Raw genomic sequence first — 69,731 nt, 5'->3', positions numbered from 1 at the left:
CAGAAACCATTGTATACAACCTATAATTTGATATCATAGAAAATGTGAACTTTCACAGCGCAAATTGTTGTTGTACGTTTAGGTCAGCGTTCTTAATGGCTATCTTTGAAAGTACTTCACTTAAGGGTAGATTAGGGCAGGGTTCCACAAACACATGGACATTGTAAAGTGAACTCTAAATACGGTGACATGCAAAGAGTACTACAAGGGTATTTCCTGATCTTTAAAGAGCATTTTGCTCAAAGCTCCTGTTCATTTTCGACATGGCAATGCATCGGACATACTCTTTCTACACTCTGCAACACACCGAGCTATTCAAAGCACTTAAACATATGTGGTCGTACCGAGGTAACTGATAAGCGTGGCTAAGTATAGCTCTAATGTTAGACCACATACAGAGAGAAAAGAGGGCAAGGAGGATCAGAGAAAAGTCAAAGTCAAATCAAGTGGCTATAGTATAACACCACAACACAGACATGCAAACACAAACAACTATAAACACAGTTCATTATTCTAAGTGACAAAATAATCCCTGGACCTCTTAAATTATTAGCCATTAGATTAGATTTTGAGCAATAGAAAATAGGGGAGAGCGTGTGCAAAGAGTCCGAGAAAAATAGGAGCTAGGAGATGCCATGTCAGTTTTGTCAGAATAAATAAGATACAACAATAACAGTGGAAAGGGTGCATTATCTGATGCTTTCAAGGGCTGTTTAGCACTCACCAAGCTCTTAGCGGACTCTCTCAGGCTGTGTTTCCTGGCATAATGACTCAACACTTCTCCTTGCTGCAAGTAGTCGCTTTTAGCATCACGCAAGCACATTTTACCATCTTATCTATTGGCCTCAAGGTTGCCCTTAAGAGAGCTTTGGAATGACTACTATGCTAAGGGTGATGTGTATAATGTGTATCTTCACGCATAGCTAGACACTGATGGTAAGGGGACACATTAAGACAGGCAGACACAGTCTGGGAAAACCCTCACATATTGAACTGCAATATGGGGGGTCTTAAGGAGGCAGGGACATGGTGGAGACATTCAGCTGTTGTTGGGGGGAATCAAGTTGTAAACACACCCTCAGCCAAGGTGGCGCTCCAGGACCTATGCCAACAGGTGCCTGAGGAACACACACATGGATGTGCATGTGTGTGAGTGCGTGTGTGTAAATATGACCACACCCAAACACTGGAGCACCAGAAGAGTGTCCATCTCACTTACACTAAGGGCAATAAGTCATGCCTTATCTTAATGTGTGCTGGCACATTGATGCCATGGCACTTTTCACTGTCTGGGCTGTTATAGACCACAGCCTTAAATGGTCCACAAACATAGTTATGAGACTTGACCGACAGCAACTTCAGTTCTGGTATAAAAATATGAATAAGTGAGGCTGCACTGCATGGTATAGAAAACCCTGGTTCATTTTGAACTCATGTCTGAGGGGAGCATGAAGGCCCATGAGTCATCTTAAGTTACTTTTACTGTTACATGCTCACAAGTGCATGAGGAATACACATTTCAGTGGTGTGTCTCAAACAAGATAGAGTTACACTTAACTACTGAGCCATATAGAGAGACTTGTCAAGAGGAAATACTACAATATGAAATCACTATCTGAGTGCAACTTCTGTTATAATTTGTTATATAATAGTTGCTTTTTATATGCTTATTACATAAATGGCCTGGTCATCCTCATTCATGGTACAGTAACTCTTTCAAGGGCATAATGTTGTGAGGTTAGAAACATGGCCTATTCTGCCTCACTGGCATCAACATGAGGATTAATAACTACTGCATCAAAGCCTTTTTACATTCATGAGTTATTGTTAATTTAAAATGTATATAGCAACTATGTATGCCCATACTCAAATAGAGAAATAAGGAGATTTATGAATAGGCAGCAAATATTGCCAACACGGTTAGGTTAACTGTTTTCCCATCATTCATTTCACAATCATAACGCCACTTATGTAACCGAAAAGCAACTTACCTTATGCTGTGAAACTCATATTTACAACCTCAATTACGGGTCAGCAAACACTCCATCTTGATCGTCTTAGCTTGTAAATAACATGTTGTAAAGTAAAGCAGAGGCGGTTAGTCTTTCACTTTCCGTTTAAAACAGTTAGGATTCATTTATGTGAAGTGATGGCTAGCCCATAGCCACTACACAAGTTCAATGAAAAGCTTCTTGACATGTCAAGTCTGTTTTCGAGTCCTGTACATTTAGCTTAGTGGATAATAAACAAATGTGAATCCTCATATTTCCATGAAGTAATTCCACTTTAAGGTTAAAATAGCCTGAAGCTACTCTATCTTTTAGCCGCTAGTTTAACTGTCACGATGACAACACGGATAAACTAATGACGCCGAGCGTTACCGACTAAAAAAGACGGGAGGACGTCAACATTAATCCGGGCTGTAAAATCCTCGTAGAAAACAGCTCCTAAATATGAGAATAAACTAACCACAGCAGACGACCTCACGGTGCTAACTGACTTCCCAGAGCAGTTTATCTTTCTGACTGACACCGTCCTCTCGCTCCCAGCTGGGCGGAGCGTTAATGTCACCTGGGTCTCAAAGGGTGACATCGCAGGCTAGCCTAAAAGTGCTCATTTGCTTACATTTGGACATTGTTTTCGATGTTCCTGCATGTTAACCGTTAGTTTAATAAATTGTTGTTGTTGTTTGTTTGTTTGTTTTGGGTGTATAAAAGTGTCAAATGGCTGTGTTCACCGTAAACAGCATAGCTTGTAAACTACTCCAGGCTTCCCGCTACCGATGACATGACGTCGGTTTATAATGAGACGTAAACCCTGATGTATACAATGACGTGTACACGCGTAGGCGCGTACACACAACACAACTGCGCACACACAAAGTATCATTAAGAAATTACTTAAGTATTTGTTTTTGTCCTATACTTAGTATTATTCTCATTCATTTTTATTCAATTGATTTATGTGTATTTATATGTTGCATCGTTATTAATTGGTGAAGGTTTGGGGGGCTGGAAAAAAACATTTTGAGGGGCATTCATTCATTCATTCATTTCGTTTCCGTACACCTAATGTTCCTTCCAATTAAATATTGTACGGTTGCAGTTGCAGTTGCATACTGAGATCTTTTATTAATAAGAAGGAAATGCCGGACCACAGAGGAGAATTTAAATTCAGTATAAAATTAGCATCCAAATATACTAGTTGTTTTAATAAATATGAGATTCAAAGAGAGTTAAACTAACACAAATCTGCTAGAAAATACATAATAATGCATTCTTAAGAGTTTTTTATTATAAAAACATTAGTGAGTGTCACAACATTGGTTGTTTAAGCTTCATTTTTAGCATATATTAGAATATTATAGATATGATTGCCCAAACGCATGGTGATCGACCAAATGCATGGTGGTATTGGTGTAATTTGAGTGTCATATGATCTAACATTCCTGTATAATCTGAATAAATGTGGCAATGGATCACCGCACAAGGCCCCCTTCATGAGCTTTGAGCCCCTGTTGACCCCCTTAACTAAGATGCACTAAATCACAACAAACAGAACACTAACAAAAATGCTGCTTTACCAACAGCTACTAACTTTTTAATGATGTTTGTTCAATTTGTTTTTTTCTGTTTTACTAATTCATGTTTTTTGCTTTGTGTTTTCTTCTCAATTTAATATTCAAGTGAGGAACAGGGAAAACGTTTGAAGAATGGTTCCCTTCATTATTTAAAGAGGTAAATGAATCAAAATAAGTGTTGACTAAATGATGGTCTTCCTTCAAGGAGAACATATTTATACCAAAGACAGATACATAAGATGTTGTGATTTTAGCTGCAGTAGACCCACAAAATGTTTCCCCTGTCAGTGAAACTGTTATTCATCATTATAACCACCAGAGAGCAGCCTTTTACCTTGTATTGCCCCTGACAGTTCATTTAATCACATTCATTCGTTTCTACCTTTGGGTAAGTGCTTGTGTGTGTCTGAAATACAAAGTGACTATTAATTTGAGAAAAACAGCGAGATAAGAAGAAATGCAACCATATAATTACTCTGGCTTGTTCATCTTTTCTTCTTCAAGTGCCAACTTCGATGAAAACCACACCACAAAAAAACTCCTGTTCTTATTTCCATATCTCAGCATCAACAGCGCAATCTCTTCAAGTGAGTTCACATACCTGTGCAGTAGCTGCAACAAGGAGATAATGTGAAGGGAAGAAAGTCAGACAGACAGGGAGATGCAGAGAGGAGGGGTTAGATAAGGCAAGGATGTAAAAATAGATGGATCAAATGAAAGTAAAAAGTAAGACTGCTGAGGAAGGCTGCCCAGAAGACGGTGAGACGGAGAGACTAAGGTATATCATGCAACAAGGGAAAGAAGGAGAACACCAACAAGGGAATAACAAAAAAAGGAGTGACAGAGGCCCAGGTAAGAGGGGTTTTTTTTCAAGCAGGCAGGGGGATAGAGAATGACTTGATAGACTATAATAACTTCCTCTGCTGAAATCCTGAATGTCCTCTCGGTGTAATTCAACCCTCTGTTTCCTCTGAGATGAAAAATTATTGTTTTTCTTGGGACTCAATCAGTCTATGGACTCAATGAGCTGCATTGTTTCCCGCTCTATTATCCGAATGACTGGAAATAGAATAATAGTCATGTAAATGATACCACAGACATAAACGCATCTATTAATGGTACATTATCTTGGTAAATTGATAGTCCTTGAGCAATATTTATTCATCAGCATTAACTCAAGTGTAATTGATATCGATAAATGTAAAATGGTGGGGTTGTTGCCGGAAAATGAAACAAATATGTTATTCAATCTCACACAATGTACATAAATTGCAACCACAGCCATGTTTGCACGATCTAAATCCAATATGTTCCTTCTGCAGGAACATTTTAATCTCTTCTTGCAGCCGATTTGATGTTACAGCCATGAACCTGAGCTTGCCCTTTGTTTTGTTTCTTTTCCTGAGTCTACACCCTTGTACAACCACGGTGAGTCTGCATTTGTCTTGGGTAATGTCTAAATGTTCTTAAATTGTATTCAAAACTACCACCTAGTTGGGCACAAAGAATACCCTCAGATTTATGAATATAGGGCTACAAATATGGTAAATAATCTCATCTCTTGTTGTTGTGTTTCTTCATGTTCTTTTCCAGTCATCATGATTGCTTTATAATAGGTGTTTACACAGTAGCTCATAAACGCACTGACCCAGTCCATTTCTGGTCAGCATTGCACCTGTTTCCCATCTGGGAGAACTTTAGCGGCAGATGTGGACCTGGCTCTGACTACAAAGTTCCTGGAAATATAAGTTTGGAATAAGGTTATATGGAAGGAGATGGACGTGATAAAACACATACCAATTTCATCTTGGTTTAATTTAACAGTTTTATTTAAATATATTTTACATAACTCTGACAGATTTTCTTATATTTGAGATTAATCCAGCAACTGTGATTTTTAGCACAGATGAAAACATAGACGATTAAATAGTGGGGACACATTACTTTAGGCTCATGATCCACATTTTAAGACAATAGGTCTTCAATGACTGACAAGTTAATACCTGAGTTTAGTGCATGCCTGTGGAATGTGATGAAAAGAAAAGCATATGATCCTTTCATCCATTCAGCTCTGCTCGGAACACGATAGGGTTTAATCGTGTGTGTGTGTGTGTGTGTGTGTGTGTGTGTGTGTGTGTGTGTGTGTGTGTGTGTGTGTGTGTGTGTGTGTGTGTGTGTGTGTGTGTGTGTGTGTGTGTGTGTGTGTGTGTGTGTGTGTGTGTGTGTGTGTGTGTGTGTGTGTGTGTGTGTGTGTGTGTGTGTGTGTGTGTGTGTGTGTGTGTGTGTGTGTGTGTGTGTGTGTGTGTGTGTGTGTGTCTGTCAGGGAGGCAGAGCCCAGCGCAAACAGAGACAAGCCGAGGAGAGCCTGAGACCGTATATTGGCAGAGTGGAGCCAGGTAAGACTTACTGTCGAGGAATGTGGCTTTATGCCAGTAAGATAAATAGCATAGACACAGTAAGGTATTTTTTATTTAATAGGACATGAAAGGCAACAATGCCTGGCTCATCACAGTTTGGGGTTAAGGAGACCATAATGTTGGCTTGAAGTAAAAATTCATACTAAATGCATCGATCATTGTTGCGTTGTCATTCAATTTGAAAACATTTTGGGTAACATTTTGCATTTAAGGCTAAGAATGTATTGTATAATGATTGAAAACAAGGTGGTTGTCCCATCATTCATTTTCCTGTCATTTTAATTTGCTTTACTTTTCTTCTTTTAACTAACTTTGCTTTTTTTATCCACCACTTTTGTGAAATGTCACCATTTTAAATAGATGCTTGCTAGACATTTTACTGTATATGATGCTTTTATCCAAAAGGCCTTTAATCAGAGCTACATGATGAATAAGAGGTTATCAACACTGGCCTGTAATCAGGCAGAGAAAACACAAATGTAAAACTAGGAAACAGAAAACAGTGTTATGAAGAAATGTATCTTCCTGTTTCAGAAAAGCTTTGTGAGCTGTTGAAATGCCACAGTCCAGCGGGATCTTGGTGCCAGGTAGTTCAGGAAAATGGAGTTCGTGTCCCCATGTGTGTCTGTCCTCAGTCCTGTCCACGGTAAAAACACTTCGTGGCATTTAAACCAAGTAAACGTCTACTTATTTTGCAAGTATTTTGACAATTGTCTGTATTTGACCAGCAAATGTAGTGAAAAGAATCATCTATGCAAAATTGCTTATTAACTGTGTAGGATATTGTTAATTATAATCATATCAAATCAGAAAAATGTAGGGATACAATTCCAGCAGTTTATTTTATCTGGCTTTGCACCTTACATAAAGTTTTGCATTGGGGCACTGGCTCATGTGATCAGGCAGAGGGCACCAGTGTGCAGTGCGCTGGGAAAGACCTATGGGAATGAGTGTTTGCTGCATAAAGAAGCCTGCAGAAAGAGGCGCCGCACAGCACTGGCTCACACAGGACCCTGTCTGGGTAATAAACACACACAGCATTAAATATTACACACAATTTCCACTGTGTACTGCAACATGCCAAAGGAGCTCTGTTATCTGTCTTGATCAGTCTCCAGGGCTAAATGCACTGAGGAGGAGTTAGGCCAGTTTCCATATCGTCTCCTGGACTGGTTTCTGCTCCTGAGTCGTATGGGGCAGTCCTACGTCCCCGCTGCCCCGTCCCAGAGCTGCCTGAGCCACACCCAGAGGACACTACAAGCACAGGTAGCTGAGAGTTCATGCTTCAAGTGGCAATACACTACAATGACCATCTTTTGGGGAATTGTTTTAATAGCTTTCATGTCATCTGACCCAGGGACCTGTACAATGAATTATTACCATACTGGCCACATACCACACACTTCCTTGTCCTTCATTCTAGTTCTTCTTCTCTTAATATGACATTTTTTCTGAAAAATATTAAAGTATTAAAAGGTCTTGATTTAAAATTCAACCATTTATTTTCAATACCTTCGCTGTCATGTGACCAGGTGACTCCATATCAAATAAAAAGAGGTGTGTCTCGTTTTTCCAGTGTAGTTTTCAATGCTGATTAATTGATTTTGGGTCATTGTGTCACATGATATGGAAGATTTTTAAAATAAATGTGACTGTTCAACATAACAAATGGTTAAACTAACATCACATGGGTTTCCAGTTTTTTGGGATTCTTACATTTGTTTCCTTCTTCTCAAGACAGCCAGCTAGTGGTAGCTATGTTGTTAACAATACATACACAAGTAGATCAATATTCATATCAACATCAACAGATAACGCACCTTCTATTTTGCGCAGTTTGTTTGCAAAACTAAATGTGTGTGTCCTATAATATTACCGGTGTTAAGTGCTAGTTTTCTATTGCCTTCTTAATGTAAGCCTATGGAGCAGAATGCCAAACACTAAAAGTCTCCACCCAAGGGGTGAAGATAATTGTTTAGTAATAAAAATGATTTATGACCTATTATTATCTCATCTAATGATGATGCAAATGAAATCAATATCCACAACATAATGTAATGCTAAAGGAAGTACAGCCGGAAGAAGAATATGCCAAGGGATCATTTTCACGCCCGGTGTAACTTAACACTGTACATAACGTTTTTTTTACACCAGACCCTCATTGTGCTAATATACAAACTGCTTTTCATGCATTGTCCAGCGGGAAATCGATACTAACAACCTGGTGTACGTGGCAAGTTCTTGTGTTGCTTGTGGTGTAGTCGTCCACAGAATGAGACTCTCAAGAACACCATGTATGAATAGGATTTGGTCAATAATCACTAAATTATTCAATAAGATGTTGAATGGAGGGATAACTTAATATCCCGCGCCATTTATATTGACCTCCTGGCCCCAAGAAAACTCATGCTTTATTTTGAAGGTGTGAAAACCCATGTACTGATTATGGGCATGAAACCATTTTTTCTGGCAAAATATTCATCTCCACGACCAAATCAAGAATTTGTCTTTCAACAATGTTAAATCAGGCAAGGTCAAATTATGCCATGAAAACAGCAGCCATGCTCGTCTCAGCTTTACTTAAGCAAAGTGATGTTTTGAACTTACATAATTGCTAACATTAGCTGCATGCTTACAAGATGATGCTTACCCATGTCTTTAGCTTATAGGCTATTTAAGTGCTTATTAGCAATTAGCCGCCAGCCGGCTACAACTGATGCTGATTGTCACGAGTTTTGCTGGAATTTGGTCATAACACTTTGACCTGATGATGGCATAATATGAAAAGTCAGGTGATCACTAATTAATCCTCTGAAGACCTTAATGTAATCCAATAGCTGCAAACTGACATTGCTACCCTTGGAACTTATGTTGCATTCATGACAACAATGCATATTTATTTCATTGTTTGTCATGCATGTTAAATAACCAGTGCAAATGATAAGTTTAACCTGATGCTTCTTTTATTTCAATCCTTCTTCTGCTCTCTGTTTAGCAAAGATTTACCATGCTGGATAAGAACAACGATGGCAAGTTGAGCCGCAGGGACCTGAGGAAGCTGCGATACAAGAGGATGCCACTGGAGCATTGTGCTATACCATTCTTTCAGTCAGTACCACATTTAGCTGCTAACGATACAGCGCTGCCCCAAAGGATTTGCTGTTGGACAACAGGAGAAATGATATCATGATTGTTCTATCTGCCACATGTTTGAATGTCCTAGTGGCATGGTTTTTCCCCCTGAAAATCCCGAAGAATGTATCATCAAAGTATTCACATTTAAAATGTTATATATATATATATATAGTCAAAGTCAACTTTATTGCCAATCTTTCAGTTTGTGTGTACAGACAGAGAGATCGAAATACCGTTTCGCACAGTCCCGAATACAAAAAGTAATATATATAAATAAAAATATGTATATACCTATATATACACAATCAAAAGACACATTTATACATATGCACACAATAAAAAAGCACAACAATCAATATATACAAAATAACAGTCACTTCAATATCTTTGAGAATGTAGTGCAAGACTGTCCAGCAGCGTAAAAAAAAAAGATGTATATAATATATATATATTATATATATATGAATACACAGCTTATTTGAATAGAAGGCAAAATCCCACTTCTCAGGTTACTGGGCAGTCAATAACATAAGGGCAGTGTTGATGACCATCACCTCATGTCTCACAGGTTCGTAATGTGGACCTTCTGTCTCTTGCAATATGTTGCTCTCCAGCTAATTACTGAAACGCCAAGGGTTAAAAATGTGACACGGCGATGCATTTCGCCCCCGCTCTCTGTGACCAAACGGCACCTCCCACCATGCTGTTCTCTCTGCACGCCATCTATCCATTCATCCTCAATGCCAACAGCCGCTTCCTGTGTCCTCCTCCCCTCCGATCTCATGACCACACCATCTCTCCATCATCCAACTCCTCCTCCACGTTCAAGCACTTCTTTCCCCCTTCTGTGCTTCCTACTTTCATCCTCAAATAGACTCTCTTCTGCCTCTCCTACTTCATTTTCACTAATTCTCGCATCCTTCCATCTCTCCTTCTTTCTGTACCATCCATACTCCCACCCAACCCCCCTTTTCTCTGCCAGTCTGCAGTGACAGATTTTGTGGGTGTAGGGGCTGGCTGTGTCAATGTCAAGCCATTCCCAGCAATGATAATGTTTATTACCCACTGTGTCTCCCGCTGCCCATGGATTAACACAAATGGAAGGAGTACCCTTCAGAGATAAAGCTGCGGGGTGAAAGACAATGGCTGATGTTGAGCCCCAATGCACTTTCCATACATTTATACTACGTGTATCAATCTGTCATGTTGTAGTGTGTGCATGTAACAATTGCATGGGTTCATAAGGGCATGGGTAAATGGATGTCAAGTTATGAGGTCACTATGTTTTATAATGTGCTGTGTTCGCAGGTCATGTGACAGTGACAGGAACAGGAAGGTGACCCTGCAAGAGTGGACAACCTGTCTAGTGGATCACACTGAGGCCTGGTTCTACCATTTCATGTGTGAGTATTCCTCCTGGTGACAGATTGCTGAAGGTTAAAGCTTACTTTAAGCCCCTTTTTAACGGTTTCTCTGTCATTTTTTTCTGCTGAAGAAGAGCAAAGCCATCTCGACCAGCTTAATGGGATACTTCATGATTCATGTTCCTCCATACATTTTGCCTCAAGTTTCACTCCAAATGACGGTATAAATCATGAACCTTCTCCTAAGGAAAACAATTTCCTGGATAATGATTATGCTCATTCATTAGGGCAGCAATTTAGTTTTGCACATCCATAAAATTGGTACACTCCCGAGAAGCCAATTAAAAAACAGTCGTCAAAAAACTTTCAGTGAAGACATCTGACCTTTGTTGACCTCATCAACACTTTTGAATACTTGAATTTCACACACATACATTCAAATATCTTGTTTAAAACGTGCTTTTTCCTAGTCATTAAAACCAATGAAAAATATTTAATTTGTGTCAGTTATTTCCCTGGTTGTTTCAAACCAAAATAATATATTGCTGCTTTTTTTGTTTGTTTCATCTACAGCGATGAGAATGGGCTCCCGCAAGCTGTGTCCTACAATCAAAGAGAACCATCTTTGACATTTAAAATGGCCATGAAGTCCTTCTTGCATTTCTTTTACTTTGAAGAACTTGCAGAAGAATATATCACCACAGTTATCTAAAAGCTACAGGATGGCATCTCTACACACTGCTCACGCATCTGCTCTCCACCAGTACTGCAGCTCATAACGCAGAGATTTACAACCTCATCAAATCTCTACTGTCTGCTGGTTGTCTGTGCATTCATGTGTTTAAATAAACGTCTGAAAGAACTGACCCCCAGTCTTGGTAATTTCATTAGCTGACATTTGTACATCTGTGTTGTAAAAGAGCAGAGACAACAGGCAATATTATGTACCAAATGATATGGCATGCTTTGAATGACCAATTAAAAGGGAGGATGACAGCAGTGCAGACAGACAGCGTGATGTACACTGAATGACAAACTAGATGGGACACAAAGATAAAGGGGGTAGAAATGCTAAGTATGGGATGACGTGACCGGAGAAGAGACAAAGAGATAATAAAGGGGATGAAGAGGAGAAGGAGAGGAAAGTAATGCACTGGAGGAGAGCGAGGAAGGGAAGGAGAGAAGCAAAGTGGCTGAAGGAAGGAGAGAGAAGTATAAAGTGTGTTTGTGGAAGATGGGAGGTGGTAATGCACTGTAAATGGGAGTTGAGAGTAATGGAGTAATGCATAAAAAATGGATCAGAAATGAGGGAAAGACTGAGAATGGAGAGTGAGCGGGGGAAGGGATGTCTGAGGAAGCGGGTAGAGGAAACGCAAGAAAAAAAGGTTTTGAAGCTGCACAACATTTCCTTCACAGCAGACTCTGCAAATAGCATCTCTGAGCATGATGCAGAATATCTGAAACACTTGACCTCTGTCAAGGTCGTAAAAACTTGCGCAATGAAATCTCGCTGACTTTTAGCACATGTATAAACAGGCTGATGTAAAAACTCTTTTTGCATCTTGTTTGTTCACTTCTGTTTTTGTGTGGTGCTGTTGCTTGTGTTGGTGCTACATGATCAATAGGGGTGTGTGTGTGTGTGTGTGTGTGTGTGTGTGTGTGTGGCCTGGGGTCGGTGCTTTGGTGGGACTGGTTTCTCTGGACTAATTAGCCTTCACATTTACCATGCCTGAAGGATGAAGGGGGTGAGAGAGAAAAACATTGGAAAGATGAAGAAAGGGGGCGAGATTTCAGTGCTGGGTATGAGATGCAGATTCATTGCAGGCGCGAGGCAAACGAGGACTGCGTGTTCTACATGTCGTGCAGAAAGTGCATCATCATAAATATCAAAGCAAGATGTCTTCATCAGATTTTCACTCAAAAACTTTTGGAGCTTAGCACTCGAGGGCTGCAGTTCCTCTTGGCGAGTGAAAAAGGGCGAAAAACAAGGAAGAAAGGCTGGGAGACAGTACAAAGGCACAAACTGTACTGAGCTGAGATGGAACTGCATTTTCTAATCATGAGTGACCTGCGGAACGAGTGCCTCCACCTCCTCTTCCAACAAACATCGCTCCTCAAGCACTCCTTTCTTCCCCAGCTAGGGACAACTTCCTTTATTCAGAAAAATAATAATAAAATGAGCTGATGGGGCCACCCCTGAAGGTCCAGCATGGTCTACACACCTCCTCCTTCTCGCTCTTTGTGTCTTCATACACCCCTCCTCTCTGCTAATAGATTCCCTCATTACCCCAGGACCACCACCTCTTTCCATCCTCCCCCATCCAAACACAGAAAGGGCAGTTGTAGATTGATCCACCTAATCCTACTTTACTTTGCTGTCAAACCCACACACGTGCACTATCACAGACACACGCACATGGTTCACCTCGTCTCCTACTGTCCCCCCCTGTCACACCCCATTTGGATATTAGAGGAGAGAGGGTCTGTTCGCCACCCACCGCTCTAACCTTGTGTCTCCCCGCTGATCAGAGATCTGATCTGTGATGGCTTGCTTGTATCCCTCTCTGTCTTGCACACACACACACACATACATAGACACACATACACACACACTCTCCCTCTTTTTCCCAAGAGACTGTGAGAGCACAGGAGCAGATGGGCGACTGGTGATGACATGTTGTTAAAAATAAGGATTCCTGTTAACCGTTGTCAGCTAGCACTCCCTCCCTCCCTCCCTCATGTCCCCCCATTTCATCTAATCTCTCCCTATTTATTTCTCTCACTGTCAATCCCTCTTTCTCACCTTGCTTTTACAACACTGTACATGTAGGCTGTTACTCAGTCAGTGATAAAGCCAGTTAACAGTGGCAGTAAAAAAAACAAGCAGGCCGAGCCCCTCGACCCACAGAACATGATATTTAATACATGGTTGTCATAAAGACGGCCCTTTGCATTATGCATGACTTGTAAGCAGACATCAATAATAGATGAAAAGGCCAGTTTTGCAGTTTCTTTTCATGCAATTACGCCAAATGAAATTTTAACTCTCACTTTCCATCGCTCACTGTGTAAATAGAGTTTGTCCGGTGACTGTATATCTGTAAATTATTGAGCAAGAGAGGAGAGGAGCTGTGTGGATCAAAATAAATATGCAGGCCATTCACGATGGCATTGAAACAGAGAGCGTGTGAGTGTGTCACCCAAGCTTTCGCATCAGATCCAGGTCTGACAGATGTCCGACAGATGTCCAAAATCTTGGCAAAACAACTTACATGTTCCGAAAATCAGGTTTTCCCTAAGAAACTGCACAAAAGTCGCTAGAAAGCAGCTAATACATGATGTGTGCAGTAATCTCTCTAAGGTTAATCACCATCCAGTCTTCAAAAGCAGCTGCCGTATCACGCTCTGCCAGATTGCAGACTTTCAGAACTTCTTAGGGACTGTAAAGTGGGCCAGCGCAGGGATACTGGTGGCTTTGAAAGAGAGTCCAGCAAAAGGTCCTCACTCTGAAAAAAAAAAGCCTAAGTTGTGATACATTTATTAATAGCGCTCATGTGCCACATTTTTCATCTTCCTTTTAAGTCATGGTGCAGACAGAGACGGAGAGGAAGGCAGAGAGGGGGTCTGTCAGATTGTAGCCTCCGGTCAGACAATATTCCCTCGGGTGGAGTGGGTCCCATTCACAGCGACCTCAATAGCCCTACACTGAAGTACCTGTGAATGAGAGAGAAAAGGCCCCATCACAGAGAGGGGAGGGGGGAGTTAGCACACAATGTGGCGAGCCTCTTTCTATTTTCCTAATGATATTGATTAAAGAGCTCAAGAGAGAGAGCACGGTACATGAGGCCCACCATTGTGTGGAGATGAGAGGGCTAGGTTGGGTTGGAGAGCCACTGATATGAATGCCCACAATCCTCTGAGATCTACAATTGACCTATAGGTGAAGGACATAAAGCCTTCAATATGGCCGTCCTGTAGACTCTATCGTTTCTGTCCGGTAGATTTACAGTTCATTACATTGTGCCTTTACTGTGATATGCAGGCACAGGTTTTTAATTTCAACTCCACAGACGAGGGGATTCACTGAAACCAAGCCCCAGGCAGCAAACACTGAGCATACCAGCCTAAATGCTACAATTTTCCCTCACTTCAGCCAGACTGAAATCAAGAATGCAAAGGATTAGTGGAGACAAATATGCGGAGAGAGAGATTTATTGTTAAAGGAATACTTCACCCACAAAATGTATTAATGACTTACCCCATGATACCTTGAATTCCTGAAGAAAACATTGTTTTATTGCGTGCCTCCACGTTGAACGAAGAATTAGGAACCAATTAATGTAAATGGGGGCTATGTTGAATATCAGCAAGAGACACAACTTGTGCAGTATGATCCAAATTCTGTTTAGTTTTATGCTTCTTACTTTCCAAACACATGCATTCTGATTAAAACATTATTAATAAAAACACCTCAGTATAAACAGTATCATGCTGCAGGTATGCCCAACATGTGTTAAATGAAGGTTTTGTAAACTGATGTTTGTGAACAGCAAAATACAGTATAGAAAATTAAATGACAAATATAAATAAATTATTCAGTCATTGGCCAGGAACACATAAGTGATGATGAATGTGCGTCCTATTTTTATAATTTCAATAATTTCAGAAAATTATTGAAATTATTCTGTAATTGAATGGAAGAAATATTAAAGGTGGGGTAGGTAAGTTTGGAGAAACCAGCTCGAGTGCGCTAAAATGTGAAAATACACATCCGAAAAAATCTGCCACTTCCTTACAGAGCCCCTCCTCCAACACACACGAACGCGCACATGGCCAATGAGGGCACGAGAGAAGTTTGTGCACAGATGGAAGGCTGACAGGCAGGTAGGCCATCCAGTTACTTTAGCCGGGCCGGCTCAAATGATTGGTCGTGCTTTTTACAGCGCTACGGCTTCCACAGATGAAATTTGTAATGGATTTAATGGATCAAAGCACTTAAGATATTCATTGCTATCGGGATGTTAAGAGCATTCCATGGAATATAACAAAAAGTGTATCTCGAGCTGGTTTCTCAAACTTACCTACCCCACCTTTAAAGGTGACATGTCATGCTTTTCCGGTTATTGCCCGTCCCCTTGTGTGTTATGAAGGTTTATGCATGTAAACGGTGTGCAGAGTCACAACCCTCAAAGTACACCATGTAGGGAGTAAAACTCTAAAACAGAAAATACCTCCCCAAAACGCCTCGTTGGAGATACGTCACTGTCCATTTGATTCTTCCGGGGACATCATGATGTCACGAAATGGACCAATCCGTGGAGCCGTTACGTTACGTCCGCGGAGCCATTACGTTAAGCCCCCGCTGATTGGTCCAAATTGACCAATCCACGGACTTCCTCACACACTCAGTGCATGCAGCTCTGCTGATCTCTCCTCCATGGCTGCAGGCTGATAACAGACAGTTGGGATCGCGGCGAAATTCTTTCTGCAGACCCGTTCTCACAGCGTTTATCAACCTTTTTACTCAATATCAAGCCACACTTATTGTTTTTACTTCGGCTGTGACTTTGTGTGTGCTCAGGGTGAGTTTGGCTGTGTTTCTCTGTGTATCGCTAAACAAGGAAATCACACCTCCACGGAGCTCAGCGCGAATCACAACGTCCCGACTGGTCCCGACCAATCGGAGAACACTGGACTCACAGGGAGGGGGGGGCAAGAGCTGCAACGAGCCGTTTAGTGGAGAGAGTGAATACACATACTTTACAGAGATGCTGTATGCGAAACCAATGTGAGTTTGGAAAATTGCACAGTATAAATCTATTCTAGTAGAACTCAACAATGGAATTATGATCAGTGGAAATGGCCATGACATGGGACCTTTAAGGTTAAAAGTGAAACTATTTTGCTGCACAGAAAAAAATAACCTCCAACAGTCCAGTTAGTGTTTCTATTAAAAATGATTCATATTTTAGTTTGTTTTAATGTCAGAGAAAACGAGAAATATTTGGATAAATATAATAATCCGTCCTTGCGTTTGATGATTGTTTAAAGTCAGTCTGAACAACCTCCAACAGTCAGTCGGAAACGCTCTCTTAATGCAGATGTTATCAGAGCAGCCAGAGAACGGTTAATGTGTTTCACTTTTACATCACATCCCTTTCCCTAATGCTGCTCTTAGCAATGCAAAGTCTCTCTCTCTCTCTCTCTCTCTCTCTCTCTCTCTCTCTCTCTCTTCACCACCCCCATTCAGCGACCTCACCGCCTGCCCCCTCACACTCACCCACTCTCAGATTGCACATTCAGATACACAAACACACACACACACAAACACACACGAATTGCTGTTCACTTGCAGGTAAACAGAGGGAAAAGGGGATGAAAGAGAGACAGAGGTAACACGAGAAGACAAGAGGGGGACACAAAGCTCCACTGAGCGGATGACATTCACACAGTGTTTAGCAGGACAAGCCTCCACGTGTGAAGAGAGTGAGGAGGAGGAGGAGGGTGAAGAGGGACCACACCAGGGTAAAGAGCAGGTGGGACAGCCCTGAGGGGACACCTGAGCCCTGGAGAGACACCTCCTGAAGGAAGGAGTGAGCATCACCCCATGGGAGTCAGAAGAACACCCGACTGCAACCTGCTGTCGCTCCTCCTCTCTTAGCGCCCGGCTCTCATCCCCTTCTCCTCCTCCTCCTCCTCCTCCATCCTCACTCCCTCTCTCATTTGATCCCATCCCTCACTCCCTGCGCAGGAGAGGATATCGTGCACTGAGAGAAGGTAAGGGTGATGCATGCTTGTATGTTGTTGTCCTTGCAGAACATGCGTGAGTGAGTGTGTCATATTTCAGCAGGATGTGTAAGTCAGCAACTTGTTCCTTTGGATCAGTTCTTTGTAAGGTCTCTGGATGGTTTTTCTTAAAAGCCGGGCACTTTTTATTTGTTGCAGGATCGGGTTTTCTCTTGATGTTTGAACGCAGATGTTTTATTGTATGTCCCTGTCTGTTTTTTCTCTCTCTGACTACCCATAACGTCATTGGAAAGAAAAGTATGTCTGTGAAGTGAGGCAGTGATAAAAAAGAGAAAGGGCAGACACAAAGTACGCATAAAAAAAAGCATGATACTGTAGGAAAGTGCATGAGAGATGCACAGAGGGACAATGAAAGTAAGGAACACGGGGAGAAGGGTTAATATATTCATGCAGCGAGGTAGAAAATCTGCCGTAAAATCCTATCAAGTTCCATGGTCATTGCATTTTTCCCCGTTGTCATCTCGTCAACCGCCATCATGGACCAGAGGCCAGTTTCTTTGCCCGTAGTAGTTTGGGGGGGACAACGGATCCTGCAGGGACCACCCCATGCCATTTAATCTGCCCCTGCCCACAGATAACAGAAGGCAGATGGTCCTGCCAGAGCTCAGGGAGATAGAAGATAGTGAGAACAATGTGCGGACACATAGCACACAGCACTCAACCTGTCCCTCTGAAACTGAGCCTGCATCAACTTCTAAATGAGGGGCCAGATGAAGTGAAAAGTAGGCAGAAAAAGAAGGGCAGAGAGAGAGAGAGAGAGAGAGAGAGAGAGAGAGAGAGAGAGAGAGAGAGAAAGACAAACAGTGCAGGGTTGGAATATCTTTAATTAAAACCCAAACACTATCCAGAATAAATGCAGTCACTTGACAGTCTGGGATAAACACAATGGAAAGAGGAAACCCTTGAAAAGAAGAAGAGAAAAGAGCAGAGAGTGAGCGGGACCATCAAAGTCATGAGCTCCTGTGTTTAAAGGGGAGTGTGTATTTATTTATAGAGGGCGGTGGTTAAGTCCACTAAGCTCTCTCTCTCTGTAAGACCCAGCCTTTTTGCCTTATGAAAATTCAATTGGCCATCATTTGCTGAGGAGCTGTATGCATATTTGATCAGCGGCTGTGTTCTGAAGAAACAAGCCCGCCGAGCTTTACTGTGTCTTCATTTTATGGAGACTGATTGAGGGGGAGTGTGAGGTTGTGCAGCCGGCTGGTAATGTGTGACACGTTAGAACCCATTCGACATGGGGGCTAAAGTAAACACCAATCAGCCTCATGTGTCTGGCTAAAACACCGAAACAAATTCTTTGCAACCTTGTTGCATGGCAATAATGGTTTTTCCCATCTGATTCCAACCTCCTCTTTTCCACTTGCACTTTCTCCTCTTTTCCTCTCTCTGTCTCCTTCCCTCTAATTACTCCGGGATCCAACATCCTCCTCTTCTTGCTCTCCATTTCCACAGCCCTTTCTTCCTCAGCCTCCCCTTCCTCACCACCCTCCCTCCCATTTCAATCTGCCTCTCTCCCGCTGCATGTCTCTCAGTTAAAGCTTTATGGGTCGTTCACTCCCCTCTTTCTTTGCAAGGATAACGAGCAGGCGCCTCGGTGTGACTTTGTAGCTGTGCGCCGGTTTGTGAGTTTGGATCTCCGTGTGTCCCGGGGCCTGAAAGACTTAGATGTACCTTCTGTAGCCGCCTCCATGGTTCCACTGTGATTGTCATCTGATCTATAGGAAACAGCATTGACATAATACACCTTGTTAGAGGAAGGCGGGGAGTGTGTTGTGAAGACTGTGACTTTGAACAAATGTGTTGTCTCTGGGGAGCAAGAGCAGCACTGAGACCTGTAATCATCCTTTCCACTATCACTAAATCACAACCACACACCTATATATAAATATATACACACAAAAGAAAGGAGAAAGAGAAACACCGTGAAAGAAATAGTATAAAGGACAGGCAGAATAATGTGATACCAGCTCCTGTCAGGCGTTTATGTATGCTGATTGGGTCTGACTGCATCAGAGCACCTCCAGCTGTTATTTATGTACTTCTCTCCACATCAGCATGGTGTCACCTTCCTCCTGATAAAATGGCTGCTAATAACCATGATTTGCAGAACAGACTCATCTGAACTCCCCCGACTCAAAATAGAAATGTAGATGTAAAGGCACGGACTTCAGAGTGATATTAGAAACCTGCTTCACACTTTGAAAAGTACTGCGATGTCTTACAGTGAGTGTCAATCTGTGCTATACACACACATCCCAAAGAAACATAGCGTGGCAATCTCTATTCCACGGCATGAATAATTCTGTCTGAATAGGAACGGATGTTTCTTCATATCAATGAATCATCAGCCGTCACAGCTCTTTAGTTTCTGTGTGAATGGTACGGTAGAACTTTAACCGAGTGTGTTTAAGTGCATTGCTGTGTTTGTGTGTGTGTGTGTGTGTGTGTGTGTGTGTGTGTGTGTGTGTGTGTGTGTGTGTGTGTGTGTGTGTGTGTGTGTGTGTGTGTGTGTGTGTGTGTGTGTGTGTGTGTGTGTGTGTGTGTGTGTGTGTGTGTGTGTGTGTGTGTGTGTGTGTGTGTGTGTGTGTGTGGCCCCTTGTGGGGACCTAAATCTGTTTACACAGTCACATGTGGGGACTCGCCTCCCTTATGGGGACAAAATGGAGGTCCCCATAAGGGGAATCATTCAATGTAGGGTGAAGACTTGGTAAGGTTAAGGGTAAGGGTTAGGGTTAGGCATGTGTTGGTTATGGTTAAGGTTAAGATAAGTCTCCAGGAGATGCATGTAAGTCAATGTAATGTCCCCTGAAGTGATGTATACATGGTTGTGTGTGTGTGTGTGTGTGTGTGTGTGTGTGTGTGTGTGTGTGTGTGTGTGTGTGTGTGTGTGTGTGTGTGTGTGTGTGTGTGTGTGTGTGTGTGTGTGTGTGTGTGTGTGTGTGTGTGTGTGTGTGTGTGTGTGTGTGTGTGTGTGTGTGTGTGTGTGTGTGTGTGTGTGTGTGTGTGTGTGTGTGTGTGTGTGTGTGTGTGTGTGTGTGTGTGTGTGTTGCTGATGGGCTCTGACTGATGTCCTTGACCTTTCCACCATGCGCTCTTAGAACCCCGGAGATATCCAAGACGTGGTGACGGAAGGAAAGTCAAAGAGTGAAAGAGACAGACAGAAGAAGCAGCGATGGCACTCGGGTCCTTGTCCTGGTGTCTCGGTGCAGCGTTGGCACTGTTTTGTGGCTCCTCGTGGCCCCAGGTGCATTCTTCCCTGGCACCGGAGAACGAGGTGCCACTTCGCCCAACTACATGGTTCCCAGAAGGAAAGATCACATCTCTAACTCTCCCCAAAGGACGAACCCGCAGGTAGGAACAGATGGGATGGGGAAATGTATGAAGGATACCATCAGGTGGTTTAGTTGTTGATTGCCATTAGGGCCACAACTAATAATAAGTGTCAATGATGATCAATCTGTTGATTAACTTTTCAGTAATCAATTAATTGTCTACTCAAGTAAGTCTGGACTTTTTACGGTTACAACTTCTGAAGGCAGAGGCGATGGAAATAGATTTAAGTATCTCAGCTAATTAAAAAGAATATATATACACATTTTTCTTTTAAATCTTGTGGTTTCTCTTATTAGAAGAAGCACTACCTAAGTAGCATTACCAAAGTAACTAAATCGTATTGCATTTATACACTATTCAATTACCCTTTTCTATTGAGAACATGCACAAAAATATTAGCAAATCAACTCCAATTAATACAAGTAATTATACTATATGTACTTAATGTTGCATCTGGTAATGGTAGGTTTAAATGTAACTTTGTTACTGATATACTACTAGCTTGTGAATTTCCCCCTGGATCAATAAAGTCCTTTCTCATCTTATCCCATAATAATAAATCATCATTTATTTGGCGATTATCTTTTGGATTACTTATCAAAACCATAACATATCTAGTGACTAAACTTACTAAATACAAAGAAAAAGTTGAATATTCCCATCTGTAATGTGTTGGAGTAGAAGTAGAAGTCAGCATAAAATGGAAATACCCTATTCATTGGCACATCAAAATGTAAGTATAGCACTTGAATAAGTGTTCTTTCCTTCACTGGCTGTAATTGAAAATGGCATAAAAAGTAAAGTCAGTAAATGTTTTTGAAACCCAACACCGCACTAAATAACTCAATAACAAAACAAAAAAAGTGAAGATTTCGCTAATTTGCAGTTCATGGAAAGCTCATGAATAAATCTCGAGGCCTGCTCATCAGATTCGCCCGTGTTTCCACTTCAATAACAAGTCACCAGCCATCCTCCGACCACCTTTTAGAGACACTGGCTGTTTCCAGCACCACTGTAGCGAACGCGGGAGGAAGTCAAGCCCATTTGGCCTGATCCCTACACACCAGTGCCAGTGCTTGCTTTCTGAAACTGGGAGCTGAAAATTGAGAAATGCGTCTCCCTGTGTGCTGCAGTCTGTCCACCGGTGCAGTCATGCAGAACCACATGGCAAACAATGGAGAGAAAACACTGATTCGGAAATTAATCACTCTATTAAATAATCCACAGACCGCCCTTGAGAATGAAAGTGTTGCACATCTGTTTGGAAACAACCGCCATCTGCACAGAAACATGAATAATGATGTTTGTAAAGAGGGAAAACAAATATTTATTGACAAATAACCGTGCAGTTGGTTAACTAGCTGGGAAGAAATTACATGGTTTTAAATGAGACAGATTTCTTTCATTCAGACGTCATTGTGAAGGTGAATAGTTGAAAATTGGTTCATGAGTTTCCAACAGGGATTGTTTGTTTTAAAATAACACCAAACCACCAGAGTGAGACTGGTAAATGTCCTCAAACTGCCATCTGAGATGCACATCTGTAATACAGCATGCACAAACACTGTCCCTAAAACATCTGATCACAATAAGGGACGTAATAGTTTCTATGCTAAGCACGATGCCAGATAGATACAGCACACGGCAGATATTCATCTGAAACTGTCAATGCAGCCTTATCAACTGATCCCAGGTCACCTCTCCTGATCTGCTATCAAATGACTGATCAGCATGTAGGCAAATAGAAAGACTGGCAACATCAGCCACGTTGAAAAATGTTACGCTTTCTGTGAAAAAAGAACATTTTAACCAGCCCATTGTATCTGCAAATCATCCATTGAACCGAAGGAAGGCGGCACAATCGGCACTGAAAGATATATTTTCTTCTACATCCATCACCTCGCAGCTGAATGGAAACACGATGTTATCTTTTTGACATTCGCGGTGATGAATCAAACAACTTCTTCCTGTGATTTGTGGTGTTTCTCCACAGGCTATACTTCACGCTGAAGAAGAAGGCTCCGGGGATGTCGGTGACTGTCAGTCCCTGTGACCTCCCCATCGAATGGAGCCTTTCAGCACGGACCCTGAAGGACAAACCCCTCAAGAGCCTGGAGTGTGAGTGAGCCTTAAGAGCCCTGCCTGCACCTTCAGACACGTTACCCTGCATCCGGCTTAGACAAGACCATCAATTACATATTATCTGTATTATCAAACAGATGGGGATTTAGTAGAGGGCAAATACTCTAATCTTGCTTAATGCGAGTTTGTAGAAAATAGTTTTGGAACATCATATGGCATAATGTGAAGTCTTTGCATTGCTTGTTTAACAGCTTTATTTACTGTTATTGATCAATAAACTGATTCATATCACTGATGAGGCATTTGTATTTTGAAAAAAGCAACTGCCTCCAATTGTCACTGTCACAAACTCTCAGGTGGATAAGCTTATTTTCTACATCTTATCAGCATTGCACCCAAGTTGAATGCTATATATTCTTCGAAATGCCACAATATCTCGTACATGGAAAGAGAGAGTGAGTGTAATCACATACGGTTGTCACACTCCCATACATTTTATATGAGGCTTTGGATTTGAAAATCTCTTTAAAACACTCCCATCAACCAAAAAGCATTGCCTAGGTCTGATCCCAATGTTGAATAAACTGTAAAAAAAAAAAACGATTTACAAAATGGCTTAAAAGTTAAGTCATGGCAATAAGTGCACCAAGTAAATCAAAGTAATAGTATTTCTGACCTCAAAAAGATTTCTGGAAAAGAAAATGTGCCTCCGAGTGTTCTGTGGGCATTTCTCCTGGCTAACTAAACAAGCCTCTCTGCATGGTCAAATAATGAAGTTATAAAATGACACATTAATCATTCAGTTCCTGAGCTTGTGGGTCCCCATTCAGCCTGAATTATTCACTTTGATTCTGTAACATTTGGTCTCATTTGAAAAGTGATGAACAGTGAAGACAAGTGGTGGCGGGTTTTTGTGGCCAGTTTTTTTGCCAGTTGCGTCGTACACAGAGTGACTGTGAAGAGGCAATTGACATGGTGTCATTATTTGTTTTGGTTCGTCGATGAGTTGTTCTGTTGTTCTTGTTCCATTCAATTTGCAGTATGTGTGTTTGCTGCAACCCCCAGAATCCTTTGTTAAAGTGAAAAACTGTGTGTACACCATATGTACAGTTTGTATAACTGTGCTACTGCTGAGCACCTTATTCGAATGACAAAAGCACATTAAATATCACCATGATCTTGGCACCTAATTCTTAAATTTAAACATGACAAAACTGATGGGTATGCACCTTTTCACTTACTGATTGGTGCATTGTGCCTTGCAATAAATAAGAATTGTAGGGAAATCCACACAATTCAATGTAATGGCGTGATGACATTGACCATACAGAGAAGAGAGAGAGTTTCTGTAGTCAGGTATGTGTGTGTACATTACAATTGCTGCTCACTTAATAGCAAGAGCCGCGTTCACACTGCGGTACTTTTCCCACAAAGGTTCATGCGAACTTAGTTCATGATCGCGTTCACACCAAAAAGAGCCGGTATTAAAAGTAGTTCATGCGAACCTTTTTACCCCCTCCAAAATCCCTGCTAGAGAGCAGGGACTTTCGAGCGGCTCTTTTGTGAGAAAAGAGCTATATTTCTGATTGGCTGGGCGAATTGCAAACCACGCCCCGTAAAACTCCCAAAAAGTTTTGTGAAGCCGCCATTTTATTATCCTCGCATTAGCATTATTAGCATTAGCCTAGCGCAGAAACGCAGAGAGACTAACTTATGGCAACACAAAATAAAACATGGGAGCGGTGGAGATGAGGAGGTGTCGGCGTTCTGGCGATTTACTCGGAAGGCTTCAGTAGAAGCCGCTGGGACCATAGACATATAAAGAGTAGACGCCGCATTGGCTGCTGGGGCGCAAGAAATACGGCCGCCATCTTGGACCGGTCATCCTATCCATATTGTACAGACATTCTACCCATAGACAGCAGAGGTTTCAAGATGCCAGAGCACTGTGCAGCATATTGCTGTGCAAATCGGCGGACGATTGCGAACAGGGGTCGGGGGATTACTTTTCACAAGTAAGATTCAACATTATAATTGGTTGTATTTTGTAAATAGAATATTATTGTACTGTATTGATGTCCGCCAGCGAAATCGTAGCCAGCAAACATTATGTTCATGGCCAACTGAGACTTTATAAATCGCTGCTGTAACAAGTGAATTTCCCCGTTGTGGGATGAATAAAGTAAAATCTAATCTAATCTATCTAGGAAGAAGGAAGAAAATAAGCTTGACCTCCTTCTTAAAATGTTTTTGTGTTGACTCTCAAATCTCCCGTTTTTATTTTGATGGTTTCCCAAAGACAAAGATATGAGAAAGAGGTTCTCAGTCATGCTTTGGAGGAGCCGCATGCACGGGGCATTCGGTTGTCATGAGCAACTTTGTGTAAATATGGTTTGGGCGGGGTGGTGTCATGTTCTTGTGTTTAACTTGAACATTTACATTTTTTATATAGATGTAGAAGTACATTTTCATTTTTTATGACATAGATATTCTTTTTTACTGATATATAACTTCTGTCTATGTATAATGTATTATTGTTTCTTCATTTTTCAACTTATTAAAATAGCTGAGTATAGGCCTACACAATCTGCTTCTCTATCATATATAGACCATTAGTGTTTTTTTATGTGTGTGTGTGTATATATTATATATCGTGTGTCTTTTGCAAAATACCTATCATACATAACATAGGCTATCAAATACCAGAATATTCTATTGCTGTTAAGCCTACTATGAATATTAAAATACGCCGAATCATGTGTCCGGTATCATGCCTACATATATGACGTTTGCAGAAACCCCCCCCCGTGAAAATCAGTTTTGTATTCAGCGAGTTATGAATGATAAAATGCGCTGACACTTCATTGCGCCTGCCAGACAGATTACACTGAGTGGAGCGGGTGACCGGTCCAAGATGGCGGCCCCACGGCTCGTCAGCGCCAATAGGCAGTAGCAGTCGATGCGGCGTCTACTCTTTATATGTCTATGGCTGGGACTCCCAGCAGCTTCTACTGAAGCCAGTCCCCAACTCCGGGGACTTCCGGCCGGGGACTTTGGGCGGCAGTATACGCCGTGAAGTGGTTTGCGGCCTGCCAGTAAACCCAAAGCAGAAGAAGAAGAAGTGACGTCAGCGGCTTCATTTGCCTAATCCACCCCCAGGGACTTTTTCTGGTGTGAACGCGATCTGTACTTAATTCATGCGAACTAAGTTCGCATGAACCTTTGTGGGAAAAGTACCGCAGTGTGAACGCGGCTATTGCATCAACTGAACTGAGTAATATATACACAAACATCCAAGTGAAGTAACAATGGATTTTGCTTTTTATTATATTTCCTCACAGGGAGCAGCAAAAAGAGTACGCCCGAGGTGTGGTGGCAAGGTCCGGGGAGTGAGGAGAAAATGTACAGCTTCACAGGCAGTGCAGTTGACACCTACAAGGGTCTTTCCAAATCCCATGCCACCATCTACATCCTGAGGCTGCGCTCCAAACAGCAGAACACCAGAGCTACAGTGTACCTCCATGAAGGCCCGGGGCCCTCCGGAGCCTTCCCCCTGCTCCCAGCTGACCACAGAGTTCACACTCTGGGTGTAGGCATGACCAGTGTCACCCTCAGCTGGGCGCCCAGTGCCTCCATCACCAGCCTCCCTCAGTCACAGAAAAGCTACGATTACTGTGTCCTCGCCAACTCTCAGAAAAACTACCCCAGTGTTTGCGCTGCACGAGAGAAAATAGGGAAAAAAAACGACCAAAAAGAAGAAAAGAAGGAGAGGAGGAGGAGAGTGACAGCATGGCCCATTTTGAAAGAGTGGTGGTGGCAGCAGTGGGACTCTTACCCAGAAGCCCAGAGTGCAGCGTCTTCCCCCACTGATGAGTACTCTGATCTCCAGTGTGTGTGTCAGGGGACAGAGAGCGTTTGCACCGTCTCTGAGCTCCTGCCAGAGACGCAGTATTACTTTGACGTGTTTGTGATCGACAGGCTGAATGGGACCAGCATGGCGTACAAGGGGACATTTGCTCGAACGCATGAGGAGGCTCGGGCTGCGATCGTCACTCTGAGAGAAGGAGAGCTGAGGTGGGTGACCTTCAGCGACAGAGGCTCCAACTCCGAGCAGTTCTTCACTTTCCGTCCACGGGGCATTCAGCAGAGTGGCCTCCTCACTTTGCAGAGCTGCGGCGGAGGGGAAAAAGTCAAGGTCACTGTGTCAAGTAAAGGTCAGGTTTTGAGCTCCCAGGCTGTCGGGGGAGATTTAGCACACATTTGGCTCCAGGGAAGTCCGTCCTATCTCATCCACTTGGAGAGAGAAGGAACTACCCCAAGCAGGATGTCTGATGCTGCTGACCCAGCTTTGGGAGGTCTGAGGGCTTCAGTGAAAATGCAGACCTCCTCAGCCTACCACCGGAGAGGGGTCCCATCTCTCCCCTCCACCTTGCAGATAAAGTCCTTCAACAGGTTACGTGGTTGCAACAGCGTCACCCTAGCGTGGATGGGCACAGAAGAAAGAAGCTTGTACTGTGTGTACCGCAGGAAGCTGGGCGAGCATGGAGCAGAAGCAGGGGGAGCGTCTGCTCTAACTTCGCCCTGTCTGGGACCAGAGTCCCGCTCTGACACCGAGAGGGTTCTCTGCAAGTATTTCCAGGAGCTGAATCCTCGGCGGGCCGTCACTACTGCTGTGATCGGGGGCCTGGAGCCAGGGATGGCCTATGTGTTTGATGTCTATCTAATGAGACGCTGGGGGATCCCTATCAAGTATGCCAGCAAGATCTTGAAGACCAGAAAGGAGTGCTGAGCTGCCGCCCCCTGCAGGAGATCTTAAGACTGTCCCACTTTAGGGGAAAATGCATCGGCCATGGACATGCTGCAAAGACTGACCATGAGAACAAAGCCATGGGACTGTTGTGGAGAGACTGTAGCCATAACAAGGAAACATTCCCCCTGGAGGAGAAATGGTTTTATTCAAACTCCACTTGCACTATCAATGCAAGTGGATGGAAACATATGAGAAGGATCTGCACACCAGCAAAAGTTCATAACATTTACAATACAACTCTTGGGCTCTTGTCATTTTGTTTTTCATTGTTTATCATGATTATGATGTGCCAGTTGTCCAAGTGCTTATTTTGTGTCGTAGTACAAAGGACAAATGAGTTTTGATGACAGAAAGTCAATACAAAAACAACAACAGAGACTGTGCCAAATATGCAACAGAAACAGATGGGGCAGTAATTGGATAACATCTGAGACGGGGTTTGCAGCATATATCTTCAGTGCTGCATATTGTACAGGCTTATAAACACAGATGGGTGCAATCTACAGATGCTTAGTTCAAAGTCAGTGTGTATCTTGTGTTCTGCTTTCGCATGAAGCAGTGAAAAATACTTAGTGACTTGCCACATTGTCTTTGATGTATTCTTGTGCTGCTTCAAACGCACCAATAAATACTACAGTATCTGTATGTCCTTGACTGAGTGCTGCATGTATGCAAATAAGACTTATTATAAATGTATAATTCATTTATAAAATTTGATTATTTTACCAAATTGATTTCTAAAAGCTTACACTCTTACTGTAATATATCTGGGAAACTTAGTGCCTTACCAATATATGCCATTTAATTAAAAAAAAAAAAGGTTTCCATCATGGTAACCCTAGTAGTAGCCTGCCTTGCCAGGTTATTATCTTTCTTAAAGAAATATCTTTCAAGTAATAACTTGTTTATGTTTACCAAGTAGCAACATAAAGGCTGAATGAGACAGATCAGATATTACCTCGGACATTCACACGCTTTAATAATCACAATAATTTAGAATTATTGATACTTCAAGTACATAATGTCAGTAAATAGTCATGATAGTGTAAATATATATTTAATTTAATTCAAATTAATTAATAATCAATATTGATGTTGTAGTGTCTACTCTAGAGGCTTGTATTCATGTCAGGTTTTGTTAAACTTGTTGACACCTGATAAATGGCAGATCATATTAATTTGTATGTCTATATATTTATACAAATAAATACTATCTTCACGAAGGTAAATAAAAAAAATTCAGAAGCCTACCTTTATCTGTTGTAAAGTAATAATTCGTTTTTCTTTCATATTTGAAGGAAAATCTGTGATAATGAATCCTCATTACATAGTCTGACGAGTCTGATCATGGGAACCAATGAGAGGCCGTCTGTGGTCGTTACGTAAGCACGTCGCTGCGCGTACGGCTGAATGTGACAGGTCAGCGCGCCAAATTGATATGCAAACAAAGGGAAGGCAGAAGAAAATACGACTCGTTTAACATAGAAATAAACTGTAAAACATCGTAGAGACCCTTTAGACTAGTATATACTTTACCGGATTAACGTTCTCAGACCAAGCTGTCAGGATGGGTTTGCTCGAGCGGTGCGAAGAGCTGTTCAAGTCCTCCAACCTGTACGAGGTGCTGGGCATCAACAAGGAGGCAAGCGAGAAGGAGATTCGCAGGAGCTACTACAAAGTGTCGCTGAAAGTCCACCCGGATCGGGCTCCTGAAGACCCGCTGGCCACGGAGAAATTTCAGGTTAACTCTCCTGGGTGTTGGCTGTCAGACACTATGAACACATGTTAGCGTCACTAGCGAGCTAACAGCTAATTTAACTTACTTTAGCTTCAATTACTAACTCCCTTTATGTACAATAACTAGCTTGATGCCGATTATAATATATAGACTTAGTCATGCGTTTGTGCTATTTGTAGAGAAGCATGGAGGTTTTGGAGATCGTATTCCGACTGATACATTGATTAAGTGCGTTTTTGTAAGAGCTTTGGTTTACTTGTAGCTAGGTGCAAAATAGACTAGTCATGTATGCCTGTATATTATGAAGGACCTTCCGGTTTTCCAGCTGTATACTCTTCGGTAAAAACACCACAATGGTCCTAAATCTGATTTCAACAATAGTTACATTACTGGATAGCGAATTGGATCAAATACTAAATGTAATTTTACATCACAATCATGCTATATTATGCTGTAAAGTGTGGTATAACTTTTTCAAAACGCAGTTTAAAAGATGTAGGCTATGCATGAAAAAAAAATCCAGTTAGAATTGCCTGTCTCATTAAATACATTTTTAATAACACTGTCAACAAATGGTATAAATAATTAAGCAAGAATACAAATTATAAAATTAAAGTCACTTGGATAGAAAAAAAGATACACAGTAGTTGATACCCAACCAATGATTAGGAACGTACCTTGGTTGGTGATTGGCTAATGGTTACACAAGCCAAAAAATCGTTATGACATCATAAAGCCAAAAATCTAATCAGCTCATTTTCAGACAGGTTTTTATAGGATCAGGACAAAAAGTGAGCTAATCTTGTTTAAGTATAAAAGTGCATGTTGCATAATAGGTTCCCTTTAACTTTGCCTTGTTGTATTGTCATATATACTAAACCTTATATAGATATGGCTTTTTAAAGCTGATAATATCAATAGTTCACTTCAACCTCCCCATCCTATTTTATATTACTTGTAAAATCTATAGGGTTATGGTAATAGTACGGTGTTGTGTGTATGATCAAGGCTCATCTGACTGCAGGTGTTGGGGAAGCTGTACGCCGTGCTGAGTGATACGGAGCAGAGAGCTGTTTACGATGAGCAGGGGGTGGTCGATGAAGAGTCTGACGCCCTGAGTCAAGACCGCTGCTGGGAAGATTACTGGAGACTGCTCTTCCCCAAGGTACGGCATCACAGCAGGTGTTTTCTTTATTGGTATTAATGTGACTTAATAATGAGACACACACATTGCTTTGTGTTATACATGTGATGTGAGATCTGGAGTGAGTCTATTACAGGAGTTTTACTTTAGTTGATAAACAGAAGATGGGGATGTGTCACTGCACCTTCCATGGAACAATAAATTAAAAACCTACAACGCCATTGTACCCAGGGATAATGGTGGAATATTGCACACCTAATATTTTCTGCTAGTTTATTTCTAGCAGCTTTGCACATAATATAAATGTATTGCCTTGTGAAGCAACCTTTGTGTTGTTTCTCTCCATCTCCTAGATTACAGTGCAGGACATCCTCGAGTTTGAGAATAAATACAAGGGCTCTGATGAGGAGCGGAAGGATGTGATCCAGCTGTATGTGCAGCACCAGGGAAACATGGACGTCATCACAGCCTCGGCCATGTGCTGCTCTCAGGAGGATGAGCCCCGGCTCTGCGGCATCATCCAGGCGGCCATCGATAGCGAAGAAGTCCAATCGTTTCCAGCATTCACGAAGGAGAGTGATAAGAAGAAGAAGGCTCGTAGGAAGAGGGTGAGAAATGTGTTGGCGGTAGAGCCGCTAAATCCTCACAGCTCATATTCTATTAATGTCTAGATTTGTTTAGTTAGTGTTGCAAACGGGAAGATGCTACCACATTTCCACTTATGACGTAAACTCAGTTTATTGCAATTGACCTTCCAGGCTAATAAGGAACGACAGGAAGCAGAGGAAATGCAGAAAGAGATGGGCCTCGGCGATGAGGATGACAGTCTTGTGATGATGCTTCAGGTAATGGTTGCGTGTATGAAATAGTTTTTTGCGGGTTGTTTTTCTTTCTTTTAATAACCATCTTTTCATTATTTCTTTCCAGCAAAAACAGAAGTCCAGAGAGCAGAATTTCAACAGTTTCCTGTCTGACCTTGAAACAAAATACTCCAAAAAAAGTGGGCCCCAAAAAGGAAAGAAATCAAAAAAGTGAAAAGCAGGCAGCTGTGATTATTGTAGAAAGCATTACGATAAAAAGCAGCAGTCTATAATACACCCTTTTATATTAATAAGTGTCCAAGTGCATGTCTGATCGGCTGCTGTTGAGCGGTTCCCGTCTTGTCCTTTATCTAGCCTTTCTATGTTGCAATTCAAATTTAAAGTGACCCTTATCAAAATGTAAATGCAACCTTCATTTCTTGTCATGTTTGTCTTTTATTGTCAAAATCTTCATAAAACACAAATAAATTCATATTTATATACATCGTTTTTACAGATTTTTTATTTGTGTATAAAATAGAATCAAAGAAACTGCATCCAAGAAAAGTTTTGATTTTCAAGTTGTCACTCGTGTTGCATGGCTGTCCGATAAATTATTTTAATAACTAATGAAGGGCAAACTAACCTTTGTGCAGTAACCCTGACGATACCCGTCAAAGCGTGTCTTTGCTCAGGTGATGAAAATGTACTTTAGACACACTGCAGTACAGACATGATTGAATCCTTTAGTTATTTACATAGTTCCTTATACCTGCCTCTTGTATTCCTACATTATATTGTAGTAGGTAGGGCTGCTCGATTATGGCAAAAATCATAATCTCGATTATTTAGGTCAATAATTGATATCACGATTATTAAAAAACGATTATGCATTAGATGTCACTTGTTAGACGCTTTCATCCAAAGCGACTTACATACTCAATACTGTGGGCAATCCCCATAGGAGCAATTTGGGGTGAAGTGTCTTGCCCAGGGACACAACGACATGCTGACTGCAGTGGGGTTTGAACCTGTGACCCCCTGATTCCAAAAACCAACGCACAACCCACTTCACCACACGCCTCAGTATCCATTTACTTTGAAAACATCGATTTATTGAAGTATATCGTTTTATTTCGATTACGTCGTTTTTGTAATCGTTGCAAGCCAACATCGTAATTGTGATTAAAATGCGATTAATTGAGCAGCCCTAGTAGTCGGTAAAGCATGTGAGCTGCAGAGATGTTCAACCACCCAAATCCCTCTTCTGATTTATGATGAAACCGCTTCAATGGAGGGAAAGGCAAGAAAAAGTCAAGATGGCATTTCTTGTTTCTGTACGCAAGTTGTTGTTTTTTTTGCACAAGGCGGTTGAAAATGGTGTCCTTATAAAAGATACAGTACTAAACTCTGATGTTGCATCAGAGAGAGAAAAGTGCTTTTTAATTTGTATCCTCTAGGGTGCCACAGTGACGCGTCCTAAAACCCGGAAGTAAGTTAGCATTTGACCTCTTCCGGTTCCTTCGACAAAAACCAATGCAATTTCTCCATAGGATTTTGGAAAATACCTCGAAATTATGTCTGTGGTTGACACACATTGAAGAGACAGATCACGGTTTGCATTGTTTTTTGTCGAAGGAACCGGAAGGAGTTTACTTCCGGGTTTTAGGACGCGTCACTGTGGCACTCTATATCCCTGTCTGCGTGAATGTGTTATTCCCTGCATAGTCATTTACCAGTAAAGCAACACACCATGGAGGATTATTAACTCAACATTCACATTTAAATAATATATACACATTCAGATCATACATACAAATATCCACGCATACCCCTCATACTGTACAATACGATGTTACTGTGTGTTTGGCAGCCACATAAGCTGATTCCTGAAATACAAAAATAGGCCTCTTAACAAAAACTTAATCAAGCAGCATTATGTGAAATAAAAAATCTGCTACTTCTGTAAAAAAAAAAAAGTTTAGTGGTCACCGAGTGTTGAGTAAAGATCCATGGCTGAAGGGTCTGGAGGCGAACTACAAACCGGGTCTGCTGGCTCGGGATGAGACGCCCCCCCTGGTGTAAGACCGAGGCGGGACGGACACAGGCATCAGAGGCGCTGCGGGGTAGAGGAAGGGAAACATCTCAAGTTAAGAAAGACACTGAACTCTGGAAGGTTCCTCTGCTTTAATCTACCGACCTGGGACGGGGGCTTGTGGGTCTGGCTCCTCTTCGTCTTTGATGGGCAAGTGCCCCAAGGGGTGGTGGGAAAACGAGTCCAAGAAAGATGAGCTGCTGATGCCAAAACTGACGCCGGTCACGCCGATTCCAAGTGAGTCTGGTGAAATTAATGAATAATTTAATGCATAAGTTATCAATTGATTTAATCCAAAATACATATTTCTTACTACACAGGCATTGGCCATGTACAGTTAAAGTACAGGCAGAGCATTAAGAGTGTCAAAACAGGTTGATGGAAGATCTAACTATTCATTATTAAACGGACAAGTCAAATCAAGCAATCTGATTGGTTCTTAGCCGTGGTATAATGAGCGTATATCACGGGTAGAATTGTAGTTACTTTTCACAAGTCATGTATCCCTCCGCGTCTGAGAAAAGCTACAACCGTTACATTACGTCCGTTACGAAACTAACTAACTAACAAAGCTTTGCGTCGGGCCGAACCACGCCCCTTAGCTGTGATATAATGACCATATACCACGGCCTGTCGTGAGCTATTGCTTAAGTGAAACTAGGGATAAACATTCAAAATATGGGTAAATAGTTGAAATGTTAAGCTATGGATAACAGTTGACACATTTAGCTTAAAGTAGTGCATACATAGTTGCAATAGGCTAAAAGCATTATAGATAAACACTTGAAGCTGATAGCTAGAATACAATTTTAACATGAACATTAGTTGTGGTGGCGCCGCGGATAGTCAGATAAAAAGGGTTGGGAGCCACTGTAGCATACAACATTCACACATTAGTTTTTACCAGGAGCATTTTCTTATTTTCATATACATATATATATATATATATATATATATATACTATTCAAGTTACATTTCTGACCTGTTGCCACAGAAGCTCTGCCTGTCCGCCCCTGCCCGATATTGTCCAATACTGTGAAGGAACGCCGGTATGGAGTGTCCGACTGAAAAAAAAATACATGAGTTAAAACTTAAAAGCACTATCTTTGATACTCAAAGCACTACAAATGACCCCTCTATTGACAACTAAATACAGAACATAAATGTATTAAACACCCTCCTTCATAGGACACAATAAAAAAAATGTCACTCTATAGAAGGAAACTAAATCATAGAGCATGGGCGTGTGTTTTGCTAGAAAAAGAGCCTCTCACCCTGTAAGTGTGAGTGGTGTTGGGGCGAGAGAAGACGTCCAGCAGGTGGTGACGATCTCTCGGTATTGAACTGCCAGCTTCGTCATTTATAGCACTGTGGGCGCGGCTGGCTAGGCCTTTCTGACGCTGGTCAAATAAAGGATAAATATAGTCTTTAAAAAGTTGGTCACATATGGTGCACTGCTTTTGATAGATGCTACAATACGCTTGTTTAACTGGTCGATGTATTAGAACCTAATCTGTGTTTCAATTCAGCGATTTAACACATTTCTCTTTGTGAGTGGAGGTGTTTCTGTCCTCACCTGTGCATGTTTGGACTGCTGCCCTGAGTGAGAAGACTCAGGCTCTCCAGTGCTGATGGGGGGAAGAAGTGTGTTCCTGCTGAGAGGGGTAAGCAGCGGGGAGGTCAGGCGGTCGCTGGCTGTGGGTCTGTGGACCAATGACACACACTTAAAGACAATAACAATGGACAGATTGTTCTTCGCTGCGTCGAGGACACAAACATGTACTTCTTTGTGAAAAGGCCGTAGGAGTTGTTCATATTCACAGCTTAGGTGTCAGTATGAATGCTAAGTTAGAACTTTACTTGTTGTGATAGTGTTGATAAATAAAGAACACATGGGATTTTATAAATATAGATAATGTTTGTTCTTTAGTGCTGTAATGAATTATGTTGCCACAGTGCAGTAACATGTTGAACTCCCCCAGTTACAGATGCTACAGAAACAGAAACATGATACAAAAAGGAATAGTTTAGTATTTTGGAAATTCACTAATTGACTTTATTGCAGAAAGTTAGATGAGAAGATGCTACTTTCATACTTGTACAATTGAGTGTACTAGTAGGGGGGAAATGTAATAAATGTGCTCACTGAGTTAACATTAGGGTAGTTGCTGAATTTTGCAGAAGCATAGACATTCTGTGTGAAAGGAAAAGTATGTGGCACAGTTAACACAAAAACACTTTCAGGTTCATAACAAGTTCAGCTGTGAAGTTAGCATCACACATAAAACTTCTGTCAGCCTATCTGCTTCCATCTACCTCCCCCCTATCCCATTATTCTCCTGCACAGAGCCATAAGGCTCAAGTTAAAAGGGAGTCTGTTTTCAAAGTAATCTGCCTCTGCACCCCTTCAGTTACCGTAGAGGAGAAAGAGACTAGAAAAGCTAGATAGGAGTCAGGGTGGGGCTGGCGGGGTTCCCATGATGCCTCTACTCACAGTCGTGTCCCGCGGATGACCTCATCCATGTATCCCGCCGCGCACGACTGACTCAGGCTGGGAACCAGCGGCAGGAGGGTTCGGGGGGGAGGGTTTCTGCGCCGGGCAGACTGTGCCGGGCGGGACAGCGAGGACGAGCTCTGCTCCAGGGCCCGCCGGAGGCGAGGTTTGCTGGAGGGGACCACGCTGGAGCCCGGTCTGTGAGGGGCCCGCTCCTCTGGCTCCCTGTGGGGGGGGGAGGAGATACATCATGCTGCCAACTCACTGTGTACTCTTTCCAAACAGGATGTTCAGAACAGGGGCAAAAACATGGCTCAAGTGAGGCTATGTCCTTCTATAATGTGTATCGATGTGAATGGAAAATTATAAGACATAAATGCCACATTCCATTTCCAAATAAATATTAAACGGTAGTATGAATTTACAAATGTGAGAAGAATGTGTCATTGATTTTAGAAATAAATGTGGTCATACTGGTTTCTCTCCAGCACACTGAGGTTCCTCTGCTGCAGTGGGATGCTGTGGATCACGATGAGGTCATTCAGGTTGTGCTGGGTCGCTGCTGCTGCTGCTACTGCCACCCTCCCAGTCTGTGGAAACAGTGTGGGGGGGAGGTGGGGTGGCAGGACAGGGGTAAAAGGAAAAAGTAAAGGAATAATTTAGAGAGGTAAGGACATCATATAGAAGAAAATGCAGGTCAAATACAAATTATATTTTTTTTCAAGCCAGTGGCTACATGGTTAGTTTTTTTTTGTAATGTTCAATACAACATATTGTCAAAGAAAAGGTTATTTATCATGCAGTGATCTCATGAGGGCCCCATATCTGCTAACAACCACAAATAACATTCACAACACAAAAAAAAGTAATATCTAGCAAAACAAATATTCCAACATTCTCCTTGTGGAAGAAAATAGAAACCGTATGTTGCAGTTAATCAAGATAAACGGTGGTTAATCAACAGGAACAAGCACATTTCATCTAGAGATACAAATAACGTGCCACCAATCTGGCTGGAAGTGAGGGTGTTACATACAGCGGAGGGCCTTTTCTGCTTTTTGGATTTTCGTCTGGACATGTGCTTTGAGCCCCTTGACTTTGTGCTCTTAAAAAGGGAAAAAGTTGTGACCGAAGGAAGACAGTGGATATAGAAGGAACAAAGGTAGAAGAGTGGATACGTAAAGACAGGAAGAAAAAGGAAAGGTGTGTGACATAAGGAAAGGGAAACATAGAGAACATAATCAAAGGGTACACAAAGCACATTGGCAAGGTGAAGGGCAGAGAGTAAAGAGGGAAGGAGAGAAAACAGTGATACAGGTTAATGAACTGGAAGCATTGGAAGACCGCAACAGGCAGGAGTGAAAAAGAGTCATTTGTGGACAGTCGAAACACGTAAAGCCTGCTAACACCTCACAGGTAGAAAAGATGAAAAATGGTTTATATAAGACATTTTACTACAAACATCATTTCCTTTTCATGTTATATATTACAGGAGTGAACTCAAGATAAAATGCAAACTTTGGTTTGAACACACAATGTGAGTTCCATCTTATAAACCTATGTATATTTCCTGTTATCATTATTAAATGTGTTTCATTGCATCTAATGGATGACATTTCAATACATTTGAATTGACCTCCTGAAAATGCAGACAGTGATGAAAGTGAAATTAATCCCCCCCCCCTTGTATATCACTGACCTGGTACTGCAGGCCAGCTGTGAGCGGGGGCACCCTGCTCTGACCCAGTTTGGGCAGCATCGTGGGCAGCATGGAGAGCAGCATGAAGGGATTCTGGGCGTCTGGCTGCACGGGGCTTAACATCCCGGAAATCATTTCATCATCTGCCAATCACAAATAAAAACCACTTCCAAATACGGTAGGCAAGAACAGTTTAAGTTAACGCATGTGAAATATATGAACTCAGCCCTACTTGAAGTGCAGCATTCCCAGTGACGCTGAACCAGCTCCTTCATCCAGCCGACCAGCTCCTGCCACACATCATCGAACAGCAGGTCGAGCACGGCCTGACGGCGACACCGGTAAGGAGAGACAGGGGGTAGAGTGTGTTGCCTTCGAGCTGACTCGGAAAAGTCCTTCTCCCACTCGTCCTCTCTGCAGTAGAAAGTATTATGTGAACACCTGGGATTCAGATTCATATTACTGTGTAGAAGGATAAAAGGGATCCACTTACAAGTCCCTGCTATCAAAAGCCAGATATTCCTCCATCAGACCCTCCACCTCAATCACTCTGGGCTTATCGTGACATCTGGAGGTGCCAGGAGGCTCGTCCAGATGTGCAGAGGACGCGACCAGCGCCGCTCTCCTGCCCTGCACATTCAACCTTTAGCCCAAGACAAGAAAACACATAGGTAAGCACCTTAATAGGGTAAGCTTACAGACAAAAGCCTACACGTCCTGTATGTTCGCTATAAATAATAAATCAACTCTAACCTAGTTGACAACAGGCTGAACAGCAGAGAGAGTACAAACAAGACGTTACACTACGTGCAAACAAGACATTACCCTGAATGGAGACATAAATACAGTGACACAAACTCCTTTATGTAATGTTTTTTTTTAAGTGAAACTCAGTGATGCATCTTAACAACTTGCAACAGCCACTAGAGGTAGTCACGTAAACATTTCTGACACGTTGTTTTCGGTAATGAAGCACAGACAGTAGATCCTGACACCAAGGAGAGGTTTCTAACAGGTTTCAGAGCCAGTGCAGTTACAACTTACTCTGCGCCACTCTTGTCTTTCTCCTGGGACTTCACACCGCTCTCTTTGCCGACTGATGTGCTGCTGGCGGAGCTGCCTTTCCCTGAAACAGCGTACCACTGGAAGCCCTCATCGCTGGGACACACCAGCTGAGACCCCAGGATCCTGAGTGACACACACAATGAGTATGTCAGTAAAACAATGACGCTTTGTCTCCGCTGTCGACATTCATCTCTGATCACACTACCACTGCAAAGTAAAGGCTCAAGGATAGGATACCGAAGATGTGGGAACCGTGTGGCCCACTGCTGGCATTCCTCCTGCAGCCCCTGGAGTATCCCCCCCCCGCTGCCTCTCCCCTCGTACAGCTCTTTGTCGATCTCCTCAAACATCTGCTGCACCTGCCGTGACGCCGCCTTGTCGAACTCCTATGGGACAGAAGAACAGAAAGGGGAGGACACACAGACAGACAGCAGAGCTAGTTATTCCTCTGTTCTCATACACCGTCTCTATGATTGACGGCTGCTTCTTTCAGTCTGTTCATCAGTTATTTGCATCACGTCGACATTCCTTCTGTTTTTGTATCTCTTAGCAAGCTTCTAGGTTTAGAATGGTTGGCCCCTGTGGCCCTTTGGGAGGTGTGTATGCCTTTGTGGTCAAGCAGGATTGTTCTACTGTCTCAGAAGAGGTTAGAAAGCACTGCATAATAACAAACAAATACCCAGTGGAATCGCGCTGTTGGAGCCATAATGCATGTGTCTTTGTTTGTATTTTATCTGTTTCATTAATGATGCAGTTCCAACTTTCTACACAAGATGGAGTATTCACTGTGTGTGTGTGTGTGTGTGTGTGTGTGTGTGTGTGTGTGTGTGTGTGTGTGTGTGTGTGTGTGTGTGTGTGTGTGTGTGTGTGTGTGTGTGTGTGTGTGTGTGTGTGTGTGTGTGTGTGTGTGTGTGTGTGTGTGTGTGTGTGTGTGTGTGTGTGTGTGTGTGTGTGTGTGTGTGTGTGTGTGTGTGTGTGTGTGTGTGTGTAAATGTAATCGCTGGGTGATCAGGTGCAGGTGTTTTGGGACGGTATGTTAATATATATATATATATATATATATATATATATATATGGACAACAAAATAAATGGATCGATGGATTGAAAGATATACACTCGTATGGACATTGTTTTGTCATCTGGAACACGCTTCCGAACTTAGTTCTCCGGTTCCCATCCCTCAGTGGCTTATGTATGGATAAGGTTAAAAAGCCACTACACGAGCTTTGCATATAGAAAGAAGTAGCCGACAATGAAGGCATGGCCCTTAGGATACAGTGAACGGTTCTACACGGTTCAGTGAATCAAAATCTGAAAATATGTGGATTGCTTTTGTATCTTTGCAATAGACGACGAAACAAGGCTAGAAGAACAAACAATGCTCTGTGTGCACGCTTGAGCATGTTTTCTGTGGGACATTCATGCTGTCATCATCAGTGGGATCTGAGGCTCACACTTACATCATAGCCCCAGGAGAAAACAGAGCTCCTCTCTGTGGAGATGCCAGTGCCTGTGGAGCTGTGGATGGCAGACCACGACTGGTTGGAGTCTACTGAGATGACGGTGGGACAGTCAGAGTGTCCCGAGGCAGCCGACGTCTCTGAGCTGCGTATACATGACAAGAAGGTTGTGAAGTTTATGTCAAGTTTGAGAAGTAATGTTTGTTACATTTAGGGGTTTCTGATTTATAGTTCCAACCCTTCCTCTTCTTTCTACATCAAACCCTTTTCTGTTCCACATATACCCTATTCATTTAACAAGTATATTCAAACACCTGGATTCTCTATGTAACATATAAAGCAGGTCCATGTTATGTGGATGCCTGAATCTTACTTGATGACATAATCAAAGGCAGGGTTTCAAAGTGGAAACTAAAGGGCAAATGTCAAAGTAATTGAATATTCTAACAACCTGACTCATCATTTATTCTTTTAACCGCACATCTTAAGGAGGCAATGTGACATCAATTAATCCACTGCTTCTGGGTGTCTTGTTTCACATTGAGAGAGCCTTGAGAATCAGCTGTCCACTGAAGATGGTGTAAGATTACAAAATGAGTTTAAAATAAAGAGTATGTTTGTTTTCTAGCTGCTAGTAGTTTCATCTTGGCGTTACCCTGAAGTTATCATTGTTTATTTTGTGCAAAGACAAGCCCGGGTTGCCAGAAGTTACCTGTTGTGAGCGGAGACAGCTTCCTGGAGGTCATGGAGGTATCGCTGAGGTGTCTGGTTATCGTCTGCTTCCTCTGGGAGTGGGTGGTGGTCCAGGCTGCTGCGAGACAACCCACGACTGCAAACATGACAGATTGAAACCATTATTCAAAATATTGTAATACAAAATTACATTTGTTATCACATATTGCAGAGGCCAACAGCGGTGTGTTTAGTGTCAGTGATGGGCTTACAGTCCCCATTATAACATAGCGGCTGATTGTCTTCCAAGTGGTTGAGTCGAGTCAGGAGTAAAACAAAGTAAGATGAGCAAATAATATAAAGGATGTTGTTGAGGTTTTGCATGGGTTATCCCTTTAAATATAAATTAAGTCTTGCCTCAAGATGTAAGAATACAGATTTACATTATAGTTTTAGTTATTATTTTGTTAATAGTTCACAATTGCATAATAACCCCAAAAGACATGTATGCCATTTAGACATTTCCTTGTCTCTTGGATGGGGTTTGGTTTTTACAGGATTCTAAGAAATCGACATCTTCCTATACTTGTATATTTTTTAATGACACTGGTATGTATGTATGTTTATATTTCACATTCATTTCGGTGGGCTTTTGTTTTTACCTCTGCCTCATCCTAACACGTACTAAACATGTCTTGCAGACACTGTTTAAAGCAAACCATCAACACAACAAGGAAGCTTGCTCCTCGTTATCTTAAAAGAATCCTGTCCAAACCAGGCGACAGACCTTGGTGGAACATTATGGACTTTCATAAACTAGAATCAATAAAAATATTATTTTACATTGTCATCTGATAGTCCTTCACTTTCCTCCAGTGTGTAATAAAAGCACTCAGCCTCTGACAGCTGGGAAAACGTGTTTACAGAGAACTGCTACAGTACATAATCCAGCTCTAACTCTTTATTTTCCGTACTCACATCTCAAGTTTGTGGGATACAGGTCTTCTGTTGTATCGTGAAATCATCCTCCCTTGTCTCCGTTTTATAGGCTCAAGCCCTCGTCTCTCATCCTCGCCTCCACGTCCTCGCCTCGCTGGGAACAGTTTAGAGGGGGATGTGACATCTCCTCTCGACGGCAGATAAACACCCTTAGTGAAGGAAAGCTGGAAGTGGCTAAGGATGCTAACGTTGTTTCTTCAGCTAATAGGAGGAGGCTACGTCTAAAAACAAGCTAGCTAACGTTACATGAGCGGACGAATACAACCCCAACAAGGCACGGGCAACATTGTGTAATTCCCCAAAAGGCATTTCCAGTTAGATAAAACTTGCTAAAATAAATTGGCCAATTAAAAAATAATAGGTTTACATCTTCAGTATAATGTTAGTGGAGCTAGCTATCGCCACCTCAAAGGATTGTCTTGCTAATGTTAGCACCACCAACAACAATAATACGGCTGTCATGGATACGCAGTTCCGTAAGCCCGCTGCCTCATGGGAAATGGATTTCGGACTACCACTAATAGGCGTTAGGTTATTGGCACTTTCACTACAATTCCCAGCATTCATGTCGACAACGTAAATGCGTTCCTGAAATGTAACTGCTTGTCGTTGGTTTATTGTGGTATGTCGACTAACTTCAGAACCTACATTATATGTATTATTCATGTTTTATTAATTTGTTAGGAATCGGTTTTATTGTTGTTGTATATTTTGTTTGATGTATATTTATTTAGTTTCTGTAGTACAACGACGTTTGGTCATATGTAAGGTAGGAACTATTATGTGGCACACGATTTGTCGTAGTCGAGTATAATTTGCGGTGGGACCTAAACAGTGACAGAAGGCGTGCTAGCAACGTACGTCGAAATGACAAAAGTGTAATACTTTTTCCACATAGAAATCTATCCGGACCTCATCTACATATATCTTACATAAAAACAAGGTAAGGTTGACATACATGTCCAAGAGATTGTACTGAATATCAACAGGAATACATTGTGTTTAACTTCGCTGTTGTTTAGCCGTTAATTATTGGTAATATTTCATGCTTACTTTTTATTGAAATCTAGATACAGTCTTCGAAAAACGAATACAATGGAAGCCCTTCAGAGAGGAGGGATTCAGGAGGATATGGTTCAGTACAAACTGTTTCTGGTCCAGCCACAAGGTTCAACTTTACAGCAGACCGAAGAGCATCTCACACAGCTAGTAGAGGAGATTTTAGCAAAGGTTGCCCCACTTCTGATACAATACATCTGGCAGCATCAGTCATTCAACCTCAAGTATCATCCTGAGAAAGGTAACGTTTTGGTCAACATTAGAAAGGAACTGAGGCAAATAAAAGTACCTACACTAAAGACTAATATATATGTTATTTGTATTGACAGGTGGTGTCCCTGCTCACATTGGAGGTAGCATTCAGTTTGGGGACAATGTGGAGGACGAGTGGTTTATTGTTTATCTCCTGCAGCAAATCACAGAGGCCTTCCCAGATCTTGCAGCCAGGTGTGATTTAAAAAGTGGTCTTTGTTTTTAAATTTAAATAAAAATAACCAAATATTTGGATTGCCATATTACAGTATTTCAACCTAAATTAATTGATGTTGTTATTTTCTTGTCTTTTTTACGTTTGTTTGTGAAGAGTTGAAGACAATGATGGAGAGTTTCTTCTCATTGAAGCAGCAGATTATCTTCCGAAGTGGCTGAATCCAGACACCAGTGAAAACAGAGTGAGTCAACTAGACGAGTTGGAAATACATTTATGATGTGACAAATACTATATACATTAAGCACAAAAAGCAATACAATTGTAATGTTTACATTGGATTATAGCAGTAAACAAGCTCTTAAGCAAACACAAAATTATGATACTTATATGTTTTGTTTAGCAGGATTATAAATGAACAACCCCTGTGATTTTTGAGACTTAAATTAAGTAGCCAGAAGTAAAAGGTATAAGCCTTCATTGTTATACTAATCTCTCTTGCAGGTGTTCCTCTATAGGGGAGGGTTGCATATTCTGCCTTCTCCCTCCAAATCCAGTCCAGTGGGGGTCTCCAGAGATAAAGTACCAACTGTGGCAGAAGCTACAACGCTGCTCACCGCACATCGAGAGGTCTGTCAGGCAAGCCCCAAGATCTGTTCAGCCCTGAGGAAGCGATTAGAGGGGTGAGAGTCTTAAAAGTTGATTTTTAATACACAAATGTATTGCAAGTTCATTGTCATTTACAGTTCGCCTAAATCTTTCCACTAAGATGCTCTCATCTAATTCTTAGTATCCATGTCTGTATGAGACGAGCCATATATGATAAAATAATCAAAAATAATTAGTGCTGTCAAAATTATCGCGTTAACGGCGGTAATTAATTTGATGAATTAATTGCGTTAAAATATTTAACGCATGTGCAGAATGGCCCGCCCCATACGTGCCACCAGTGGCAGCGCCAGGGTATGGCTGGGGTAGGCTACACCCATACCAAGAAATGGCTTAGCCCCACCATGAGAAATTATGTTAAAGTAAGCAAAATAAAGTCTGCCAACTCGCGCGGAGTAAATTGCACAGACAGCAGTTAGTAAGATTGATTTCAGTAGCCACGGTTTTGAAAACTTTTGTCACGTAGTGATCGTCTTCTCAATAGAACACCTTTGATAACGGCGTAGTGTTGTTGCAGGAAGTCCCGACGGAGAATACTTGTGCTGTAGTACAGGGCAGAGCCATATAATAGTAATAATATGGCTCTGGTACAGGGGTGCACATAACTGGTACGCAGGTTATGTACTCTGAAATGCGTACCGTCACTTGTGTCTCAAAGCGCATTTGTGTACCGACGTACTTGTGAAGCTTTTCCAGAAGGCGGTTAGATCACCGGACGTCAGAGTCGGTCTCCGTGTGCACAGACAGGGCTGCTGTTAACGTCGGTCTGTACAACGGAATTGTGCCAAAACTACGCCAACCGGCTGCGGAGGGAGACTCCCCCCATCACTGGAGAACTGCGCTAAAACAGCTGATCACAACGTTCACACTCTGTGGTCACGAAGTACTCCACTAGCCCCCCCCCCCTCGACTTTCCTGAAGTACTCCCCCGTTGATAGAAATCAACACGTAATGAATTAAGACCCTACGGTTTGATGATTGATAGGTGTGTGGGCTGTCTTTCATTTTGACATGCAGAAATATGTTATAGTAAACATAGATAATGTATGTTAAATGGATATATCCGCCTTCTTTCATTTATCTTTCCATTCCCACAACAATATACATAAATAAATGGCATATTTTGGACATAGTTTGAATGGTGATTAATCATGATTAATTAATTTTTAAGCTGTGATTAATCTGATTAAAAATTGTAATCGTTTGACAGCCCTAAAAATAATATAAGGTACATTATAGAAGAAATTGGCAACATTAGCTCCCTGTGGTCATATTAGCTCAGATTTTTGTATACTGTATGTTTCAATTATATCAGTGTTGCATACGTTTTTCCTACACATTTGATAAAACATTTGGAGAAGCATTGGAATAGCTTGTTAACGGCCTCATAAATATTGTATGTAGGTGGATTAAAAATAACATATCGGCACGTACTGGTAATGTATCGAAATTTATAAAGTAAACCAACCTCTACTCTTCCCTTAGGTACCCAGAGAAGATTGAAGGTAGCCTCCATCGTGCCCACTGTTTCGTACCTTCAGGTATCGCCATGCTGTTAGCGCAGCGACCAGACCTCATTGCTCCTGCAGTGTTGGCGTTTTACCTCCGGGATCCAATAGATCTGCAGGCGTGTCGAAGCTTCAAGACCTTTCCTCCTCACACAAGAGTCCTCACCTCGGTAAACACACTTTATGATAGTGGCACTTGAGTCAAAAGAAAGAAAAATATGTTGAAATACTGCCTCTATGTTGTGTACTATAGTGACTGTTTGAGTTTTTCATCTGTATGTTTCAGCTTTTGTGGAATACCTTAGAAAACCTTTCACCCGAAGTTTAACCTTGTACTTCACTCGTATGAATATGTATTTTCAGGTGACATTCACCCGCTGCCTGTACGCCCAGCTGCAGCAGCAACAGTTCACCCCCGACCGGAGGAGCGGCTTCACCCTGACTCCTCCCTCTGACCCCCTTTACAAAGCACATGAGCTCGGCATGAAACTGGTGAGCCATGACATTTGTTTCCTCTTTATTCCAAGCTGTTTTTGGATAAATAAAACTAGACATTTGGTAGAATGCAACAAGGACTGTGTGTTCTATTTTCTAATATTTCTGATTATTTCTCCCAGGCCCATGGCTTTGAGATCCTATGCTCGAAGTGCAGGCTGCCATCATCTGAGCCTGATGCTCCTGTCAGCTGTAACCCTCAGTGGAAAGGCTTCATGGAGAGTCTGAAAAAAAATGGCTTCTTCCGGGTAAGTCACACCGTTTTTATGTTGAGGGCAGAAAAAGAGTAGCAACTTAACCACACCTGGAGTATTAAGTTAGGCAAAAAAAGCACAGATATGCAATCTACTCCGCATGTCTCTAACTGTTGAAGTTCACTTTCATTGTTGTGAAATGCAGGAAGAGATGGACGGTTCGGCTCATTACAGAGAACTGACTAGATCTGCGGAAAACTTCTTCAAACAGTCTGTCGCGTCTAAATCAAGGTAACGACTGTGGCTCTGCATCCATATTTATGAACACTGTGTGGATATGCCTGCCTGCAACACTGAAGGATATCTGTCTGAGTGTACATATTGTGTGTGTGTGTGTGTTGTCTCAGCACTTTGTCCCCGGGTGAGGAGGTTCTCCAGCTGCTGAACACCGGCAGTCCTTTAAACCTGGAGGAGATGAAGAAACAAGAGTCACAGCTCCCCCCAGAGGACAGTGAGTGAACAATCTATCTTAACACAACAAGGTCATATTGTCCTTTCAGTTTGTTTGTTTGTTTGTTTGTTTGTTTGTTTGTTTGTTTGTAAGTAGGGAGGGTGTAGCAAGAGCCAATTAAAAAGCCATTCCATTTTTAGGATGATCAAAGTCATCATGGTGCTTTCAAGCTTAATCTCTTTCACTTTTGTTTACATTGTGGGACAGGGCACTCTTTTAATAGCACATCAACTTGAATGTATCTTAAACTTGAGCCCTGACAGCAGAAGTCAAGTATCAAAATGTCTGAACATAGAAATGTAGAGCCTTATTGGTCAGGTATGCCTGTGGAAATGTTCCTTTTTTCAACTTTCCTTGCTCACTAAATATAAAGACAGGCTTATAAAAAGTAATACATTGCAAGAAAATAGATATTGTCTCTACCACCTGGGATTGTTCTGCGTCCTGCCAGTTGCCTTTAGTTTCTGTTCTTTTGGTATGCATCCTCCATTCTCTAGCATTTCTCCCTTTCAAGTAGTTCCCATAATTATTTCTGTTTGCTGTCACCTGTCATCTACAGGTGACAGCTGGCTGGATATCACAACTCAGGATTTAGAGCGCATGTTGGAGGAGAGGAGTGGCGGCAGAGCTGATGTTGGCAGCCAAAAATCCATTTCAAGCAAACAGACACAGCATGTCGGGGGGGCAGAGGAGAGGATAAAGGAGGCGGAGGATGACAAGGAGAAAGAGGAGGCCGGGTACAGCCTGGTCGCAGTCAGTCAGGGGATGAAGAACTTCCTCAACGCCATGTCGTCGCATGAGGGGGCTGAACTGCCCTGGTGAGGAAGAATCTGTCTGGAACACCTGATTGATTTTGACAATATTGAATAGTAATTTGGAGAAAAACACAGCCTACACATGTTGAAGTACAGCTAATCTAACCAAGGTATAAATATCTCAAAGCTCAATGTCCCACCAAAAGTCTTACATTAAAGGTTCTCCATTGTTTTTATTTTGTATTACAGGAGCAGTTCCACGCAGCCTTTTAGTTTTGAGCCTGACTCCATGGCCAGTGCACTGGACAGATTACTAGGTATGTAGTTCTGTAACAGTAAAAAGAATGAGCAGCGACATGCCACATCTTTCTCTGACTCTTTGTAATCTTTATAGGAACCACAGATGAGTTAGATTCAGATGATCTAGATGATGAGGATGATGATGATGATGATGATGATGATGATGAGGAAGATGACGATGATGATGAAGAAGATGAAGTTGGGTCGTCTGGTCACGCACAGATGAACGGGACAGATAGTTTGGACGGTCTCAGAAAATACATGGACCAAATGGATCAGGAACTAATGGGAACTAATATAGGACAAAGCTTCAATGTGACGGTAAATCATATAAAACATTTCCCCATATGTTTGTTGATCACACAACACAAAGTGTCCTCCTAAATAGTTATGGGTATTGTTGGGGAAACAATTACTATTGCCTTTACAGAAAGTATAGTCGGTAACATATTCCAGGTATAGCAATTTTAAAGTAACATGACTTATTTACATCCAACACGGAAAACTATAATAATGACGAGACAAATGTGTATTTCAGAATCTGAATACCTTTTATTAGTCCCACGGAGGGGAAATGTGCGTAGTAACGGCAGGAAAAAAAGCCACAGACAGCTTAATGTTACATGTGTTAAATATGTGACAAAATAATACAAAATAAAAAGTTACATAATTTAAAAAAAAGACATCCTGTAACAGTTCTTAGGATTTAGCAGCCAGGCACACTTGCCTTATTTAATCAGTCCTCAAACAACGATCTGAAATATAAATGTCCTTCCCACACCCGGTCTAATGAGCCGATACAAAGAAACCGGCCGAACTGCATGCGCAAACAAACTTTACACACCCGCACCAACTCCTAACACAAATCTTACCTATCCATTGCTGTAGTACAGATAAAGGAAGTGGACAAGCCCCCAGCTGTCATGGCCTGGCTCTTAGCCATAACAAATGCGTGGAAAGGACAATAATATATATATGAAAGATGTTTATTTTATTTATTTATTATTTTCAAAACTCAACGTGACCAAAGCCAAACAAAAAGGCAAGACAAAAGAATTAGCGACGTGGCTGCTCTCCCAGAACAGGTCCTCTGCAAAGAGAGAGATCGAAACTCTGGCTCAGGCCTTTCAATCCTCCGGTGCCAGCAGCCAGGTGTCCTCAATCAGTACTGACACAAACAGAGAGAACATTAAAGGGCCATACCCACACCACAGGAAACAGTAAAGCAGGGGTCGTCACAGTTATTACGTTACGTATTTTTGGGTAATTGTAACAGTTGCCTTTTTGTGTATCCCTATTATGTACGTCTTTCCATGTGTTACTGTTTTTGTCCTTTCTGCAGAATCACAACAAGGCAGGATTGGGCAATGGCGGCCCTCATCCCTCTGCCACGGACAGTTTCCCAACACATGAAGGTATGGAAGAGACGGAGGAGGAGATCCAGCCTCTGGATGTGGATCTGAACCTGGTTGCCAACCTGCTGGAGTCCCTCAGCTGCCAGGCCGGGCTCGCCGGGCCGGCCTCCAACCTGCTGCAGAGTCTGGGGATCCACCTGCCCCCCAACTCTGACCCCTCGTAAAGGAAAGACTCAGGTACTTAAACATGGAAGAAGGATCAGCATTCACAGTTTACCAGGCTTCCCCTAAAGCTGTTAGCTAAAACCTTTATTCACATTGATTACACATCTGTTGGCAAAGTACTCATGGAAGTCGAAGATGTCCTGTAAAGCTTTTATTGTAAACAACACACTTCGGTTTACATTTGGTATTTCACACTGAAATGATTGTGTACACTGTGAAACTGTATACTTTAGAAATCATAAATGGGTTGGGTTAATTTCCTTTATTATGAAACATTAACAAAAACGATTGGATTGTTTGTAGCTTACAGTTGGTATAAAATGTACACAAATATTATACATGTGCACAATACATAAATAAAAAACAGACATATAAAGAACATTTGCATAATGCAATTTTGGTCAGGCTAATACAATATTGTTATTTTGGTTTGGTCCATATTGGTGTGCAAGTCATGCTATAAATATGCATACACATTTTGTATAGCATGCCGCCATCGATCATGTATGATTGGAACATGCCATAAGGCTGTGTCAAAAGGAATGTGTCTAGTATTTAGTTACAGAATAATTGTGACTGTCGTATACATAATAAAAAAATGTTGTGTCAGCAAGTTATAATGAACCGTTTTCATGTTTACACAGGATTTATTATACATGCTGCTCTGTGTAATGTTGGTGTTTTTTTAAGCACTTACATTTGGTTGTTAAAAATAAGAATAAATATTTTTGGAAATAAAGTCTTATTTGAGTTTATTAAATGTATACAGATTCTCTCTGGAGTCTCAACAAAGTCCTTATTTAGCTTCTGGTAATAAGTTAAAGAGTAAACTAGACTTGTTATCACGATCCCTTTTCATCTGACTGACCTTAGCAGTCAGATTCATTCAAGGGCAACTTCTTCAAACAAACCTCTGGTTAAAAATTATTTCAGCTAACGATCTGAGTTAAAAAATGTTTAACACTGTTAAATAAACTCAATATAGCATATTCTACGGTCTGTGTCCACGTTCCTTATCGTGGGCCCTTCTCATCTGAAAGAACTCTCAGAATCATTCAAGGACAAACATGGCAAATACATATTTTCATCTTAAATACTGTTTTACAAATAATTTCACATACATTACGGTCAAAAAGTCTGTGTTCGCTATCAAGAACTTGGTGTTGTTGTTTATCAACCAATTATCTATTTTTTTTAAAAAGCCATAATATTTGAATCCACACAGTTTTTGCACCAATACTACATTAAACAAATATGCTTGTTTAATGTTGTATTGGTGCAAAAACTGTGTGAAAGAGTCTTTCGCTAAAGAATTTGAAGACATCCGCGTTCTTGTGACGCATAAATACTACACTTCCTATGTAGGTGGACCAGAGTCCGGTTGTTTAGTTCACTTCAGAGGTCTCGGACTGCGTTCACACCAACCCAAACGAACCGCACCAAGCGGCTAACCGCACTAGGGTTCGATTCAACTGGACTATACAAGGCTGGTGTGAATGCGACCTATACTGCTGATAATGACTTTTCATTGCTTTCAAAAGGTTCTTCTTTACCTAACTGGAACAGGGAGGTCTTTTTTTTTAATGTTGTTTGGACTTCATGTGTTTTGTTTGTACTGCTTCCTGTCCTCTACACGTGCTCACTTTGCCTCAGTTGCTTCAGGCATTGTCTCATCCTGGCAAATATTTAAAAAAAGTTCCCCCAAGTTAATGAGCATCGAGTGCAGTAAATATGCCCTCATATGTTGAGGGCATATGGAGTACATGTTAGTAAAACATATATGTTATCTAATAGAAACAACACTCTTTTATTTACCTCATTTTGAAATGGTGTAATCTTGACCCTACAACAAAGGACTGGGTAATAAAAGAAAAAAAACTTGTCAATTGTGTTGGAGCCAACTGTAAATCATTAGCTTGTTGCAATATACTTCTGTATTTTAAATCAGGGGCTACTGTGAATGGAAAAAAGGTGGTGATGTATCTCGTTAAACCTGAAGTAAAATGACACTGAGGCCATTAATGTGGATTACATAACAATGTATGTGTGTCCCATTAATACAGTATAAGAGGCAATGGACTACATCAGCTGGAGGAACGGCTGCACCACTTGCCTCGCTGAGTGTAGCAGTGCAGCAGCAAGCGGGGACACACACAGAGCCGACATACCGACCAGGAAGTTGAGCGCCATGCCCAGCAGCAGAATGGCGTGCAGATACCCGTGGAAGAGCAGGCTTTTACAGCCGCTGTGAGTCAACACCTGCCAGGGGCTGTGTGGGTGCAGCAACCACAGCAGGCCCAGCAGCCAGCTCTGGTTCACCAGCTGAGTGTAGTAGATGTCAAAAATGGAGGCTTGGGCATCGGGGGAGTGGTGGCGCTCAGCCTCGGACACTTTAGCCAGCCACGTCAGAGACAGACTGTGGAGGATTACATCCAGAGGTGCATACATGTACTCCAGCAGATCCACACTTGGCAGTCCCTGTGAGGCTGCAGAAAGAAAGAGGAAGCTGATTAAAGGTGCTTGTATTTGGAATCGTTTCAACTCTGAATAACATTTTTACCTGTGATGACGAAAGAAGTCCCACCCAGGATGGACATAAGTACAGAGATTTCCATAGACGGAGAAGATGACAGCTTCTGAGAGAAACTGAAGCCCATAGTTACCATGGGGAGCAGAGGCAGCATGAGGGGGAAGAGGCTGGCATAGGAGCTGCCTGCTTTGGCCCACATGGAGAGCACAGCATGGGTGCTGCTGCAGATGGAGGGCACCAGCACCCTCTCACCCAGGGACCTGGAGTAAGGCTTCAGAGGCACCAGACCCAGGACATGGAGGAGATTTAGGAATAAGATAGAGATCAGAACCTGGGGAAGATAATGTGAATAAAAATAGTTAAAGTTTATATTAAAAAAAACATTAAACACTCAAATATATTGGGTGGAAGTATTTCAGTAACACTGACATGAGGCTTCTGATTTAGGATTGTGAACAACAAGCTACACCAGTTGCTACAAGTCATTTACAAAGTCATTGTTGAATGCATAAACAAATTATGTCTCTTTTTAGCTTTTTATGTTGATACAATGCTGGAAAATTAATTGCAATCATATTAGATTAACATTGTTTTGTTTCCATAATTTACCATAGCTTGTTTTATGACCAAAATAAACACACAGGTGTGCGGACACAAAATAGAACATTCCTATAAAACTCTGTCACTGACATAAGTAAGTACGCAATACCTTTAACCTTAATCACTGCTTTGTGCACTATTAACAGTGTTAACTTGTGTCATTCAGCCTTTACAGCTGTCCCCCACGCAGGTCTTTACTTCAGTCCTTGTAAATCACTTGCACATGTGACATAGTAAATCAAACCACTTCCTTTTTGTAGTTTGATTTACAAACCTTGTCATATATATATATAATTAAAGGCAATACCCACATGACTTATTGACAGTCACTGGCAACAGTTTCAACCTTTTTATGCGGCAACATTGAAATCTCTGTCCTTTCTGGTCAGCCATTTGGTTGAACATCTATTAGGCCGGGTGTTAATCAGCACTAAAGACCTTCTGTCATAACCCACCACTAACACTATCCCACGCCCTCCTGTCCTCCAAACTAAAAAAAACACACACAGACACACTCATAGCAAAGACAAAGTTACATTGCCAACACCTTGCACTTCATTGTACAGTTGTAAAAATCTTAATGATTAACAATTTTAGAGAATTATTAATTAATTACACATTATAATTGATTTATAATTGTTTTATGATCATTTTGATAAAAATAATGATTTTTTTTAAATCAGCATTTTCTTGCATAAATGTACATACTTTACGTGCAAGTTTTAAATATATAAACATATTAGGTAACATTGATGTCTTTTTAATAATGAATTAAATACAAAGATGCGTGCATGTTTGATTGATTCAGATTAAAATGTGAATCATCATTAGAATAGAGCCAGGCAGCCTACCTGGGCGAAGGAGAGAGCCACTGCATAGGGGTAATGGTACTGAGGGACGAAGATGTCAAGCACAAAGTTTCTGAGCTTGTCTCCCAGGGCGTATATCACCAAGACCAGCAGGAAAAGTGTGGGGACCAAGGGCTTCAGAGCATGATTGGACAAAAGACTCTTCTTTGCAGAGGCACACCATCCCCTTCTCCACCTCCCTAAACTAACAAAAGTATTTTAGTGTATGAATGCAATTAAAAATACACAGTTGTGAATGTGTTTGGTAAGAATGGTATTTTTAGTTAAAATAACACCATTTTAAAAACTAAGCCATCTGTGGCAGTAGCTTATGTATGGTATATGCCACTGCTCCTAATACTGGGTTAAATGAGTCTACATTTCACTGTGTGCTTTGTAAAGGTGTTCAAATGAAAACGCTTATTCAGAAAATCCTCCATTCACATTTACATAAAACCAAATGATGCTCAGATAACAAGTAAAGTTCCTTAACCACCTGGAGGAGGATGCTTTGTTTGACTAAATAATGATAATGTGTAATGCAAATAAAGTTTGGCGAAATACACTGTTGGCTTTCTCATTTGCCTGATTCCCAGAATAACAGATGTAATCTTACCTTTTACCTAAAAGACATGCTGTCATTTTGTGCAAAGGTCACTTGCTGCTGGGATCTGAAGCCAGTGTGCGGAAAAGAGAAATTTACATAAATCCAACAGACCAGAAAGGAAATCCATTTGGACTTCAAGCATTCTCAACTGTTATTGCTGTGCTGTTTACGTGTGCTGAGGAACTATTTTACATATATGTGTCTTAAATTCAAGACAGCCAGCAAAACAGCCCCTGTCTTATCTTGTTTCGTAAATATGGGGTTACATTATAGTTCTTACTCAGTGCTACACAGCCATTATGTTAACTGCAAGTGTGCTTTTCCATTCAATGGTTTTATTACTTGTATTACTTAATAACATGTTTGTATTGATATGCGTTTCATTTTTCCTCGCCAAACTGCGACACAATCTTCCATACTAAACTAAAGTTCATTATTAGGCAGGAAAATAAAGAATAAAACCAGGTCCATATAATAAACAGAATTCTATAATAAAAGTGTTTAATTTAATTTAACAGAATATTTTAGATCTATATTTACACACATTCAAGAGCGTTAATATCTTGTTTTTACTTGTAAAATAAAGCTGAATACATGGTTAGAAACAAGCCTACTAAAAGATCACATCCAACACACCTTTTTTAAGTTACAGACCCACATATGGACATTTTCTTTGGCTATAATTATACCTTCGCAAAAATCATACAGCTATAATAGGCTATTAGCTTAGCATTTAGAGGGCAACATACACTTTTAACATTGTGGACCTGTTTCGTGACGCAGAAAAAAAGACAAAAGCGCGACAGTAAATAAACTTTACTTACCATGTGAAATTCCTCTTAAAGCCGTATTCCATCTTTAAAATACACACATTTCCCCTCGGTGGCAAATCCTAGGCTATCACCAAATGATAATAACACAGTTTTAGTGTAACAGAGAAGACTCCTGTTGCTGAATGATGCGTCTCTCTGATGTGCAGCGGACATTCACCTCTTCTCTGTGTCTTGGAGAATGGACTTTGGTCCTCATTTGTTTATTTTCCCATAATTAAAGAAGCAATCCTCCGTGGACACTTTTTTTTATAATTAAAAGTCCGTTTCACCCAAGAAACACAGCAAAACTGTATGATCTTTGTTTGCTGACACATTTTATTACTAAATGTTTGATAATGAGTCAGCAGCCTCCTGAGAGGAATGCGACCCACAAATGCACCTCAAATTGATAATCCATGCATGTTTAAATATATTGATGCACGTTCTGCTAATGAGAGAACCATGGCTCTCTGTTTCTTTCCAGCTTTGACACCTGTTTGTGACATTCCTGACACTTTTCCTCCCAGCTTTGTTCCCTCCCCCTCCTCTGTGTGGATCCATGAAGCTGCACAGATCATTATGGAGACCATGAGCCACATGGCGGTAGGAGCTAGAGGGTCAGCTTAAGTAAACAGAGTCCTGATGGTGGAGGTGGACTCTGGAGCAGTGAGCCAGCCTCTGATTGATCCAGAATACTATAGCAACAAACCTAGAACCCGATTGACTCAAAGGCTCTGGGTGCCATTAGGTCTGGTTCAGTATTTTAAAACACTAACAATACCATGGGAGAAAGTCACTGATCATATGTGTACATTTTACATGCAAGTGAAATGGCATGCCACTAGTATGAGCTACATGTGTTTATTTATATTTTTCACCTTGGTTGTTAGCAATAAACTCTCTCAGGAGGGGGCAGTCATACTCTGTTTTACAGTTTTTTTCAATTCCTAAAACACGTTTTTTGAAAGACACAATTCACAAAACCACACACACAAAGTGCAAAACACCTCATATACTGCAAAATGAAGCACTGCACTCGGAACTACATAAATACTTACCAAAACCAAACTTTTGCACCAAATGGCACACACTTCATTTATAGTAAAATACTCTTTGTCCAACCAACTACACACTGGTGCTCAATCTAAAGCACACACATTTGTTATGGTGTTCTGTATGTAGAGAATTCTGCATATAAAGATTGTTCAAGTCTACAAAAATATGTGCAGGAACACAAATATACTGTTGTTTTACTTGGTGCAACATTCATGCACAACACATCGTTACAGCTGCGTAAACAAAAATGATGCTTCTGTCAAATACAGGAAATGGAAAGGAAAACCTTGAGGAAAAATACATACAAAAAACATGTTTACAAAATACAGAAGAAAGAAAAGTGCTGAGGCTGCATCTCGCCACCTAGCTGGGTCTGGCCCCAGCGCCTCATCCACATGCAGAAGAAGCATGCATCCATTGGCCTGACGGTCACAGTTTCAACCGTTATGCTGCAAGTAACTTTATTGCATTTGCTTAATTTTATTGAATATTCTTTAAGAAACTGTTTATTTTTTAAATATATATTTTTTTAATATACAGCCCAAAATGTTCTACCAGGCTGGGGATTTTAACCCACATCTCATACAATTCTAGATATGGACTAGCTGCTTTGAGCTATACAGCAGCTTAAAGGTGGGGTAGGTAAGTTTCAGAAACCGGCTCGAGATACACTTGTTGTTATATTCCATGGAATGCTCTTAACAACCCGATAGCAATGAATATCTTAAGTGCTTTGACAAAAAATCCATAAAAAAACGTCATCTGTAGAAGCCGTAATACTGTAAAAAGTACAACATTCATTGTACATTCCTTAGAGGGATATTTTTCAAGTTTGTAATACTCTTATCAACATATGAGTGGACAAATATGCTTTATGCAAATGTTTGTTTATTATCATTTGATCAATGACAAATATCCTCATGAATATTACACAACAACCTCTGAACATTACAAATATCCGCCTCAATTCAACCTGGAACCTCTCTCATAAATACAATAATACAATACAAAGTGTGTGTGTGTGTGTGTGTGCGTGCGTGCGTGCGTGCGTGTTTGTTTGTGTGTGTGTGTGTGTGTGTGTGTGTGTGTGTGTGTGTGTGTGTGTGTGTGTGTGTGTGTGTGTGTGTGTGTGTGTGTGTGTGTGTGTGTGTGTGTGTGTGTGTGTGTGTGTGTGTGTGTGTGTGTGTGTGTGTGTGTGTGTGTGTGTGTGGAGAGACACTGTGATGGATCGTTGGAGCTATGTGCAACTCAAGGCATATGCTCGAACGGGAGCTGCCTGGACGCTGCAATCATGTTGCGCGCACTATCCGTGCTGAGTGTGCTGACTTTTCGTACAATGTCCCACTGTCTGGCTTCCTGCATAAAGTCAAGTGCTCGGCGCAGTTGTCGGCGAAATGTCGCTCCTCTGTTTTCATTGAAACAGCTCCTTGTATCCGTTAGCTCAGCTAGCTAGCACCAGATGCTAACAACAACAATACAAGTAAGGTGTGCGCGTTCTCTCTCTCTCTCGAGCCATACATACACACACCCTCCCGGTACACACACCCTCCCGGTCCTCCCGATGGCCAGTCGGTGCCTGCCGGTGAGCGTGGAAGTGTGGTCTGCCGCAAGCGGGCGGCAGGAGCGGGGCTGTCAGCATCAGCTTGTAGATGGTATTTTAAACTCGATGCGCCCTGAAACTACGTTAACGCGTTATTAACGCATTAACTTGACAGCCCTAATAGTAATACTTTCTTATAGTGCCGTGGTGAATTAGCAATATGTCTCAAAGTCTGCAGACAGAGATCAGAGTCAGTGGTGACTTTGAGCTTAAAAGAGGCCTTTACCTCTGCAGCCCTGCACATCACGTCTTAAACAACACTCTTAAAAGGCATAGACCACAGAGGACCGCAGGCCATTATTTTAAAAGGGGGGCATGGAGAGCGGCCAGGTTATGCTCCTCTATTCTTGTTATTCTTCCTTCAGCAGAGCGGTCGGCGTCAGTAGGAGATGGCGGGACAATGGAGGTGATCTCTCTGATCTCAGGGCTTCTATTGTGGCTCCTCGTATTATTAATGTTCATCTCTGAGAAAAGCCACGGCCTCTGCCTCACTGCTTCTGCGTCGCTCTGTCATTTTCTCTCTGCTGGACTTTCTCTCTGTTGTACTTTTATCTCCATGCAGCTCTGATATCTCCATGCAGTATTCTCTCCGTAAAACACACATGCACATACACAACAGCAAAGGAAAGATTTCACTTTTTTCATTCCACTTAACCAGTTTAATATTAACACTAATATGTCAGATCTTCACAGTGTTTGATTTGTACTTCAGGACAATTTTAGCACCAAACTCCTGAAAATTGTGATGATGCAAAGCAATAAAAGTATCTTTAGATTCCTTACTAATGTGCCTCCAACACATTCCCAATGTCTTGTGTATAATTGTGCGAAACTGGAAACACTTTGAAGGTATTATCGCCCTAAATTCCTTTCCATTGTGCCGTCGCTTATTAACCTATATTCAGACATTCCCACTCATTCCCAACATCTTTGTACTCTGACAATTGTGCAAATCTGGGAACACTTTGAAGGTATGTTGCCTACTCTGCTTTTCAAAACACACAACTGAGAGACGCCACGGTAGCTGTCGATCATCTATCAGCGGTGCGGCGGGCTGCCCATGCCTTGCTGTGCCGTGTTTGGGGTCAAGCTTCCCTCACTGTGGCCTGGGAGTAATTATTAACCCACTGGGATTGTCTCGCAGTCCTGTGGTCATCTGGGACTGCTGAGTGTCAATCTGCAAAGGTCATGACAAGGCAGCACGGTGATAAAAAAAGAGAGAAAAAGACAGAGAGAGAGCAACTGACTGATGAATTCAAATCAAACTGGAACATTTGACCACTTTCACAACAAGAGGCGTGGATCATGGATTACACACTTATTTTCTCTGTGCAAGCATTTAAGGATAATCTGCTTTCATTACATTTTTCGTTTGTTATGGTCAACAAATCCCATGAAAAGAGTAAAACCAACAATACATTGATTCTAAAAGCAGAATAACAGAGTGTATTCATGTGCAGTGTTGGGCAGTAAGGCTTTACTTCATACCTCAGAGTCACTAACTTGTCACAGTAATTGTTTTACTTTTTAGAAATAATTAGTGTAAAGGATTACAATTCAGTGATTACAATCCAGTTATAATCCAAGTAACGCTCTGGTTGTTGGATATCTGTCTTTTAAAGGCATCTTTGACAGAGTGGTGCTGCGTAATAAAAGTAAAGAGTGATGTAACTATTATATATTGCTGTTGAGTTATCGGTAATTACACTTTTTTATCAAGATTTGATTAAAAAATATAATTCAAGCACACTGTTGCATTGTTACATGGATCGGATTTTGAGGCGTAGTCGTGGGGGAGGGGGTCTGCAGTTCGGTGGACTAAGGATTGCACCACTGCTTTTTGCAGATGATGTGGTTCTAATGGCTTCATCGGTCTGCGACCTTCAGCACTCAATGGATCGGTTCGCAACTTGCACAGGTCAGGCAAACGAGAAAGATAGTCAGCTATAAGATTGTTCTTACCGGGACAATACTGTATGGTGAACTGGTATGGCTGGAGGGCTAGGCACCAACGTAGAATCCTTGCATTCTGATGCTGCTCAGATTGCATCCACTTCAAAGGTCTGTGGTCTGTCTGCAACACAAACGCTCTTCCAAGAAGGTAATACCTCAATGAATCTATAGCCCACTTTATAGCCAGTCCCTCTCTTTCCACCGTAGAGTACTTTTTTTCCCGGTCAAACAGTTTCTTACTCAGGAACAGTATAGGCTTCTCTTCGCCAGGCTCTCCTTGGGCTAGCACTGCTCCTAGTCCAACACCAGAGGCATCAACTTGTACAAGAAATTGTTTTGTGAAGTCCGGGCTCTGCAACACAGGAGCTTGACAGATCTGCCTCTTTAATGCCTGGAAGGCATTTTCACACTCATCATTCCACACCACTTTAGTGGGAGATTTTTTTGTTAGATCAGTAAGTGGGGCAGCTAATGTAGCAAAGTGGGGAATAAACCTTCTGTACCACCCCACCAGGCCTAAAAAGGACCTCACTTGCTTCTTTGTCTGGGGTCTGGGTATTACCTGTATGGCCTTTACCTTCTCCAATTGTGGTCGTACTTGCCCACGTCCAACCAGGTATCCAAGGTATTTCACCTCCTCTTGAGCCCAGGAACACTTGTTGGCATTCAGGGTCAGCCCGGCTCCCTGTATCTTGCCCAACACAGCTTTAAGATGCTGCAGATGTTCTGCCCAGGATTCACTGTAGATTACCACATCATCTAGGTAGGCTGCTGCAAACCTGGTACAATCATTAAGAACAAAGTCCATTAATCTTTGAAAGGTTGCAGGCGCTCCATGAAGACCAAAGGGTAGTACAGTGTAATGAAACAAACCCATTCCTGGAATCTGAAAAGCTGTATACTCTTTGCAGGCTGGCTCAAGAGGCACCTGCCAGTAACCTTTACAGAGGTCTAAAGCTGTGATGTACTTAGCTTTCCCCAACTTCTCCAGTAGCTCGTCAATACGCGGCATTGGGTATGAATCAAAACAGGAAATGCTGTTCAGCTTCCTCATGTCCGAGCAGAATCGAGGTTCAGTGGTGTTTTTCTTAGGAACAAGCACTATAGGGTTTGACCACTCACTTCTAGATGGTTCAATGACTCCCATGTCCAACATCAACTCCACCTCCTTCCTCAGTGGTTCCATCATTCTTTCAGGAATCCTGTAAGGCCTCAGGCGAACAGGTTTAGTGTCCTTCAATATAATGTTATGCTTTATCACATTAGTGTGTCCAGGTTTTTCTGAGAACAATGCTGGGAAAGATTGTTTAAGCTCACCCAGTTGCTGCCCCTGATCCAAACTCAGATGCTCCGGAGGGGCCTGGGGTTTACACTTCTCTCTGTGCGGCACCATGTCAGCCTCCTCTGTTTCCAACGTATCCTCTTCTTCCAGCTGGACATCTTGGATCATCAGAACATGTTCTCTACCTGCCTTCTGGTTTTTCTTGTCATGATATTCTTTTAAAAGGTTTACATGCAACAACTGTTTGCACTTTCTTTTATCAGGACAGAGAATTTCATAGGTCACAGGGCCTGCCTTTCGGGTTACTGTATAAGGGCCTTGCCACTTGGCTAGTAACTTACTTGGCCCTGTAGGGAGCAGTATCAAGACTTTCTGGCCAGCTTTCAGCTCTCTTTCTCGAGCACGTTTGTCGTACCACACCTTCTGCTTATGTTGAGCTTCATGCATGTGTTCTTTGACCGTTTCTCTGTAACTGTCCAGTTTGTCTCTCATCTGCAGAATGTAAGAGATGATGCTGTTGGTTGTTGTTGCCACTGCTTCACCAGCCACCCAGTTCTCCTTCAGCACGTCCAAAGGGCCTCTGACCTGTCTGCCATATAACAACTCAAAAGGGGAGAAACCAGTTGAAGCCTGTGGCACTTCTCTGTATGCAAACAAAAGGAATGGCAACCATTTATCCCAATCTTTGCCAGTATCATCAATACATTTTCTCAACATTTGTTTCAGTGTACCATTAAAACGTTCTACCAGACCATCAGTTTCAGGGTGGTATGGAGTTGTTCTGATCCCTTTAACCCCAAGTTGCGAGTACAGTGACTTCATCAGATGGGACATAAAGTTGGTACCTTGATCTGTTAAGATCTCTTTAGGGATGCCCACTTTAGAGAATAGCTCTACTAAACACCGCACTATATGTTTGACCTGAATGGAACGCAACGGATAGACATCTGGATATCTGGTTGCGTAGTCACAAATAACCAGGGCAAACCTGTGACCCTTGCTACTTTTTGGCAGAGGACCAATTATATCCATGGCTATTCTTTCATAAGGTATACTCATTATTGGTAATGGTTGTAGAGGGGCTCTGTTTGAAAGTTTCGTAGGAGCCACTACCTGACACTCATGGCATGTTTTACAGTAATCAATTACCTCTCTGTATAATCCTGGCCAATAGAAACGCTGAGCAATGCGGTCATACGTTTTTGCCTGCCCCAGATGCCCAGCCCATGGCACAGTATGACCCACATGCAGGATGACTTGGCGAAACTCTTTAGGAATGACTAGCCTAGGTTTCTCTATGTCTGCCAAATACAAAAGGTTGTCTTTTATGATGAAGGGATCCCCAATTAGATTTTTCAGCCCCCCTGCGTTTGCATCTTCCTCCCCATCTACTTTGCATGCTTTTGAAAAGAGAGGTTTTAGAGATGGGTCATTCTCCTGACTCTCTCGGAAGTTATCTGGGATTTGCCATTGAGGCTCTATGAGGGGAGTTACAGGGAGAGTAAGCTCAGGGCATTTAGCCTTATCGTGATTTCTGTTTTTCTCTTGACGGCGCTGTCGCCTTGTTTTCCTAAGCTTATCACCCCCTTCACACAAACTATCATCTGCATCTGGTAAAGGTTCTAACCCCTTAGTCATAGAGCGCGTAGCTACATAGGAGTACGCTAGTGAGTTTTGCTGTACCAAGTGGTCCAAGATTGGCAAATCATCTCCAAGGATCACGTCATAAGCTAGGTGCTCTAGCACACCAACAGTTAGCATAAAGGATTGCCCTTCAACCTCAATGATAACATCTGCAGTTGGTTAATCTTTTTTACAACCATGAACACATGTGATATTTATCCTGCCATCAAAATCAGCTATTGCATTGCTAAGTAAGCTGGACTTCACCAAGGTTTGTGAACTACCAGTGTCATTATTATCTTTTCAATTTACACACGGCATCTATTGCACGTCTGTCCGTCCTGGGAGAGGGATCCCTCCTCTGTTGCTCTCCCTGAGGTTTCTCCCATGTTCCCTTTAAACTGTGGGTTTTCTTCGGAAGTTTTTCCTTGTACGATGTGAGGGTCTAAGGACAGAGGGTGTCGTATTGTCATACTGATATTCTGTACACACTGTGAAGACCACTGAGACAAATGTAACATTTGTGATATTGGGCTATATAAATAAACATTGATTGATTGATTGATTGATTGATTGATTGATTGATTGATTGATTGATTGATTGATTGATTGATTGATTGATTGATTGTCAGCTAGGGCTTTCACTGTTTGACCATTTACAGTGACATCTACTACGTGTCTATGTGGAACAATTCCACTATCAGTAACATTAGCATGGTCAACACTTTCTGCACGAGGTACTGAACACATCTCAACCGACTTGGACACAATGAAGCCTTGTGACCAGGTTGCTGACAGTTGTAACATATAAAGTTCGTTTTTAAGTTTGGATATGCAGGTTTCTTACCAACCCCAGTGTCCACGCTCTCAACAGTTGGCCAAGTGTGAGGTTTGCTCTCCCCAAACCTTGGCTTCCCAACAGTCACTCTTTTATTTGAAGGTTCCCTGTGGGCCGCTGCATACCGTTCTGCCAGATCTGCCGCTTCCTCCCCAGTCTAGGGATTGTGTTCCTTGACCCAGGTGCGGACGTCTGGTTGAAGCACACGGAGGTACTGCTCCAATCTCCTCCTTAGTACGGCTATTCGGTCTCATCCATCTTTTGTAAAGCCCCTTAATACGGTTGTAGGTTTCTCTTACAGTCTCTCCCACTGGCAAAATGGTGCTCCGGAACCGCTGTCTGTAAGTCTCTTCAGTCACATTAAACTTCATTAACACTGCTGCTTTAACTGCTTCATATGACTCTGACTGTTCCTCATCCATTCCAGCATAGGCCTCAAGAGCTCTTCCTGTCAACAAGGTTACTACTCTGGCGGCCCATTCAAATGGCTGCCACCCCCATGTTCTGGCCATCCGTTCAAACCGAACAAAAAAACGTTCTGGGTCTTCACCTTCTTTGAAGTCAGGTATCTTTGGCTCACTTACATAGGGCCTTGCTGTCCGGATTGGTGGATCAATATTCTGCAGAGGCTGGACAGGCCAATCGGATAAGGAGGCAGGCCTGCTAGTTTGAAGTGGCTTGAATTTTCCATGTGGCTCACCTTTTAGCAGGTGTGTCGAGGTTTCAGCTTGTAGCCTTGGATTATCAGCACGCATTGCATAGGGATGCTGTTGAACAGGGTCATAGTATACTTCTGAGTCCTGCCTTGACTTTGAAACCATGTCACTTCTTAATTGTTTCATCTGTTCAAAAAGTATTGCCTCAGTCTGCTTAGACCTGTGCACAAACTCTCTAATTTATTCCATGAAGCTTACTGTAGCGAGTTCCTCACCCCCAGTATGGGCTGTAAACACTTTGGGCCGAACCACCAGCTCTTCTTCATCTTCTTCACTTTCAGCTGCCACAGCTCCCTCACGTGGAGATCCTTCTTCCGTTGTCCCTCGTCTTTTTTCTTCCTCCATGTCTGGCAAGGCTGTGGCCCTTGCCTGACGACCTCTTCCACGTCCACCTTTCATTTAGTCACTGTCCTCTAAGACTCCTCACAGGCGTTTAAATATCCCACCACTGCCACCAATTGTTACGCGTTTAAATATCCCACCACTGGGTATTATATGGTTGTAATAACGGTTTAAAATGTATGCAATAGGTATGGATTAATGTGTAATGTCGGTGTATTAACAGTATTATATAGGTGTAATATGGCTGTAATATGGGTGTATTAAGGGTGTAATATGGGTGTAATGCTGGTGCAATGCTGGTGTAATATAGGTGCAATAATGGTGTAATATAGTGTAATAAGGGTGTATTAATGGGTAATAATCGGGCGCAATAACAGTGTAATATGGGTGCAATAACAGTGTAATGTGGGTGTAATAATAGTGTAAATTGGGTGTACTAATGCATAATATGGATGTGTTACGTTCACTCTTTGCTAGGGGTAAGAAAGGGGAACGACACGACCAGTTTGTAATTGGTATTGGTTACCGGTGGGTTTATTTATGACGGCAACTGAACAAAACAATGATAAACACACGAACAGCCTGGACCAACAACGGACCAAACAACACAGGACTCCAAAAGAGAGTTGCACAGTAGGCTACAAAAGAAAGAACGTACCTCACTTCTAAAGTGGAACAAAACACTAAACAAAAGGAGACTGTGTGGAAACACAGCTGTTGCTGGTCAACCGGTGCTAATCACCGGGGTCTAAGCAATATACACAAATGCTGATCTACAGGCGCTAAGCTAACCTGGGTCTAAGCTGTTTCACAATGTCACTAATCTAAATGCGGGTCTACAGGAGCTAAGCAACCTGGATCTACGCAACACACACACACCAACCCTACTCTAAACACAGAATACCAAGACACACTGCTAACCAGTGAGATCACACAGAACCCTACAGACTATACTGCTAAGCAGTCTAACGAGGCACAGAAAATACACTGCTACGCAGTCTAACAGAATCACAGGATGAAGGCTTTGTCACAAGTAGAGGGTTGAGGCATCTGTCACAAAATACAGGGCCTCCAGACGGATGTTCGTGCCCAGCCTTTATCCTCCTCCCCCGGATGACGTGGCAGAAGCGGGCAGGGCTTGAGTGACGTCTGTCCAATCCCCGCGAATGTTGTGAGGTCGGGGCGGCCACTGACAGCATAGGAAGGCACAGCTCATTTGCATACACACAACGTTAAAGGCACAAGGTAGCAGCGGCTGTAACAGGATGTAATAACAGTGTGATATGGGTGTACTAATGCATAATATGGATGTAATAACAGTGTGGTATGGGTATTATGCATTCATGTTGGTGTATTAACAGTATTATATAGGTGTAATAATGGTGTAATATGGGTGTAATGATTGTGTAATATGGGTGTAATGATTGTGTAATATGGGTGTAATAATAATAAGGGTATGATATGGTTGTATTAAGGGTGCAATAAGGATGTAATGCTGGTGCAATAATGGTGTAATATGGGTGTATTGATGGATAATATGGGTGCAATAACAGTGTAATATGGGTCTTAGAACAGTGTAATATAGGTGAAATAACAGTGTAACATGGGTATTATATGGCTGTAATAATGGTTTAAAATGGGTGCAATAGGTATGCATTGATGTGTAATGTCGGTGTATTACATTACATGTAATTTGTTAGACGCTTTTATCCAAAGTGACTTACATTAATACGTATTAACAGTATTATATAGGTGTAATAATTGTGTAATATGGGTGTAATACTTGTGTAATATGGGTGTAATAGGTGTAATAATGGTGTAATATGGGTGTAATAATTGTGTAATATGGGTGTAATAGGTGTAATATCGGTGTAATAATTGTGTAATATGGGTGTAATAGGTGTAATATCGGTGTAATAATTGTGTAATATGGGTGTAATAGGTGTAATATTGGTGTAATAATTGTGTAATAATGGTGTAATATGGGTGTAATAGGTGTAATATCGGTGTAATAATTGTGTAATATGGGTGTAATAGGTGTAATAATGGTGTAATATGGGTGTATTAAGGGTGTATTAAGGGTGTAATATGGGTGTAATGCTGGTGCAATAATGGTGTAATATCGTGTAATATGGGTGTAGGAGCCAATTAATTGTTGGTATAAAGGTAGGAACCTATGTGTGTTGGTGAGAGGTTCTGCCGGAAGGCCATACAGTTTTTGACCACACACGGAGAGCACACACGGAGAACACACACACAAACACGGGATTACAAGCAAAGCAACGGTATGGTGTAAACGGTAATATCGTGTGGTGAATATGAAAAGAAGCAAGTAAATGGAAACCAGTAAAATGGAAATAAATGGACTGTTTCAAACTGGAAACTTTGTTTCTGACCTTTATTCGGCAGCAAACTTGTGTGCGTCAATTACACCCACCAAGCGGATCCTCAGAGGCTTAAAGCGTTGGCTTAGCCTCTACAAATAGTCAAAGACTTGCCTTTTTTTGGAGTAACACAAGAGGACATTTTTTTCGTTGCGTTTATCGAACGCTGAGAGCGGCTGCTCACCTTCTACCGGACGCCGAGAGGAGGAAAACAACACACCGGCTGCTCAGCTGGTAGCAGCCACCTGACGCCGAGAGGAGGACGTAAATTCATCTAAGGAGGTTTGTGTAGCGCGCTACAACCGGTTTAAATGGCCATAGGAATTAAGTTGTGTGCACACATAAGGGGCGTAATTCCAATGCATTGGTTGTGAAATGGATGAACAATAAGCGCTTGTATTGTACTGATTGATTTGCAGTGATGTACCTGAACGCGTTCAATGAACGATCGTTCATGAACGCGTTCATATTTTGGGCGAACGTGAACTGAACGTACTGTATTTCCGCTAGATGAACGTAATTGAGAACGCGTTCATTCTCAGCGCTGTATAACGGCGTTCAAACGTGCGTTCATTCTCAGCACTGTATTATAACGGCGTTCAAAAGTGTGCCAGATTTCATATGCCTTTCAGCCGAAAACCCAGTTAAAACACACCGTAAACAGGCTTCAAAATAATGCGGAAAACCACCCAATCTGGCAACAGCAAGCTGCCTGTGACGCGTACGCGCCTGTCACCCCTGGCTGTCGCACTAAAATATAAATATACTAAATATATCAGACTCCTCACAACAAACAATGTGGAACCGCGGAACCGGCGAGCATTGAATGAATGAATGAATTCATTAGTATGGACGAAGCCGAGAGCAGCTGCAGCAGCACTCGCTCAGAGTGAGACTCTACGGCAGGGGTGGGGAACCTCCGGCCTGCGGGCCGTATACGGCCCGCGAGACAATTTGGTACGGCCCTCGAGGTAATTTATAAACACACGCAAAAAATAAAAAAATTAAAGAAATCTAGACCGCAAAAAAATTAAACAAGCGAGTACCTGTTTTTCCTGGCCAAGGTCAGGGTCCTTGAACACAACACGAGCCTAACGTGTCATCACGTGGTATATGTCTCGACTGACAGGGGTGCAGTTCTGACGGAGAGCACCAGAACGCCACTCCAGCACTTCAGAAATTGCAGTACCGATAAGTCCATACACATGCCGCAGTTTCTGTGTGTCTGTGTCTTTAGTTGAAAGCCCAGTGGGGATCTGCTCATCTGTCATACTGATCAGACAGTCAATAACTGTGTTGTTATCATTAGCATCTGGTTAGCTAGCTATGCTAACGAATATAAGAAGCTTTGTCTACAACCAGTGAGGTAAAGGCACATCTTTATATGATCATTATAGTTATAAAAAAAACTAAGAGAATAAAGTAAACAGGTATAAAATACTATAAGACAGTTATTAATAAAGAAGAATACAGTTTGCAAAGGGTAGTGATTTGTCAAATATCCATAAATTAAAAGAAAATCTGCTTACAGTTGTGTTTGGGTGTTGAGAGATGTGTCCATAGATCTCCTAATGTTGCTCTCATAGTGCAACACATCTTGCCAGGGGAGCATGCCCCCCGGACCCCCCTATAGGAGGTTAGGTCCCCCCCACTTAAATCATGTTCACATGGATAGGAATACTAAATACATTTGCACACATCTTGTGTCCATAATATCTTTCTGTTTAGGTGGTCACGCCACACCGTGCACGTGCATGCATACGCGAGTCATGGTGAGATATCTGGATTAAGAGGTTGCTTTTTCTTTGCACAGAATGAAATGAATGAGCTGTGATTTTAGTTTTTTTAAGCAGAGGTCAATAACTTGTACGGCCCTCTGAGGATATTGTAAATATTGAAATGGCCCATTAACATCGTACAGGAGACAAATAATAGCTCGCAGCAACGTATTGAAAAAATAACTATGAACTATAAATTAGTTCATTTTTGAAACCATGAACTTTAGTTCAACATTTTGAATTATGAACTATGAACTGAACTAGTTCATTTTAAAATGTGTGAACTTTGAACTGAACTAGTTCATGTAGAAAGTGAACTTTCCCAACACTGTTGATTTGTGACAATCCGTTTGACTTTAAGACATTCAAATATGGAGGAGCGCTCTGCGGACATACCAGCAGCTGACAGCGCGTCAGATTACGCGCTGCCAGCAGCTGGCAAGCTGGATAGCGTGGCCGGCTGTAGTGATGCGCAAAGCACTAAGCGGGTAGTTAAACTCTCTGCCAAAGCACTTGCGGAAAAACTTGAGAGGTTGCAAAATGGCAGAAAGGCTAAGCTAAATAAAGCTAGCAAATTAAGAACAAATATAAAAGATTTGATGTTAAGTGCTGAACATGCTAAGGTTCAAGGTGTGGGTTTGTGAAACAAAAGGTACTGGTGATAATAATGATGAAATCAATCCTGATGACAGTGTTTCTAATGTTGGTAAATGTTCAAACAAAAGTGACAGCAGTACAAAGTCAAGTACAACTTCATCTGCACAAATTATAGCAGCAGCAGAAAAGGCTGCAATTGTTGCTCGCATGGCAGGCTTAACTGAGAGGCATGCACTGGAGGAACAGGAGCTACAATTAAAGCGGAAAAAGGAAAAGCTTGATTTGGAAACTGAGCTAGCTGTATCTACTGCTAGGCTAGCAGTTTTACAGGGTTCACATTCACGACGTTCCTCGCTTGCACCAACAAATGGAATGAACTCATACCTGGAAAAGGAAAAAAGGAAACTGGCATCGTTAAACATACTTAACCCCCTGGCAAAGGAGTATGATTCCACATCATGGAAAATATCCTCCAGCAAACCAACAAAGGTGGACATGGGACCAAAGCAAGCTGAAAGGCAGTTTGCATTTAAGGAAGATGCGTATGTACAAAAGCAACATTATCTGGGAACATCACATGGGTTGATAACTGGTGAATCAACTGCATGGGAAAGTCAACAGGAAAATCACCATCAGCATATCAATCGAATTCCACCTGAAGGTTTATTCACGATAATGCAAAAGCAAAATGAAATAACGGCTGCACTGGTTCATCAGCAACGTTTACTGTCTCTACCAGCAAGAGACATTCCTATCTTTGATGGAGACCTGTTTCAGTACAAGGCTTTCATTAAAGCATTTGAACAAGGAGTGGAAAACAAAGCCGACTGCTTGTACTATTTAGAACAGTTCACAAAAGGACAGCCACAGGAACTGGTTCGTAGCTGCCAGCATATGGCTCCAGAACGTGGCTACATTGTGGCAAAGGGTCTTTTGCAAGAACATTTTGGGAATGAGTACAAGATCGCTGCT

At 41.8% G+C, this 69,731-nt stretch overlaps 7 protein-coding genes across 13 annotated transcripts in view; 4 read left to right on the top strand and 3 right to left on the bottom strand.

Moving 5' to 3' along the window:
- ccser2a (coiled-coil serine-rich protein 2a) overlaps positions 1-2,501 on the bottom strand; it is a 59,445-nt gene extending 56,944 nt beyond the window's left edge. Inside the window, exon 1 of the mRNA XM_034100206.2 lies at positions 1,992-2,501. The gene's annotated coding sequence lies outside the window, so the exon portion shown is untranslated. The remainder of the gene's footprint in view (positions 1-1,991) is intronic.
- A 1,762-nt stretch (positions 2,502-4,263) lies between these two features.
- sparcl2 (SPARC-like 2) lies at positions 4,264-11,321 on the top strand. Its single transcript, XM_034100066.1, has 9 exons — positions 4,264-4,432; positions 4,903-5,008; positions 5,904-5,976; positions 6,532-6,643; positions 6,900-7,018; positions 7,109-7,263; positions 8,993-9,105; positions 10,441-10,535; positions 11,070-11,321. Exons 2-9 carry the CDS (start codon positions 4,946-4,948, stop codon positions 11,123-11,125), a joined length of 786 nt encoding a protein of 261 aa, XP_033955957.1. The 5' UTR covers positions 4,264-4,432; positions 4,903-4,945; the 3' UTR covers positions 11,126-11,321.
- A 5,487-nt stretch (positions 11,322-16,808) lies between these two features.
- ndnfl (neuron-derived neurotrophic factor, like) lies at positions 16,809-28,169 on the top strand. The gene is made up of 4 exons (XM_034100164.2): positions 16,809-17,273; positions 20,402-20,654; positions 22,630-22,754; positions 26,060-28,169. Exons 2-4 carry the CDS (start codon positions 20,476-20,478, stop codon positions 27,505-27,507), a joined length of 1,752 nt encoding a protein of 583 aa, XP_033956055.1. The 5' UTR covers positions 16,809-17,273; positions 20,402-20,475; the 3' UTR covers positions 27,508-28,169.
- Positions 28,170-28,912: 743 nt separating this feature from the next.
- On the top strand, positions 28,913-31,713 carry dnajc9 (DnaJ (Hsp40) homolog, subfamily C, member 9). Its single transcript, XM_034100821.2, has 5 exons — positions 28,913-29,269; positions 30,291-30,431; positions 30,764-31,018; positions 31,169-31,255; positions 31,338-31,713. Exons 1-5 carry the CDS (start codon positions 29,096-29,098, stop codon positions 31,443-31,445), a joined length of 765 nt encoding a protein of 254 aa, XP_033956712.1. The 5' UTR covers positions 28,913-29,095; the 3' UTR covers positions 31,446-31,713.
- Positions 31,714-31,799: 86 nt separating this feature from the next.
- Positions 31,800-42,132, bottom strand: fam149b1 (family with sequence similarity 149 member B1). Of its 4 annotated transcripts, XM_034100017.2 has the most exons (17): positions 41,675-42,132; positions 40,737-40,853; positions 40,025-40,169; positions 38,801-38,949; positions 38,543-38,686; positions 37,992-38,141; positions 37,731-37,912; positions 37,499-37,641; positions 36,836-36,904; positions 36,274-36,389; positions 35,800-36,024; positions 34,882-35,008; positions 34,580-34,705; positions 34,288-34,369; positions 33,411-33,548; positions 33,203-33,329; positions 31,800-33,099 (listed from the first exon to the last, which is right to left on the bottom strand). In XM_034100017.2, exons 1-16 carry the CDS (start codon positions 41,719-41,721, stop codon positions 33,247-33,249), a joined length of 2,043 nt encoding a protein of 680 aa, XP_033955908.1. In that variant the 5' UTR covers positions 41,722-42,132; the 3' UTR covers positions 31,800-33,099; positions 33,203-33,246. The 4 variants fall into 4 exon arrangements, with proteins under 4 accessions (XP_033955908.1, XP_033955907.1, XP_033955909.1 ...); XM_034100016.2 differs by lacking the exon at positions 31,800-33,099 and having other exon boundaries at positions 33,172-33,329; XM_034100018.2 differs by lacking the exon at positions 31,800-33,099 and having other exon boundaries at positions 33,172-33,329; positions 34,882-34,960.
- Positions 42,133-42,519: 387 nt separating this feature from the next.
- Positions 42,520-51,256, top strand: ecd (ecdysoneless homolog (Drosophila)). Its single transcript, XM_034100962.2, has 14 exons — positions 42,520-42,638; positions 42,766-42,995; positions 43,084-43,201; positions 43,338-43,425; positions 43,686-43,864; positions 45,336-45,528; positions 45,722-45,850; positions 45,976-46,101; positions 46,253-46,338; positions 46,455-46,558; positions 47,118-47,376; positions 47,563-47,630; positions 47,708-47,934; positions 48,956-51,256. Exons 2-14 carry the CDS (start codon positions 42,791-42,793, stop codon positions 49,190-49,192), a joined length of 2,019 nt encoding a protein of 672 aa, XP_033956853.1. The 5' UTR covers positions 42,520-42,638; positions 42,766-42,790; the 3' UTR covers positions 49,193-51,256.
- Positions 51,257-51,263: 7 nt separating this feature from the next.
- Positions 51,264-54,776, bottom strand: LOC117459826 (solute carrier family 35 member D3). 4 transcript variants are annotated; one of them, XM_034100964.2, is made up of 5 exons: positions 54,603-54,776; positions 53,788-53,842; positions 53,175-53,376; positions 51,754-52,054; positions 51,264-51,679 (listed from the first exon to the last, which is right to left on the bottom strand). In XM_034100964.2, exons 2-5 carry the CDS (start codon positions 53,811-53,813, stop codon positions 51,273-51,275), a joined length of 936 nt encoding a protein of 311 aa, XP_033956855.1. In that variant the 5' UTR covers positions 53,814-53,842; positions 54,603-54,776; the 3' UTR covers positions 51,264-51,272. The 4 variants fall into 4 exon arrangements, with proteins under 4 accessions (XP_033956855.1, XP_071061765.1, XP_071061764.1 ...); XM_071205664.1 differs by having other exon boundaries at positions 53,175-53,371; positions 53,795-53,842; XM_071205663.1 differs by having other exon boundaries at positions 53,788-53,851; positions 54,605-54,645.
- Between the last annotated feature and the right edge of the window lie 14,955 nt (positions 54,777-69,731).

Source organism: Pseudochaenichthys georgianus, chromosome 15 (genome assembly GCF_902827115.2).
Source record: "Pseudochaenichthys georgianus chromosome 15, fPseGeo1.2, whole genome shotgun sequence".
NCBI classification, from domain to species: domain Eukaryota; kingdom Metazoa; phylum Chordata; class Actinopteri; order Perciformes; family Channichthyidae; genus Pseudochaenichthys; species Pseudochaenichthys georgianus.
Note: the sequence above shows the minus strand (reverse complement) of the source record. Positions and strands in the feature narration are given on the sequence as shown.

Bases quoted from the DNA above. Each gene is read 5' to 3' on its own strand.
- sparcl2 (XM_034100066.1), top strand. From the start codon at position 4,946: ATGAACCTGAGCTTGCCCTTTGTTTTGTTTCTTTTCCTGAGTCTACAC. The intron at 6,644-6,899 runs GTAAAAACACTT...TCATGTGATCAG, and splicing joins TGTCCTCAGTCCTGTCCACG to GCAGAGGGCACCAGTGTGCA. The intron at 7,264-8,992 runs GTAGCTGAGAGT...CTCTCTGTTTAG, and splicing joins AGAGGACACTACAAGCACAG to CAAAGATTTACCATGCTGGA.
- ndnfl (XM_034100164.2), top strand. From the start codon at position 20,476: ATGGCACTCGGGTCCTTGTCCTGGTGTCTCGGTGCAGCGTTGGCACTG. The intron at 20,655-22,629 runs GTAGGAACAGAT...GTTTCTCCACAG, and splicing joins CCCAAAGGACGAACCCGCAG to GCTATACTTCACGCTGAAGA. The intron at 22,755-26,059 runs GTGAGTGAGCCT...ATTTCCTCACAG, and splicing joins ACCCCTCAAGAGCCTGGAGT to GGAGCAGCAAAAAGAGTACG.
- dnajc9 (XM_034100821.2), top strand. From the start codon at position 29,096: ATGGGTTTGCTCGAGCGGTGCGAAGAGCTGTTCAAGTCCTCCAACCTG. The intron at 29,270-30,290 runs GTTAACTCTCCT...ATCTGACTGCAG, and splicing joins TGGCCACGGAGAAATTTCAG to GTGTTGGGGAAGCTGTACGC. The intron at 31,019-31,168 runs GTGAGAAATGTG...TTGACCTTCCAG, and splicing joins AGAAGGCTCGTAGGAAGAGG to GCTAATAAGGAACGACAGGA.
- fam149b1 (XM_034100017.2), bottom strand. From the start codon at position 41,721: ATGATTTCACGATACAACAGAAGACCTGTATCCCACAAACTTGAGAT. The intron at 34,370-34,579 runs GTGAGAGGCTCT...TTTTTTTTTCAG, and splicing joins ACACCACTCACACTTACAGG to TCGGACACTCCATACCGGCG. The intron at 33,330-33,410 runs GTCGGTAGATTA...TCTACCCCGCAG, and splicing joins CCCACAAGCCCCCGTCCCAG to CGCCTCTGATGCCTGTGTCC.
- ecd (XM_034100962.2), top strand. From the start codon at position 42,791: ATGGAAGCCCTTCAGAGAGGAGGGATTCAGGAGGATATGGTTCAGTAC. The intron at 45,851-45,975 runs GTGAGCCATGAC...TATTTCTCCCAG, and splicing joins ATGAGCTCGGCATGAAACTG to GCCCATGGCTTTGAGATCCT. The intron at 46,339-46,454 runs GTAACGACTGTG...GTGTTGTCTCAG, and splicing joins TCTGTCGCGTCTAAATCAAG to CACTTTGTCCCCGGGTGAGG.
- LOC117459826 (XM_034100963.2), bottom strand. From the start codon at position 54,634: ATGGAATACGGCTTTAAGAGGAATTTCACATG. The intron at 52,055-53,174 runs GTAGGCTGCCTG...TATCTTCCCCAG, and splicing joins TGGCTCTCTCCTTCGCCCAG to GTTCTGATCTCTATCTTATT. The intron at 51,680-51,753 runs GTAAAAATGTTA...TTCTTTCTGCAG, and splicing joins GACTTCTTTCGTCATCACAG to CCTCACAGGGACTGCCAAGT.